This window comes from Ipomoea triloba, chromosome 12, assembly GCF_003576645.1.
Source record: "Ipomoea triloba cultivar NCNSP0323 chromosome 12, ASM357664v1".
NCBI classification, from domain to species: Eukaryota; Viridiplantae; Streptophyta; class Magnoliopsida; order Solanales; family Convolvulaceae; genus Ipomoea; species Ipomoea triloba.
In genome coordinates this window covers 8,829,167-8,897,575 of record NC_044927.1, presented here as the reverse complement: position 1 = coordinate 8,897,575, position 68,409 = coordinate 8,829,167, and the positions used below count along the sequence as shown (strand labels likewise).

The 68,409-nt window shown below is 36.3% G+C and overlaps 9 protein-coding genes and 1 pseudogene across 27 annotated transcripts in view; 3 read left to right on the top strand and 7 right to left on the bottom strand.

Moving 5' to 3' along the window:
• Positions 1 to 107: 107 nt before the first annotated feature.
• Positions 108 to 1,869, bottom strand: LOC115999315 (acetyl-coenzyme A carboxylase carboxyl transferase subunit alpha, chloroplastic-like). Its single transcript, XM_031239171.1, has 6 exons — positions 1,528 to 1,869; positions 1,351 to 1,425; positions 834 to 941; positions 576 to 736; positions 376 to 490; positions 108 to 293 (listed from the first exon to the last, which is right to left on the bottom strand). The coding sequence occupies exons 1-6, from the start codon at positions 1,867 to 1,869 to the stop codon at positions 108 to 110; spliced, it is 987 nt and encodes a 328-aa protein (XP_031095031.1).
• Positions 1,870 to 14,939: 13,070 nt separating this feature from the next.
• Positions 14,940 to 19,560, top strand: LOC115998156 (OVARIAN TUMOR DOMAIN-containing deubiquitinating enzyme 3). Its single transcript, XM_031237645.1, has 8 exons — positions 14,940 to 15,061; positions 15,141 to 15,318; positions 15,778 to 15,865; positions 17,608 to 17,671; positions 17,989 to 18,094; positions 18,251 to 18,305; positions 18,987 to 19,040; positions 19,280 to 19,560. Exons 1-8 carry the CDS (start codon positions 15,037 to 15,039, stop codon positions 19,415 to 19,417), a joined length of 708 nt encoding a protein of 235 aa, XP_031093505.1. The 5' UTR covers positions 14,940 to 15,036; the 3' UTR covers positions 19,418 to 19,560.
• Positions 19,561 to 26,659: 7,099 nt separating this feature from the next.
• Positions 26,660 to 28,703, top strand: LOC115998614 (reticulon-like protein B12). The gene is made up of 4 exons (XM_031238220.1): positions 26,660 to 26,942; positions 27,264 to 27,444; positions 27,777 to 27,988; positions 28,291 to 28,703. The coding sequence occupies exons 1-4, from the start codon at positions 26,876 to 26,878 to the stop codon at positions 28,458 to 28,460; spliced, it is 630 nt and encodes a 209-aa protein (XP_031094080.1). The 5' UTR covers positions 26,660 to 26,875; the 3' UTR covers positions 28,461 to 28,703.
• Positions 28,704 to 29,035: 332 nt separating this feature from the next.
• LOC115999986 (E3 ubiquitin-protein ligase HAKAI homolog) lies at positions 29,036 to 33,120 on the bottom strand. Of its 2 annotated transcripts, XM_031239972.1 has the most exons (5): positions 33,001 to 33,100; positions 31,674 to 31,716; positions 30,739 to 31,064; positions 30,522 to 30,580; positions 29,036 to 30,280 (listed from the first exon to the last, which is right to left on the bottom strand). In XM_031239972.1, the coding sequence occupies exons 3-5, from the start codon at positions 30,988 to 30,990 to the stop codon at positions 29,203 to 29,205; spliced, it is 1,389 nt and encodes a 462-aa protein (XP_031095832.1). In that variant the 5' UTR covers positions 30,991 to 31,064; positions 31,674 to 31,716; positions 33,001 to 33,100; the 3' UTR covers positions 29,036 to 29,202. The 2 variants fall into 2 exon arrangements, with proteins under 2 accessions (XP_031095832.1, XP_031095831.1); XM_031239971.1 differs by lacking the exon at positions 31,674 to 31,716 and having other exon boundaries at positions 33,001 to 33,120.
• Positions 33,121 to 37,437: 4,317 nt separating this feature from the next.
• Positions 37,438 to 40,430, bottom strand: LOC115998310 (chaperonin CPN60-1, mitochondrial-like). Of its 16 annotated transcripts, none has more exons than XR_004093871.1 (8): positions 40,022 to 40,430; positions 39,235 to 39,330; positions 38,886 to 39,156; positions 38,708 to 38,797; positions 38,376 to 38,608; positions 38,203 to 38,298; positions 38,060 to 38,126; positions 37,438 to 37,724 (listed from the first exon to the last, which is right to left on the bottom strand). XR_004093871.1 is itself a non-coding variant. In XM_031237848.1 (8 exons), exons 3-7 carry the CDS (start codon positions 39,093 to 39,095, stop codon positions 38,091 to 38,093), a joined length of 285 nt encoding a protein of 94 aa, XP_031093708.1. In that variant the 5' UTR covers positions 39,096 to 39,156; positions 39,235 to 39,330; positions 40,022 to 40,430; the 3' UTR covers positions 37,438 to 37,724; positions 38,060 to 38,090. The 16 variants fall into 16 exon arrangements, 2 of the variants coding, with proteins under 2 accessions (XP_031093708.1, XP_031093709.1); XR_004093872.1 differs by having other exon boundaries at positions 38,250 to 38,298; XR_004093875.1 differs by having other exon boundaries at positions 38,480 to 38,608.
• Positions 40,431 to 43,091: 2,661 nt separating this feature from the next.
• On the top strand, positions 43,092 to 46,215 carry LOC115999314 (annotated as a pseudogene).
• A 267-nt stretch (positions 46,216 to 46,482) lies between these two features.
• Positions 46,483 to 49,092, bottom strand: LOC115997916 (fructokinase-like 1, chloroplastic). Its single transcript, XM_031237337.1, has 2 exons — positions 48,197 to 49,092; positions 46,483 to 47,322 (listed from the first exon to the last, which is right to left on the bottom strand). Exons 1-2 carry the CDS (start codon positions 49,037 to 49,039, stop codon positions 46,630 to 46,632), a joined length of 1,536 nt encoding a protein of 511 aa, XP_031093197.1. The 5' UTR covers positions 49,040 to 49,092; the 3' UTR covers positions 46,483 to 46,629.
• Positions 49,093 to 58,000: 8,908 nt separating this feature from the next.
• On the bottom strand, positions 58,001 to 59,122 carry LOC116000233 (calcium-transporting ATPase 5, plasma membrane-type-like). 3 transcript variants are annotated; one of them, XR_004094081.1, is made up of 3 exons: positions 58,727 to 59,122; positions 58,565 to 58,648; positions 58,001 to 58,471 (listed from the first exon to the last, which is right to left on the bottom strand). XR_004094081.1 is itself a non-coding variant. In XM_031240267.1 (3 exons), the coding sequence occupies exons 1-3, from the start codon at positions 58,924 to 58,926 to the stop codon at positions 58,379 to 58,381; spliced, it is 309 nt and encodes a 102-aa protein (XP_031096127.1). In that variant the 5' UTR covers positions 58,927 to 59,120; the 3' UTR covers positions 58,001 to 58,378. The 3 variants fall into 3 exon arrangements, 1 of the variants encoding a protein (XP_031096127.1); XM_031240267.1 differs by having other exon boundaries at positions 58,795 to 59,120; XR_004094080.1 differs by having other exon boundaries at positions 58,001 to 58,648.
• Positions 59,123 to 66,019: 6,897 nt separating this feature from the next.
• Positions 66,020 to 67,010, bottom strand: LOC115998978 (heme-binding-like protein At3g10130, chloroplastic). The gene has a single exon (XM_031238661.1). It carries the CDS (start codon positions 66,783 to 66,785, stop codon positions 66,192 to 66,194), a length of 594 nt encoding a protein of 197 aa, XP_031094521.1. The 5' UTR covers positions 66,786 to 67,010; the 3' UTR covers positions 66,020 to 66,191.
• Positions 67,011 to 68,123: 1,113 nt separating this feature from the next.
• The window catches only part of LOC115998976 (L-type lectin-domain containing receptor kinase VIII.1), a 1,715-nt gene continuing 1,429 nt past the window's right edge, over positions 68,124 to 68,409 (bottom strand). The window contains exon 1 of the mRNA XM_031238660.1: positions 68,124 to 68,409. This exon is cut by the window's right edge and continues 1,429 nt beyond it. Coding sequence (XP_031094520.1) covers positions 68,384 to 68,409 — 26 coding nt within the window. The 3' untranslated portion in view covers positions 68,124 to 68,383.

Sequence of the window (68,409 nt, the reverse complement as noted above, 5' to 3'; positions counted from 1 at the left end):
GAAAAAAAAAAAAAAAAAGGTAAGCAAATCAATGAAAGTTCAAATTACAAATAGAAGTGTAATAAAGACACAACCAACTTCAAAGAGTGGCACATAACAAAACCATTTCAATAGTTTAAAGGGTGCAAATTCAAGTACCTGGCAACATAGAAGACTGAATTTTCAAGCATTAACAATTTATTGCCACAGCCAATAGCCAGAGCACCTCCAGATCCACCTTCTCCTATAACAATACAGATAACTGGCACTTTCAAACCAAACATTGACCTCAGGTTATGAGCTATTGCTTCCCCCTGCACATAGCAATATAATTAATTACATCCAGAATGAATAACCATTACAGAAGACTTAAATGGGTCAACATTGTTCACATACTTGGCCAAGTTCCTCTGACTTGAGGTCTGCATATGCCCCTGGAGTGTCAATAAAAGTAACAATGGGAAATCCATGATGATCTGCATAGTACATCATCCGTAGAGCCTTCCGATAACTATTGAATACATATTAAGACAGTAAATTACTGCAAAAGGATAGCAATACCTTGAAAAAACTAAAGATACAAAAATAATGCATACCCATGAGGTGTTGGCATCCCAAAGTTCCGCTGTATGTTCTCCTTTGTGTTTCGGCCCTTTTGATGACCTATGAACATAAAACTTTGGCCACTGATCTTGCCAAGACCAGTAACAATAGCTGGGTCATCATATCCAGCTCGATCACCATGGAGCTCCACAAACTGCAATTGACAATAAATGATTTACAAGCTAAAAACACATGGAAAATCAGAAATGGAACAAAGGGATATGATATTGAGAAGGGCAGTATAACAAGACCACATCAGTGATATTGAACACATGATCAAGAAAAGTTGGCCTGTTAGGATGCCTTGCAATATTGACCCGTTGTATAGGTGTGAGATGCTTGTAAAGATCCTTAAGAGCCTGAAATGCATATCAAAAAAAGAACAAATGTTACAAGGTAAATATTAACACCAATGGCTACATGCAATGATCTCAACAGTGAAATTAAAGTGCTCAAATCAAATGTTTAGAATGCTTTTTCACCAGTGATTAACTAGTTTCTGTTTATGCAACATGCTGCATACTGCAAAGATGATTCTTACCATCAAACCTCAAGATTGAAGCATCAGCCTTTTGAATGCAAGAACTGAAGTTAGTGTGTTTAATCATGGTAGAGCCTAAATCTAGGTATACAATTACATAAAAACAATACAAAAGAGTGCACCATAATCCTCATATTATAAATACTAGCACAAAGGTACTTAAACTAGACTTTTGAGTTGAAGTCTTTGCATTTGTAACAGTTCATAAGTACATTCTATGCAACAACCTGCTGATACTTGTTTTCCAGAGAAATAATTTGATCACTGAAGTCAAGCCCAGTTTCGTTTGCCATTTTTTGAACCTGTAATCCAGAAAAATTTTCTTAGGAAAAAAACACTACTCAAAATCAAGATGAAAATTTTCTTGTTACACACAGCATGCTAGACTAATGAAAAGAACATACATCAATAATCTTCTTCTGTAGACCAATAAGAGGTTTCTCAAAGTCCAATATGACAGGCTTTGGCTTCTCTTTCAAAGGCTTAAAAGAAGACACATGACGAAGTACCCCTCCCTTAACATTTGGATCAAGATCCTGTGCCCATGGATTATTGTGCTTTCTACCTTTCCTAAGCTTTGCAGAAACTGCAAACTCTCGCTTCTTGGAGCCCAATCTAGCCCTTCCCAGGGCTTTCAATGGCACACCACAAACACCACTTCTTGAGCTACGGAGGAGGTCTGAAGCTGAAGCTTTAGTAGCGAAACTTCCAGCAAATGCAGGTGGAGGATGAAATGTTGAAGCCATTACCCGACTTCACAAATTTTGATAATCCAAACCCTATTATATTAATGGGAAAAAAAAACCAGAAAAGTTATCCAATTTAGAAATCATGGGTAAAAATGTCAGGAAAAGAAACCACTCTTAACATAAATACAACAATTCTTCCTCCCATTTCTGTCAATTAAAAGGAATCACTGGCGGAATAAGATAACTAATCTTTAACCCAATGATATGGGTTCATATCTCCACCAAGTCTTAACAAGCAAAAATTTCATAGTGAACCTTGAGCAATTAGTTGTCTCTTAATTACTGGTTCTACCACTCTCCAATCCCCTACTAGTATCTAAATTAATCCTCAGGGAACCTGATTGATACCAGAAGCAAACGAAAAATAGAAACATACAACATTGAACACCTTTTTTTTATATAAATAATCTGAGACACTTCCATGTAGTTGAATTGAACAAAAAAACTTTAAAACTCAGCACTCAGCTAAGCTAATAAACTAAAGCACCAAGTTGTTGACTTAGTAGGAAAATGAAGTTAAACTTGAGAAATATGGATCGAGATCAGCTTATTTTCAAATGATACTTATCCGTTCCCTCCTATTACCTTGGAAACTACCAAAGCTTCCAAGGTATTACCACGTCAGCAAAATCCATACAATTGTTAAGAAATCCCGCCATATAACTTAGCATCTTACTCATCTCAACTTCCACTACACCTTCTACATTAGCTCACAATAACTAAAGACAAGGCAAATCCTACCGAAGAAGCAATATCAGTAGAGCAATTAAAACTCCACAAAAAAACAAAATACGATACACATAAATGGCTACGTAGCTTGTGGTGGTGGAGGAAGAACCTGGAGAATGCGAGAAGCGCGAGGGCGGAGCACCGGACTCCGACGGCCGCGGGAGCAGATCTGAGAAGGCGGCGATCGGGCGGAGATTGGGAAGGAGAAATGCGGAGAGAGATAGAGAGAGAGATAGTGTAGTTAGATTATTATTAAGGAGGGAGGGAGCATAGAGAAGATCGTCGATTTTAGGAACAGAACAAGGTGAGTGCGTGCAGAGATAAAAGCAAAGAAAAGGGGAGGTCTGCGTTTTCGTTATTTCTTATGCTTGCTGCAGGGGCACTTCTGGAAATTCCTTTTGTAGGCTGTGTTCTTACTTCTTAATTAGCCAGCTTTTTTCGGTTTGGCCGTTGGGCCCAAGAAGCTCAGCTCTTCACTCTTCACTCGCTCCGGGACCTGACTTCTGTAACTCTAACTTCCCACACGGCCACACGTGAATCAATTGTTATGCGATGTACCATCGTCCACATAGCAACAATGTGGACTATGATCTAAAAATAGAGTCGTTTCTTAAGTAAAGAAATGACGATCGTTATATTTAATAAATCATGTATTTTTGGTGTGTTTAAAACAAAATAAGATTACAATATATCTAAAATAAAATTGAATAACTTATTTCACTTATTGTGTTTATATTATCAAATGAAATTATAATTGAATTGAAATGATGTTTAATTGTGTTAAAATGAAACTACAGTATGTATAAAATAAAACTGAATAACATGTCTCACATATTGAGTGTATATTGACAAATGAAACTTGGTGTAGTAAATATAGGATGTATAAACTACGAGATACGGGGCTAAAGGTCGGCGCGAGCCTCGTCCCTTAGCTTAGTCTGTTTGTTGGTTTAAAGTGCCGAGCTCGGAATATGTGGCAGTGGGTCAGAGGTTCCCGAGCTTGCCTTTAGCTTATAGAAGCAGCCAAAAGTCCCTTCTCCCCGCATTTAATGTTGCGCTATTTATAGGAGAAGAGATGAGACAGTTACCGACCCCCCGCATGCGTGACACGTGGATTGCAAGGATAGGTTCAAGTCGGGGTGCCCATTGGTTGGTTCGTGTGTCTTAAATTTCCTGACGAATTTGGTCATCTCGCAGTCTTACGGGTTACGAGATTTAAGTGCCTACCTCCAAGTACTGAGACTTGGTAGGTTAGCCCCGACCTAAAGTGATCAAGGTCATCGGTCAGAGCTGTGATCCTATCGAGGACGAGCTCGGAGACTGTTAATATGTGGTCGACCAGATCAGACCGGTCTAAAGTAGGGTTTCGGACCCTATCTCGACCTAATGCGGTTCTTGGGTCGAGTAAGGTATTATCCCTATCAAAACTATAGTTAAATTAAAATGATACTCTTTATTTTAGTTGTGCTGAAATGAAACTACAGTATGTATAAAAAAAAAACTGAATAACATGTCTCACATATTGAGTTTGTATATTTTCAAATGAAATTATAGTTATATCAAAATAATACTTTAGTTGTATTGTAATAAAACTACAGTGTTTATAAAATGAAACTGAATAATAGTTTCACATATTAAGTGTATATTGTCCAATGAAACCGTAGTTGAATTAGAATTATAATTATGTGGTGTTGTAATAAGACTATAGTGTATAAAATGAAATTCAATAGCAGGTCTCACTCTAATAAGACTGTTGTATTTATAATGTCAAATGAAACTGTAATTGAAACTAAATGAAACTTTAGTTGTGCATAAATGAAACTAAATGCATATAAAATTAAATTGAATATGTTATACAAACATAATTAATTACACGAAACGGGGTGTCGTTTCTTTTCATTAAAAGAAACGTGGTCAAAGTACCTGTGAGGTCCCTGTACTTTAAGATTTAGAACAATTAAGGACAATACTTAACACCGTTTATTTTTTCCGTTAAGTCTGTCCACGTGGCGTTGAAATTGCCATGTCGCAATTTTGTGATGTGGCATAAAATTATAAAATTCAACCCAAAACAAAGCAAGGTTTCAATCCTAAGACCTCTTGTCTAAACAAATAATTTTCTACCACTACACTACACGTTCCACTTGTTTTATATTTGTTTAATATATATAATAATACTTTTCTTTTAAAATACTAAAGTTTCAAAAAGGAAAATGGATTCACAGAATCATATCACAGAATATAAGACTTAGCATCCTCTTTTTTGTTTCTCTGGTACGAAATTACACAGAAACTCAACCCTAGAAATTATTGATTTAAGAAGAAGAAGAAAGAATGATGCAATTGAAGAAACAATACAAGGTATGCCATAAGTTTAACTCTTTAACTTCAAATTACATTTTTACATCACTTCATGATTGTTCTCATCATCTATGGAAGTTTATAATTTTAATTTTTTAAATTTGTATTGAAAATTAATGATATAAATATGAGAATCTTATTATAAATATGAAAATCATAAAATCTAATATCATTAAACATAAATTTAAAATTTATTTTTATTTTATTTGTAGCTTTTGATATGCTTAATTTAGAATACTTATATGTATTCAACTAAAATTAGAGTTTATAATATTTCACTATTTCAGGAACTGAAACTTTGAAAAAAACAGTATTTGTTTTCATCATGGAGGAATATTGGTTCAAACGGTATAATATTTAAATGAAAAAATGAATGTATTTAAAGATGTTGATGTGGATACAATCTGTTATTGGACTTTGCTAGGAATGGTAGTGAATTTAGGGTATAAGCAGGACAACGAGGATACTGTTCGACAATGCAAGGAGTGGCGCCGCCTGATGAAGGAGGCGGTGTATGCTCGCCACCATTTAACCGTCGCCCATTCTGACTAATGTCGCTCACTTAAACTAACTAGCTCTACTCTGATTTCCTTCGCCGCTAAAGAGATTCTCTTTGTCTCGAAGGAAATGCCCATCGTGTTCATCCGCACTCCTTCCTCCACGTCCACCTTCAAAACCCCTCCTCCGCTGCCCGCGCCGGCGGTTCGCATCCCTCCTCCATCTCGGTCAATTCACCAACCCCCGCCACCACACTACTCTGTCGCCTCCTAACAGTAGCAACCCCAAGCCCACAGGAAAAAGCCCGTGAAATTGCCCCACATCCTCTCGAAATTGAGCTTCCCCGCTACACCAAGGAACCACAATTTCTTCGAAAATGAAAACTATATATAGGACGCAAAAGCGAATTCAACCTAGCACTCCCTCACAAGCCTCCTTTGTTTGGAACTGGGAAGAAATTGTGTTGCTATAATCAATGTTGTCATTGTTGTGTGAAATTCCAGTTATACCAATGGTCTAAACGGAGTTTAGGGTGATTATTAAGGGTGTGTTTGGTTCGCACATGGGAATCGAAATAGGAATCAAATACTTAGTAATGGTAATGAGTTTTGATGGAAGTATTTTGCATGTTTAGTAGTATGGTGGAATTGGAATGATTATCAATATTGTTGTTTGGTTATGTATGATCCTATAATGGCAATAAAGGTTTTAAAAATACAAGAACAAAAAATTAAGACAATTATTTATTCTAATATAAAGACATCCATATCACCAATATGAACAAAAAATAAAAACAAAAATTTAAAAGCACTAATCCAAACATAAAAATCAAATTACCAATTAGGAGGGGGAATAATGAAATGGAACCCTTATTTTATTAGGGAATGTGTTTTCTAATTAAGGGGGTAATCAAATCACTATACAAGTGTTTGGTTAATCGGTTTTTTGTAACTCCAAAATGCTAAAATTCAAAAAGTTGGTTTGAGCAACTTTTTCAATTAGCTTTTAGAGAAAATAAATTATACCAAACAGTTATCAGCTAATTTAACAAACACATTTTTACAATCAGCTAATATTATCAACTAGTTATACTTTCTAACCCAATCAAGTAACAACTATCCGCTAACAACTATTTATAAATTAGAATTAGAATTATATTTTATAATTTCTAAAGTTTATCTACTTGAACTGAAATTATTGATTTTGGAACTGAATCAAAATTGGTACTTTATGCCTTGGATCCAAAGTGGTGCCATGCACTACTTTGGATCAAACCTCACATTGATTTAAGTAATATCCTTTTTTTTTTGTTCTTTGTAGAAGAGCGCGCATATACATACATACATACATATATATATATATATATATATATATATATATATATATATATATATATATATATATATATATGTTACAACATCTACTATACTAATAAGAGGCAAAGAGAGTTAAGCCTAAAATGGGTAGAAAAAATGACGGTCAAATTATTTAATCAAATGGATGGTTCAGATGAATTATTAAATCAAATAGATGGTTAAGATAATTCAGATTAATATTATTAATAGAGATTACCTAATTTAACCTTACTTTTATGATTATCCGTTTAGTTTTCCGTTAAATATTCTCTTCTCCGTTAATGTTCCGTTAACTTTTAACTTACCCATTAATTTCTATAAGAAAGGTCTTAGCAGGTTCGAACCTCATCTCAATTAAATTTGACATAATTAAGTTTCTCACTCTATTTTACTCTTATTAAATTAAATAAATTAATTAGTAGCTACAACAAAAAATGATACATATGTATTTCTTTAATTTAGAATTATGTGTCTACAATACCTTTATTTAAAAAAATTATTCATTATCAAAAAATTAAATTAAATAAGAGAAATAATTTCATTAGTTATATTGTATTTATTTTCTCTCATGCAAAGATTCTTTACATTCAAATTTATCAATTGATATTCATTACATTGTCCATTATCTTATTTTTACAATATCTTGTAATTAAATATCAAAGTTATAGTACAAAATAATGTTATATATTTATTTACCAAGTATTTTATTAATACTATGAAAAAAAATTTAAATAATTTGAAACTAATTATATTAACTCTTGGGGATTGGTTGACAAAGAGAGTACTCAAATAATAACCCAACAAATTGAAGCAGAATTACTCTATTTTACTCTTATTGAATTAAATAAATTAGTAGTTACACCAAAAAATGATACATATGTATTTCTTTAATACCATGCATGAAAAAAAAAGAATAATAATTTGAAACCAATCATATTAACTACTTGGGGGATTTGTTAATAATGAAAGTACTCAAATGACCCATTACCCAACAAATTGAAGTGAGAAACTACCTTTTAATATCTTTGGAATACATAATATTTTAAATTTTCAAATTTTTATTAATTTATTTAATCTTTTTTTCTTAAACTAGGGATTTTTTTATCCACAATAACTCATTCAATAATAATGGTTGAACCAAATGAACCCCAAGCAGAACACCTAAAGGAAAGTTCATATCTCCTATATCATAATCTCATTGCTTGACGTTGTCATCTATGCTGCCAACAATATCCGAATTGCAAATAACACACTACCAACAAAAAGGAAGAGAACAAATAGTAAAGATGAAGATAATGACAATGTTACTCAAAAGAGAATTAAGAACACTTAGAAAAATTCAAATTAAAAGTAGTATTTATTTATACTATCATTTTTAGACCAAATATTTAGACTATCGATTTTACAAGGTTGCAAACATTTATTTTAGTAATAATTATAATGAATTTTCTATATTATCTTGGATTCATATACTTTGAGTTAGATATTTAAATAAAAAAAATCGACATTCAATTACTCATGTATAAACTTCTCCTATATAATCTTGCATTGATATACTTTCAAATATTTATTTAAATATAAACATTGAGCATTAACTCATTCGCACAATGCGCGTATAAAACTAGTCTCTTAAGAAAGGTTAGGAATTCAAACTCCCAAATAATTTGGTCAACACTTTGCCCCTCGTAAACAAGTTTTCCAGTTAAACAACTCTGGTATGAAAAAACAGCATTTTGCACATCTTAAACTAGTTCTCCTTCTTCTTCTTTGTATTTTGAAAAGATGAATTAGTTAAACAAAAGTATAGTTTGATTTGAACTATATTGCTCATTAAATATGAGTCATGCTTTTTTTTTTCTTTTGCATTTATTAGTTTATTGAATAATTAATTTTATCGAGTAATTTTAATCTAAACTAGTTTAAATTGACTTCAACATAGCTTTTATTTAGTAGCTAGCTTTTTAATTAAGTACGGCAAACGGAATCAAGCTGAAGTAAAAATAACATCAATTGTCAATGGAAAACGATTGTTTAATTTTTATTATTAGTGATGATATAATGCTTTCATAGTATTTTTGAAATAATTTTATCTCGTCTAATTTGTCTTCTTTTTTTTCTTTTTTTTTCCTTCTCTCTCTCAAGTCTCACGTCTCTATTTCCGTTGTTTCTTTCTTCATCAATTGAGTCAAGCCAAGTGTTGCTAGAATCATGGAGAATTGGAGAGTACACAGATGGAAAATATTCAATGGGTTAGTTAAGGTTAGGTTTCTTGTAGGTAGTATTTTGTAGTGATAAATGTATGTATTAGGTGGACCTTCGATAATTCTATAATGCTGAATGTTTAAAACTTTCAAAATCTAAAAAAAAAAAAAATTATTTTCTATTTTTGTAGGTGGAATTAGACTTGACATAAATATATGAATAAGTAAATTTTACTTCAACTTGAACAAAACTTTATAATATAGGGATGTCAAACATACTTTGATCACATAATTTAGTTAAAAGAATTAAACTAAACAAAAATTCATACCAAAGTAATATCTCCCGCATAGGCCGCTTAGTTGGTCATATGGATAAAGTTTTGGAAAAAAGACCAGTGATCGAGTTTCACCAACGACAGTGTGAGAACATCCTCTCAAAGTACGGGGGCTCCTTATGCACAGTAAGAAAATCTCTATCCTCCTTAAAATGAATAAATAAAATGTGTTGAAATATTATATACTCCGTAATATTTTAAAATTTTAATTAAAAATGGAATATATAAAATAGTTATGAATTAGCTTGTATCACAATAAGCTGTGGAAGATGCATGGTTTTTAATTCGTGATTTTCGTTTAGATGAACTATTTATAACACTTAGGGTGTGTTTGGAAAGTAGGAAAATGACTTCTGGAAAATGTTTTCTAGAAAATGAGTCATTTTCTGGAAAATGAGTTTATTTTCGGTGTTTGGATGTACTCTGAAAAACTGTCTGTGTGTGTTTGGTTCATTTTCCGGAAAATGAGTAGAAATGTATAATTATATTTTTATTATTTTATTTAAAATATATAAATATATAAACTAATAATATTTATTAGAAATAAATTATTTTTTTTAAAAAAAAAGGTCGCACGAAGCCATTTTCCGTTTCTGAAAAATGACTTCCGGATTTTTTGTCCGGAAATCATTTTCTAGAAAAATGGGCTCATTTTCCATGGTCAATAGAAAATGTTTTCCGTTGACCACATTTTCCGGATGTTGCCAAACACGAAAAGCTCGGAAAATGATTTGCGGAAATCATTTTCCGGGTTACCAAACACACCCTTAAGGATTCTAAAAGAGACTACATGTTGTTTTTGAATAAAATCAATGCCTTTTTAAATGGAGATACAAATAATTGAGGTGATACATTTTTCATTGAAACTCTTTTAAAGCTATAGTGCAAGTTATTTCAAACATTTGATTAGGACTCCTTTGTCACTGAGGAATTATCTTGTTGTGAAATTATATATACACACATACATATACATGTATATATAATACATGCATATATGTATGTATAGAGAGAGAGTTGCGTTCTAATGAGAACCACTCCCCGTGTAGGAACGTGAATACTAATCTTGTGCGTTTGTTTTTATTATTTCAAATACATTAATAAATAATTATAAATATAATTACTGAACTCCAATAATTCAAAAGAAATAATAATTAAAAAATATTTAAAAAACTTACAATGTAGGCGTGTCAGTTGACTGGCGGTGTGACGATGCGGCTGTGGTCAGGTACGACGGTGGCTATGCAGCTGTGGGCAGGCGCGGCAATGGCTATGCTGCGGTGGCTATTGGGCGTTTGAACTTCGTTTGGGGAGAAGAAGAATACGAAGGGGATGAGGATGGCTGTGCGCGGCGGTGCGATGATGTAGATGGCGGTGGCTGTGCGGCGATGTAGATGGCGTGGCTGTGGGACTGTGCGATAGAGAAGAGAATGAAGAGACTCTGCGGTGGTTTTTTGGCAGTGCGAGTGTGCGACTTCGTCGATCTGCGAAGTCTGACGGGATTTAAAATAAAACCCTACGTCGTCGGTTAATAAAAACAGACGACGTCGTAGGATAATTTTTTTTAATTATGAAATCATACAACGTCGACTATCTACATGAATGACGTCGTATCAGTTCATCGATTTTAAAGATTAAATAATAACAATATACGACGTGGCTGGGGTTGAGTACAAACTGACGTCATATATGAAATTATAAAATAAAAAAAAAAAACTAAACTGATGTACAACGTCAGTTATGTACTTATGTATATAGGCGACAATTTATGTAAGTCTCTTTGCTATTTTTTATTTGTTATTTATAACGTTAGTTATTAGACTAATAACCGACGTTAAATTGCTTTAGTTTTTTTTTTTAATAAATTTAATTAAAATTTAACATCAGTTATATTCGTTATATGGCCGAACTTATATTATGTGATTTCTGTAATAGTGATGGCCTAGATTTGATTTTCTAAGTTGACATGGATTCATTAAAGAAAACAACAACTATAGTTGATAAAAAGAAAAAAGAAAAAAGAAAAAAAGAATAGCACTCCTTTTCTATCCTCAAGTCTTACCTAGCCAACTCTTTCCTAGGATATATGCTTTCGGGATTAGGTGATGCTCTATCCAAGAAACAATTTGTGCATTAGACCTCACTAATGGCATGCACTTTGAAACTTAATATAGATAGCGTGAGGAAATATTGGACTTGGTTGATGTTTGTGGGAGGTTTAATTCTAGATGCTCATGTAAATTGGGTGGTAGGCTTCTTTGTAAATGTGAGCTAACATAGGTTTTGGGTAAATTTTGGGTTCTTAGAGAAGCATTTTGGCTTGCAAAGAAAATGGGTTTGAAAACGTTTGGGTGGAGATTGACTCAACATTGGTAGTTCATGTGTTATTACAAGACAGTTTGAATGCGATGAGTGAGTCACTCATCATATACTATAAGGAATTGATGCATTAACATTGGATCTGAGAGAAACAATAAATGTGTTAACTTGCTATGGGTAGAACTTGGGATATGACTACTCTTGATCAAACTCCAAATGGAGTCAATGGTCAACTTTAGTTAGGTGTTGTTGGGGCAAAGTTTCCAAGACTTATATGAAACTCAGGCTTATGTTTTTTTTTGTTTTTAAATATAAAAATATATTTTCATGTAAAAATAAAATAATTTGAGTTGTTAATATAATTTTACTTTCCACATTGAATAATAAAAAATATTTGTATTTTTCATATAAGGGTGTGTTTCGAAACCCGGAAAATGATTTCCGGAAATCGTTTTCCGGGTTTCCAGTGTTTGGTAAGTCATGTAAAATGGTGGTCAATGTAAAATGAACTCTTGGTCAATGTAAAATGACCCTCTTTTCCTGTAAAATGACTTCCCCTTTTTTTTGGGAAGTCATTTTACACTCTCCTTAGCTCATTCACGGCAGCAGCTCCTTGCCTTCTTCACAGCACCACATCATCTTCCAAAGCTTCATCCACACCACGCCAAAATTCCATCAACACCAAAGCTCCAGCTCCACCAACACCAAAGCTCCATCAACAAGTCCAGATCTCCATCTTCTTCTCCATCAACAAACACAGATCTGGTATGTTTCTCCACCAACAACTCACTGTTCTTTGATTTTTGCTTTCCTCAAATCGTAGATCTGAAAGATACACAAATATTTTCCGGCTGTGGGAGCGAAAACCCACAGCCGGAAATTTATCCGTTTCCTCATTGGAGTCCGCAGTTCGAACTAGTTTCCAGTTCTGGTTTCCGCATCGATGCGGAAACCAAAACAAACCAGTTATGTATGTAAAAAATTGTTTGTGGTTATGTATTAATTTTGAAAAATATTAATTTTATGTGTTATGTAAATTGTTTTTAAAGAATTTAAATTTGGAAAAATATTTATTGGTATATGTTGTATCGAATTGTTTGTAAATTGTTTGTGGTTATGTATTAGTTTTGCGATATATTTGTTGTCATATTATTTTTTTTGTTTTTATAGATGGATAGAAATCATGTGTGTGCCACTGTTATGGGTGCAACAAGTGCTATACTAGCTATTGGAGTTCTTCTATTGCAACAACTTAGAAATAGGAACCAAATAGAGCATGACATTACCAATAGAGATTATGAACGAGAGAGTTATATAAATAGTATCTTATGTGAGGGTGATAACAAATGTATTAGCGTTATTAGAATGAGACCAATTTCTTTTTATAAATTGTGTGACCTTTTGGCTAGTAAGAACTTATTACGCACAATTAGAGCTGTAAGTGTTAAGGAACAAGTATTAATATTTTTACATATAGTAGGTCACAATGTACGCTTTCGAGTAGTTGGGTCAAGGTATTATAGATCAATTGAGACAATTCACCGTTACTTTAGAAGTGTTTTGAGAGCCATTTTATCTTTGTATAAGAACCTCATAGTATTACCAGACGGTGAAGTAACTCCTCATGAAGTCATTAGCAATCCACGATTTTATCCATATTTCAAAGACTGTCTAGGAGCAATAGATGGAACCCATATTCGTGCATCCGTGCCACTTAATATGCAAGGAAGCTTTCGGGGACGTAAAGGTGGAACAACACAAAATATATTTGCTGCCATTACTTTTGATTTGCGATTTTGTTATGTGCTAGCTGGGTCGGAAGGTAGTGCACACGATTCTCGAGTCTTGAACGATGCACTCACACGTCCGAATAGATTTAAAATTCCAGAAGGTATAAAACCAATATAGTTATCAGTTTTTACATTGTGTTGTTTGTTATTGTATAAGAATGGCATATAAGTAATCAAATTGTGTAAAATTGTAGGGAAATATTATCTTGGTGATGCTGGATATGGCATACGAAGTGGAATACTTATCCCTTACCGTGGTGTTAGATACCATTTGAAAGAGTTTAGTGCTCATCGTCCCGAGAATAAGAAAGAACTTTTCTATCTTTGGCATTCGTCCTTACGTACATCTATTGAGAGAGTGTTTGGAATTTTGAAGAAACGATTTCGTGTGTTAAATACTGAACCTTTTTGGGATTACCAGACACAAGTGGATGTAGTTTTAGCTTGTGCTATAATTCATAACCATATTATGGGAGTTGATCCTAATGATGAATTTAATCAAGCAAATGTTGATGTTGATGGTACGGGAAGGGCAATATATGTACCGTTTTTGAAAATTGAGAGGCAACATTTACACCACCAATAATTCAAGGGTAACATTGATAATTGACATATTATGGAGGGGCAAAAATCACAATTTTCCCTTGATATAATTTTTTTTGTTGAAAAACAGAAAGCTTATATTAAATCATTACTTAGAACATCAACGATAAAGGGAGGCGGAGTGGCATACCACCCACCCCAGACTGACATCGAAATGACTTATCAAACAATAGCATGGATAGCATAGTTCGCAGACCGCCTGATAAAAAATAAACAAATGTTATTCAACATAGTCACAGTTATTTTAACATTGTCAACAATACCACCAAATGTAGCATTCAAAGATTCTCCATGAAGAGCATTAAACACAAGCTGGACATCCATCTCAACATCAACTCCCATCTCGCGCAACTAACTAATTAAGGGTTTCTCTCACACCTAGCGCCTCGCCTTCGCAAGCTTTGAACACCCCTTTAGCGGTCAAGAAGCTACTCTCCTCATCTCAAAGGACCCAACCAAGGCAACCTTCCCATTCCATATTTTATCATTTCTGCTGCACCCAATACTCCATCATACCATCACATAAAAACAAGTCACATCCTCGTCAGCATGGTAAAATAAATTGAACAATGTTATAAAAATAAATTATACAATGTTATAATGTTAAACAATGTTATAAAAATAAATTGTACAATGTTATAATGTTGAACTTAAAAAAAAGGTCCTATTTCATATTTAAAAAAATGACATTTTCATATGAGATGGTAAGATTTTCCTAATAGGCTAATACTCCGTATTTGATAAAAAAAAAAAAAAAAGTGGAACAAATAACATTTTCTTTAATAGTTTCTATTTATTTTCACTCTTTTTAGTCCACATCATTCTAAGCCATGAGGGGTTAGAGTCCAATTTATAAATTTTAAGGGGAGAAAAGTAAGTTTCACTTTCACAAATCAAACTAACAGGGCGTAGAGACTAGAGAGGTTTATCGCATTTTCTTCCTGTAGTTTTTTAGAAATACCTTTGTAACGCTTTAATGGCGGCGACCAGGCTTTCTAACGGTATATCTCAATCCTTGTCATTTTCGACAGAATCATATTGTTTGCGGGTTGCTAAGCTTATTGAGTTATCACTCTGCAGTGGAAATTCTGGAGCAGCTAAGGCAAGGAGTAGCTGAGTTTGAGCTCGTTTCTTCGCCATTTTCTTCCACTCCAACTTCAAATCTCAGGACTCTTCAACATAAAGCGCTACCCTTTGGGTTCCCCACTGAGGCACGCACCTCCACCCATAATTTCTTTGCCAGAATCGGACCCTCACTGTGAGCCTCTAACCCATTTTCTTGTTTATGTTAGAACTATAGGTGAAATCCAGCAAGTTTTAAAGAGTCACCACCCGCGTGCAGTGCAAAAGCACAAGATAATTATACATTTTTTCCACCGATTACTTGGCCATTAGGATAATGGAGGAGCATAACTAGACTTAAGATTTGCTATTTCCTCATTTTACCCTAGTTTTCCTTTACATTCCTCTTTGCTGAGGTCTTGAAATTGACATTGGGTAAACATTTCAGCAGTCTTTGTTGAAATGCGATTATAAGTGAATTGTAAAATGCAGAATATATGGCTGCTATATTCCTATTGCATATGGCATTGTTTTGGATAATGCGATACATATATGCATGAGTTGTTTTCTTGAAATATCTTGTACAAGCAGCAATTCATTACTGGGATTGTTTCTCACGGTTCTGTATTTGTAATTTGGTGACATTGTCAACCAGAGGTGGAGGCTCACAAGCTTTAAAGAAAGTTGAACGCTATTCAATACAGAGAGTCACAGGTGATGGACGTTGTTTGTTTCGTGCCCTGGTATGAATGACCTTTATCTGCCCAATCCAAATTATCATGTTATTGTAGAGATATTGAGTGCATTATATTTGGGATATCGAAACTTTGTAGCTTATATGTTAATAATAAAGGTGATTTTGCAATTTTTGGTCCCCCAATGTTTTCATTTTTGATGGTCTTACCCCCTTAGAACTAAATTCCCCAGTCAAGACTCCATATGTTTACAAAGTTTCCCACTATTCACCCCTCAGTCACTTGTGCTGTCTAAGTCTTAATGGTTGCCACACATGGAACCAGCATATGCCTTCTAATGCCCATTTTTAGCCCCTATTTTTTTTATTTGATGGCCTTCAACTGTTGAGTGACCTTCTGCGATAACTCTTCATCAATGTTAGCCACAATGGTGAACTCCAAGGGCAATGACAATGGTCCATCATCACTTCCCAACACCAGCAACAACATCTATTTTAATGATCTCTGAGTCTTGTGATCTTTAAACCTAGTGACTTTCATGTATAGTGAACATCAACGACAGCAATTTCTTCAATGACATCAACGCTTTTCCTCATCAATTATAGTGACAACGCTCCATCATAACCCCTCACCCCCTGCCAAGATTTAAAATGGAAAAGAAGGTTCTAGGATGATTGTGGTCGCTTGGTCAGTCTGTTTAGATGAACATAAACAAGCAAAAACATACAAACAATAAGAAAAATATAGAACCTCAATCTCTATGGAACTATGGAAGAGCAACCAGATAAGTAATGGAGAGACCAACATTACCTCTTCTCATGACTACCTGTTAGATCACGTTATCCACATCTTGCCATTTTGATTTCCATAAGTTGTAGTTGACAACTGTATCAGAGAGCCTAGGGAGACATGGTCACCTGTAATTGAAATGGTGGAGTTTGGATTTGAAACAAGTTCCTCCTTCACAAGATCACTGTCATTAACCACCCTTTGCTCACAATTCTCACCAGCAATAGAAGCTATTTAAGTTATAGTAATTTGTGGCTAGTCGAAGTACTGCCAGCAGAGTCAGCAATGGTTACCATCAATGTTGGAGAGCAACTTAGACATCTCCAACATTGACTTAAGTGGAAGAAGCCACAACCTTTTTTCTCCATACCTTGCTGGGTATTCACTATGGCAGCAAAGATGTCATTGACCACCTTTGTCCTTGGCAGGATATATCCCGTTCTCTCAAAATGCTTATCAAATTAACCATAAATGTTGTCTAGCGTTTCAAATGCGGACTTGGTGCAGATGATGAACCGCCCAAGATTGTCTCTTCGGAGCAAGCTTGAGTAGGAGAAAATAACAAGGAAAAAAAAAAAAGAAAGAATAAAAGAGGCCAACCTTCCTTCACCAGCATGTTTGATTCATTCAGAAATCCTTCATGAGACCTTGGAGGGAGCAGTCAGTAATTGCCGCAATACAGGGTAATGGTGGCCTACTTTTCATATTTGTCTGGGTTGTTGGGAAAACTAGTTGCGTTTGGTTTGTTTTTATCCATTCTCTTGGGTTTAGATTGGGTCGGGATGGGCTATCATCAGAGTTAGACAGAGTGAGCAATGGAGGGATGGATGGGGAAAGTTTGAAAACATATGGAATGTTGACTGGACAATTTAGTACTGAGGGGTTATGACCATAAAAAATGGAAATTTAGGGACCAAAAATTGCAAAAACTCATTAGTATACTGAGAACAGCTCTAGGACCCTTTTTTGTCATTGGAATTAATTTTATTTTTTGAAATTAGGTAAAAGGAATGGCTTTCAACAAGGGTAAAACACTAAGCCCACGTGAAGAAAGGGAGGGTGCAGGTATAACTATTGGATGGAGGATCTTAATGATCTTACTTTTTTGCCTTGCTGGTCCAAATATTTAGATATTTATTTATTTGCTGTTTTGAAGACATGGGGAATTAACCCATCTTGTTAAGAATGAAAGACCTAGGTGCTTAGTAAGTTAATATAGTGTTGTCTTTACCAATCCCTTAGGAGTTTTTTTGAAACTTTACAGTGCATCAAAATAGGTTGCATTTTTAGTCTATGTAGTATCATTGTACTAAATGCTTTCAAAGTTCTTGAAAACATTTTAAACAAACTTTGATGAAACTAACTTGGTTTTGAACAAAAAGATGAACTAAGGCTGGCTGTGAAAGAGGTTATTTGTGACAACAATAAAGAACGTGAGAAATATGAAGAGGCCTTGGTTGCAATTACTGTTGACGAGTCTTTGAAGCGGTGAGCTCACAAATCTATCATATGCATTGCAAAAGCTATTCTACTGACATATGATTTTTAGCATTTATTAGGTGATTTTCATTTTTGTTTTTATTTTATTTATTTTTTTTGTTTTAAATGCGAGTCCATTCACCATGTCTTCAATTATTTCTTTAGTTACTGCCAACGGATTGGGCGATCTGATTTCTGGGGCGGAGAGTCGGAGTTACTGGTAAGTGCACTATGGCATGCTTGTAGAGTTGTAGTCCAACTTATCCTCTTGTACTTAAAATTATCACGTGTTGTTTTTCAGTTTTATGTCAAGGTCATATGTAGCTTGGTTGCTGTAAAGATAAATGTGAATCTTGGTCATGGGTTTTCAGTTTTCACATTATCTATAGGCCTTCAAGTTCACATATCCAAAAAATAACAAAAGAAAATGCGTATTAAGTTATTTTTTCAACTTTTTTTTTTAAATTTTTTTTAATTTTTTATTTAATCATATTTTGAGCAGATACTACGGATAGCTTATATTGTAGTCATAAAAAAAGGTTATTTTTTCATGAACATCCCTTTGGTCTTATCAATGAGGTTTACAGTTTACTACCTAGCAAGTGCACACACACATGTATGTATTTACCATTTTATGCAATACAAAATTGAAGAAAAAAGATGGATCATCATGGATTTACCTTTTGGATTTTCTTTCCCTATGAAAGATCTTGACTTTCTTTGGATGACGAGGGAAACCCCACAACAAGGAAGTAAACCAGCCTAGGTTATCCATAGCTGGCCGGCTTTATATGAGAACTACTAGAGAAGGGGGGAAAATGGCTGCATCACTTCTGTATTTTATTCTTTATGTTTACTTATAATCTGTCTACTGAGCGAAATGGTTTCTTTTCTACTCCAGGTATTATCGAGGTTATTATGCCAGCCTGTTGTTGTATACATACCAGAACATGAGGTTTCCTCTTGGCTATATCTTTCTCATGCACTATGAGAGTTTCAGTGTTGTATTTTTGTTTTCATTGTTTGTTTTCAAATGCTATACGACATTTAGAAACAGTCACAGCACCTACTTGCAATATTTTGTTGACCATGAGAAATAACCAATTCGTTACACTATTCCTCAACCTCTCCGTTTGCACCTCTTTAACTTGTGTGCTTCATTCTGAACATCCAACGTTTTTGATCAAAATGCAGCATAGTGGAAGGGGCTCTGCTTTTATTCCGATTGCAGAATATGGAAGTGAATTTTGTAAGGGTACAAGGAGCAGCAAGCCGCCACAAGCCGTGAAGCTTCTTTACAGTGGTAGGAACCATTATGACCTACTTGTGTAGAACTAACTCATCAGGTTAGAACAGAGTTTCAAGCAACACTCTAGTTTTGTACTTAAAATGTGTTGTTGAAAGCCTGAAACTGGCTCTATAACATTCTGTATTCATTTGTGTAATATAATGAACCTCCTCAATTCGCTGGGAAATTTTTTTCTTGATATAATTTTTCTTTTAAAATGAAAAAGAACTGAATAATCTTTGTATATATTACTAAATAATGTGTTTATGTTATTAAGTTATATAACGGGATAAAAAATCTGTTTTGTGTAATAGGTTGCTATAGTTGTTTGAACTTTATATTTGTACCTTTTTAGTCCATTTCTCACTTTATTGCTTTTGTTTTTATTACTTATAACAAAAGTAAAAATGTAATAGATGGTAATGGTTGCTTTTGCTTTGTTGAATATTAGAAACCTTATTGAATATTAGGAAACTCTTTGTAGGGTAGACTTAGTTTCCTATTTCTATTAGGATTTAGGATTAATTTAGTATATTGTTTAGTATATATAGAGGTACATAGACGTATAGAGTAGATATGGAGATACATTCGATTGTAATATCTCATTATAATATACTCTCTCCGTCCCATTTTATGTGTCTAGTTCGGTTAACGAGGATTGACTGAAATTATTTTTAACTCAATTTTTCATAATATTAAGTTTAGTATTAGTATACAAAATTTATATATTTAGAAATTATACTAAAAGTACTATTAAACACAAAAAAAAATCAAATTCAAAAAGAGTTAATTCTAGAAATGGTCTTTTGACTATTGACTTTTAACAATTTTTATCCTCGACTTTTAATTTTACCAAAGTTTGTCCCTTAACTATTGATTTTGTACCCATTTTGGTCCTTATGTTAAATCTATGTTAACTACGTGTTAAAATTAAGGGCAAAAATGTAAAATCAAATATTTTAACATTTTTCTTCACTTTGTGTCTTTTTCTACCATTTTTGCTATCAAATAATAATAATAATAAAACACCTAATACAACAATAAAATATACAATAACACTCGACATTCGATTAGAGATTTACAATAATAATAATAATAATAATTACGGGGTATATATTACATTGCAGTAAATCAAAAAAAATAAAAAAAATACAAAAAAAAATGATTTCTTGAAACAATTTAACCTAAAATGTAAAAAAATAAATATATTGTCTCACATTGTTCCCTATATAATCTTGCGATGGAGGAGGGGAAACAAAGAGTAGAAGAAAGGTTAAAATATTTAGTTTTACATTTTTGCCCTCAATTTTAACACTTATTTAACATAGATTTAACAGAAGGACCAAAATTGGTACAAAATCAATAGTTAAGGGACCAACTTTGGTAAAATTAAAAGTCGATGACAAAAATTGGTAAAAAATCAATAGTCGAAGGACTATTTTTGAAATTAACTCATTTAAAATGAGTAAATAATACCAAAAAAAAATAAACAAATAAGAAAGAGTTGGTTTGACCAATGAATAGTAAGTGGGACAGATAAAATGAGACATTCTCTGGTTTCTCACATACTTTGCTTCTGCCTAATTGGCGGGGGTTGTTATTCTTCACCTGTCAGGCCTTTCAATCCCTTAATTTCAACATGGTTTCAGAGCTTACTTTCCTAGGCTATTTTTCTTTCAATTTTTCTGGCAACATCTATTTTTCGGTGTAAACAGGAACCCATAATTATTTTATCTTGTTCCAACATGCCTGGTGGTTGTTCTTAGGGATGTCAATCGGGCCAGCCCTGTCGGGTTGTCGGGCTTATCGGATTGGGTTGTCGGTTAATTATTATTTTATTCTCGGATTCGGGTTAGCCCTAACCCTAAACTTCGGGTTGTCAAACTTATCAGGCGGGTTAGACTATTTGAACTAAAATAAAAAATGAATACTTACATTCGATAAAACGGGTCAAGTCGTCAACCGGATCCGGATTTGATATAACGGGTCAACCAGATAAGCATTGGCACTTTAAAATTTAAATCAAGAGATAAATGAATACTTGCATTTGAATATTCGATAGAACATTAGAAATTAGAATGGGTCAACCGGATGAGCATTGAGCACAATAAAATTTAACAAATGCAATTGCAACGGTCCGCTTTCGGTTCGGTTTAAAACCCCCAAATTTTAACATTTCCTTAGCGACAAGGCGGTCAAGGGGCGCCGCGACTTAAAGGAGAGTCGTAATAGTTATGCATAAAACATCACATAACCCAAATCCAAAATCTAATATCTAAATATTAAATACCAACATAACAAATTAACAATTCAAACAAATTAAAACAAAAAATAAAAACTATAATTTTAATTCTAAAACTGGAAACTGGAATGAATTTCCAAAACTAGAACTGGACATTCCAGTAATTCACTAGAATGAATTTCCAGTAAAATATTTATATATATAATTTATATAATATAAATATAAATAAATAAATATATATATATATATATATATTATTTATAATATTTATTTATTTATTAATTATATATAATATATAGTTATATTTATATATTTATTTAAAATTTATTAATTTATATATTTATTAAAATTTTATTTAAAAATGTACCTAATGATAAAAAAATGAGTTTATTACCAAAATGGTCCATCGACTATTGCGAAATTATCAATTTTGTCCTCGACAATTTTTCGTGCCCAATTAAGTCCTTCGACTTTGAAAATTTTAACCAATTTGGTTCTCCATTTATTTTGCCGTTAAAATCGGGGACCAAATTGATAATTTTGCTATAGTCAATGGACCAAATTGGTAATTTTGCTATAGTCTAGGGACCATTTCAGTGAAAAATTAATTACCAATTTGGTCCCTTGACTATAGTAAAATTATCAATTTAGTCCCTTAACTATAGCAAAATTACCAATTTGGTCCTGATTTTAACGGTAAAACAAACGGATGACCAAATTGGTTAAAATTTTCAAAGTCGAGGGACTTAATTGGGCAGAAAAAATTATCGAGGACTAAATTGATAATTTCTCAATAGTCGAGGGACCATTTCGGCAATAAACTCAAAAAAAATACTAAAGATGAACTCACCTATAAATTTCATGTATGTTATGTTTCACATCACTTCTATAATAAATAATAGTTTTCAATTGTTCGGGCTATCTGGCTAGCCCACTTAATTTCGGGCTAGCCCTATCGGCCATCGGACTTATCGGTTTCGGGCTCATCGGGCTAACCCGTTCGGGCTATAGCCTTGTCGGTTTCGAGTTTTTTTTTCGGGCTAGCCCATCGGGTTCGGGCCCGATTGACATCCCTAATTGTTCTCCAAATCTTTCACCACAGGACTCCTTGGAACCTCATCATAAGTCTTCGCCGTAAAACCCATGGCCGCCCGCCACCTTCTTCCAGTGCACATTGTTATGCCATACAGTGCATATTGTTCCTTCTTCCAGTGCACATTGTTATTCCATATAGTGCACATTTTTCCTTCTTGTTCTTTCATCTAGTGCAGATTTTTATGCCATACAGTGCACATTGTTGTGTCTTCCAGTGCCTTTTTTTTTTTAATTGTAGATGACGAACTTTTTTTTAAAGATCAATTAATCTTGATCACTATTACGAATTTGAGTTGAATATTGTTTGTCTGTTTATTATTTATGGTCATTTATGATTTGTGTTGATGATCTTATATTAAATTTAATTTTTTTCAATAATTGTTTCACATCTTTGTGCCATCAGTGCGCATTTTTTGCCTTCTTTATTCGTTCTTCCAGTGTACATTATTGAAGTTTGTAGGTGACGAATTTTTTTATTGATCTACGGCTGAGATTCTATCTCACTTCTCACTTTGGACTTCTATCTCACCCGGACCTAGTCCTATATATATATATATATATATATATATATATATATATATATATATATATGGTAGGATTCCAGTGAGACTACATGCTTAGGTAAGATCTTGAGATCACATCTTGTGCATCCATGTAATACTTTTTAATGGTCTAGATTGATAAACACACACACACATCGTTCGCACACATTTAATCACCGTCCGCACACACTTAAACTTGGAATCTTAATCAATCTAGACCATTAAAAATTTTTGAGATCAAATCTTGTACATCAATCACCATTCGCACACATTTAATCACCGATTGCACACATTTAATCACCGTCCGCACACACTTAATCACCATTCACACACATTTTATTACCGTTCGCACACACTTCAACTTAACATCTTAAATAAATCTAGACCATTAAATTATTACATGGATGCACAAGATCTGATCTCACGATCTTACCTAAACAAGTGATCTCATATATATGATCCTAACTCTCTCTCTCTCTCTCTATATATATATATATGGTTAACTTCATATGAGACAACATCTTCTCGTGAGACAATGTAAATGCACGCAGTCTACTTTACGAATGAGCACACACTAACTGTGTGTACTCATGTAAGTCATGTTGGGCTAAGTGCACACACTCTTGACTGTGTGCATTCATGTTGTGACTCGTAGTTTCACCGGAAGATGTTGTCTCATTATATATATATATATATATATATATATATATATATATATATATATATATATATATATATATATATATATATATATATATATATATATATATATATATATATATTGGGAGTGGTGACCAAGGCCCCCCTACACTCAAGAGTAGCCGCGCCCATGCAGTAATCATTGAAAAAGGGTCAAATAGACCCATATACTAACCACGATTGTTCATCCGGCACCCTGAACTAAAATATGGTTCATCTAAGCCATTATACCTTCAATTATTTTTCACCTAGCATTTTTAGCCTGTTTTCCTGGTGAATGCTAAGTTCGATGCAAGTAAACTTCTACGTGAAAATTTGTTTGATTTATTTTGCCTTATTTAAAATCTTATTATACCTTACGTGGATATCAACCTCCTAATAACCACAACTGATGTTTGTCCGAAACTAAGGTCTAACAATGAACGTCTGCCCCAATCACGATTGATTATTGCCGTCCATTAACTAGTCTGTTATTGAAGAGAATAAGGTATGCAAAAAACATGGTGTATTTTTCGTAAGGCGAATTAAAATTGCTATTCTTATCGATAATTTTTTCAATAAAGATGTGAATATAAGCTTGGAAATAACACTTGTGAGTTTGGATTATTAGGGAAGAGATGACAAAAAATGTGTACTCTGTAATCAAAACTTCAAGTCAAGAGTGTACTGTGTGTTTGATAAAATGTGCAAGTGAGGATTTTTTTTGTGAATTGTGCAAGTTGTGGTCTATAGTAAAGTGCTTGATAAAGTGTAAAGAATGTGGTTTTGTTGTATGTTATGGTCCACACTAGTTGTTGTCCTAACAATCCATTACATACTGTATGTTGTATGGTATTATGTTTGTCCAATATTATTTAATTATTCACTTACTTTTTTTTAACATGTCAGACTTTGTGGAATTAAGAATTCATAATGGTGGAAATTTTATCCAAAATCCAAAGCTTCATTATATAAATGATGAAGTAGAAACAATAGAACTAGATCCAAATTTTATTTGTCAGACTTGTAGCATTTGTAAGAAAATGGTCATACAAAAAATATTGCCCTACTGTCACTTCTAACCAATCTAATGCAACTCTTTCTATTGTGGATCCATGAATTGCTATGTAGGGAACATTTTAATGTTGTCACTTATAATGCTATATATATTTTGGCAATCTTGTAGTGCATTTTGTAATGAGGTTCGGGGAACATACATTTTGACAATCCTTTTGTAATTAGATTTACCAATCTTATTGGCTTATTAAATAGAATGAACAATCTATTTATTTGTTGGCTTAATTTGTAGTTATGTGTGCTTTGTACCATAATCATATGTTATGTGTTGTTGCATAACTTGAAAATTTTGCATACTTAGTGCTACAATGACTACAAATGACGAACAAATTATATGTTCATGACAGTTTATTTAAATGTTCATATGTGACGATAAAAATAGTCATAAAAATTTGGTCATTTTCTTCGTTAAACTCAATTGGCAATGGTCCAATAATAAGAATGGTGTATAATCATTTTGTAATGAAATAGGATAGAAATCATCCAAAATATTCATATAAATAACATGTCAGCATTTTGTTTTTATTTTAATTTTTCATGTCATCAAAGTAGATGGGCTACTTGATAGAAACATGCTAAAAATACTAGGTGAAAAATAATTGAGGGTATAAAGGCTTAGAAGGACCATATTTTAGTTCACGGTGCCAGATGAACAATCGTGGTTAGTACATGGGCCTATATGACCCTTTTGCCCAGTAATCATTGATAACTTATGTTACTTCATAAAATAAATGTGATTCTTTCAAATTTAAAATTTGAGTAAATACCAGTGGAGGTCCCCCGACTTTGATGGCACCGCCACTTTTAGTCCTCAACTTTTAAATCAACCACTTTTAGTCCTCTTACTTTTTGTTTCTAGCCACCTATGGTCCTTCCTTTATAATTGGACATCTAATGTCATTTTCTCAAGGGCAATTCAGTCATTTCATAATTAATGTATTACGTATTATGTTTCCTCATCAGAATAATTGAAGAAACCCTATTCTCCACTCCCCTTTGTTAACACTAAATTTTGGACCAAATGACTGAACTGCCCTTAAAAAATGACATTAGATGTCCAATTGTAAATGAATAACCATAGGTGGCTAGAAACAAAAAGTAAGAGGACTAAAAGTGGTTGATTTAAAAGTTGAGGACTAAAAGTAACAATGCCATCAAAGTCGGAGGATTAAAAGTGATTAATTTAAAAGTTGAAGACTAAAGTGACGGTGTCATCAAAGTCGTAGGACCTCCAATGGTATTTACTCTTAAAATTTTATCTCATAACAATTTGTATTTTAACTAAAAATATAAATTATTAATAGTGCCTCAAACATTTTCCAACAAGGGTCAAAAACTTAAAACCTTTGAAAACAATAGTCCATTGTCCACAGTTTTTTTTTTGGTGTAGAACGAAACCAACGTTTTCTGGGGAAAGTGGGAAACGTCATTATCTTCCGTAGTTCCGTCTATTTTTTATTTGTTTATTTCCAGATTCTTTCACAGTCAATTTTCCATTTTCCCCTTTGCCCCACCTCACTCTGAAAGTGAAAGCCATACGTCCAACCCCACTTTCAACTTTGCAAATTAATAAAATAGTAATAATACTATGGAAAAGACAGGAATGAGTATGTTTTTCAAGCTTTTAGGCTGGAGGCTGAGAGTCTGAGACCCACAATTTTCCCCCCCTTCTAACGTTCTTAGATACCCACAACTCACTTGTATAGTTGTATACGGTGGGTGGTACATCAGCTTTGCCTGAATCTTGCTTTATCATTCACTGAAGATGATGGCAAAGCTGTGAGCTTTTTCCTCTGATTGAATCCAAATCATCATAAGGTCTTTGCTTTTGAAAATCTTGGGTTTTTCTTGTTTCCAAATTCCTGAGAATGGGTTCATCAGATCGGCTGTTTAACAGGCAGAGAAGTGTTCATCAGATCCTTGGAGGAGGTCTTGGTGAGTCTGCTCAGCTTCAATGCTTTTGATTTTGGGTTTTGGATCAAAAATTTGGCTAAAACTTTTAACAATGTACTCATTCAATCAACAACTTTGCTTCAATCTTGTTTTCTTTGAGGAATCTGATCTTTTTTATTTGTTAGGCAAATATAATTGAATTCTTATTACTTTCATTGTTTGCAGGAAAAAAAAAAAAAAAAAAAAAAAACCCTTCTTGTTTGAATTTGCCTGCATATTTCAGCAAAAAGTAGCTGTTAGTTTTGTTTGTTTGATTTGAATGGAGAAAAATGATTGATGTTTATGATTTTTCTTGAAAAACAGTTGCAGATGTGATACTGTGGAGGATTAAAAATGTGACAGTTGGGATCCTAGTAATTACATTGTTTGCTTGGATTGTGTTTGAGAGATCAGGCTATACTCTTTTATCCTTAACCTCAAGTGTTTTGTTGCTCCTGCTTGGCATTCTTTTTCTATGGGCAAAATCAGCTGCTCTTCTAAACAGGTGACATTGCAATATTCTTGATGTTTGTGGTTTCTTTTTTTGCAATTAATGTTAGAAAACTACACAGTGGGTTTAATTTACACTCTCAATAGATTTAAGGCATAATTTTAACTTTGGATTCCACCAGAAGTTCATTAGTTCAGGACTGATGCGATGAAACAGCTATTTGTAATTGGTGGAATACAATTTTCCCAAGATTGATGATATTCATTTTAGTTTTGGTTTAATTGCTTTTCCTCTTGTTTTGTAACTGAAATACGAAATGTTGTCAACACTATGCGACTTGAATATAATGTGGCTATTCTGATTATGTTCTTAATGTGTTGCAATAGACCTGCACCACCTTTACCGCATTTGTATCTCTCAGAGGAAAGAGTAAACGAAGCAGCATTATTCATCCGTGACCACATTAACACGTTGCTCTCTGCATTTGAGGATATTGCATTGGGTCGGGACACCGAGTTATTTGTTAAAGTAGGCGCAGGTCTGTTGCTGATTTCCATCATTGGTGGCCTCACAGATTTTCTGACTTTGGGTTACACTGGTAAGCTTCAAAAAGTCGTATTGCTGATTGAATTCTTAGTTCCCAGTTCTGTATCTACAGGCATACTATATTCTGCCCCCGGGCATAGCTCAGTGGTCGAAAGGTTGAGTGTGGGTGTAATGACCCACCGAATACCCGGGTTTCAGTCCTCAATATAGGAGGATCTCAGCACTCAGACCTTGCGTCATTGAAGCACATCCTGCGATTTACCTCCTCTCACAATCCCCAGGGCAGGGGTGAGGGGCCCTCAGGTTAAGGGTTTAAACCTATGCATACTATATTCTTTGCTTCTTTGGTGGCAGGCCTGTTCATTGTTCTCACAGTACCTGTACTTTATGAGAAGTATGAAGAGCATATAGACAGATATGCGGTGATGACATACAGGAAATTGCTGGATTTGTATTTAAAATTTGATGAAGAATGTATTAGCAAGACTCGAAACTGGATTGCAGAGAAGAAGAAATTAGACTGATCTCTTCAGCTGTCTACTTGACATCTTTTTTTCCTTTTTCTTTTCAATTTTGAGGAGAGGTGTTGGTGGTTTTTTTCCCATACTCTTTCATTTTGTTTCTTTGATATATCCTTATTAGTGAGTAGAGGCATGATCATCTGTCAATTTGTACAAGTTTGTAGATGTATAATGGATGTGTTTCAAATGCACTGCACTGGCACCTGGATTTTCAAGCAAAATGGTAGTCAGTAATCATTCTTCAAATTGCCTGTCTTTTTATATATTAATACCTACCAATAATATCACAAAAAGATCATGGTGGTCAGACTTGATATCATGACTGAAAGCGACACTGTGAGAGTGTAAATCCCACTAGAAACATAAATGAAATAGAAAAGCTAAGGATGATAGAAGATGTGAATTGAATCACTTGTGCATGCATGAAGACTAAGGTCTAATCCATGGACTGTTTGCACGATTCACGATTTACCTCTGCAGTACCTCTAAGGGCAAGATCTTGTGGGCATTAGTCTCGCGAAGCTAAGGTCACCTAAGTATTAAAATTTTTTAAAAATTTAGAGGAAAAAAAAAAACCCTTCTCTCAAAAGACTTCACTTATTGATGCCATCAGTTTCCATTACAAAACACATTCAACAAGAAAGGACAACTGTAAGCAAAAAAGGTTACAAACAAACAGTAAACAGTAAACAGTAAACAGAAAGGCTAATTTTGGCTATCATGCTTCTCTTGTCAAGTCCTGGTGTCATGACTCTGTATCACCAGAATAGGATCTGCCTCTTTGGAGCTGGTGCATATGGGGTGGCATAGGGGGAGGAGGAGGGAGAGGCATAGGTTGTGGTGCCAGAACAGACTTCCCATCCCTCGGATCCATCGAATATCCCTGTCCGGTTTCTAATCCTTTGTTAGCTGACGAAGAAGAGGCAGGAGGCATATTTGGGGGCAATCCTGCAGAATTTCCTTGAAAGAATGTGTTTCTTCCTTGAGGATCAGGTGCATTCATGAAACCTTCCATAAATCCATGAACTGCAGAAGAATCAAAAGGCCCAACAGCCTGCCCCATATTCCATGGCCGAGGGTAAGCTTCTGCATAATTTGCAGCCCCTGCAGGACCAGGTGGAAAACCCAGTAATGATCCTTGCTCTGATCCAGCTTCTGCTGCTGAGTCTGGCCTTCGCATATCATACGGAGCACCATAATATGGTTGGGCTCCATCAGGTACAAAATGAGGGTAACCAAATTGAGGGGGGGCCAAAACTGGATTTGGATTAACAGGCATAAAACCATGAGGTTGAGGAACATTAATAGGGTATTCAGGAAAAGGAGATGCTCCAACAACTCCTTGTTGTTTGTCTTGAAATTGGCCCGGTTCTTGCCTCATCCCACCCTGTGTCTCGAAAGTCTCCTGAGGAAACTGATTCTGGGGTCCAGACCTCTCAAAACCTGGGGGAGGATTACTATCACCCTGATTCTCTGTTTGATGACTTTGAATTTGCCCAGCAGAAGGTGGTGTGAGCTTTGATGGCATATGGCTAGCTTTGTCTTCGCGATCATGAACCTGGGAACCTGGAGTAGGAGAAAAGGCAGACCTAGGGGGTGCTTGAACAGTCGAATCTGAGGCTGCAGGTTTTCTAGCATTGGCAGTGTCCGACACATTTCCATCTTTTTCTGCATTTGGATGGAGGAGGTCAGCATGGTTTCCATGAATATGAGCCTCAAACTCATTCTTCTTTATGAACGACTTAAGACAGTGAGGAGCTGCACAGATGAAAATCCCTTCCATCAATTTTATTGTCTGTATCTTCTGAATGCGTTCATCACAGCTGTGAAAAAAACATTGCAATAAAGGTAGCTTAGTTTCCATATTTATTCTCTCAGTAGTGCAAAATAAAGCAGTGGATAACAGTCTCAAGGGGATGATTACATCTTTCTAGTAATTCTCCATTAAAATGTAGCATTGTTCAGTTTCACAGGCCTTGTATTCCACACTCTCTCACAATAATGAAAACAGGTCAAGAGGGAATAAATAACCATCAAATAATAAAATATGGAAATGGAGCTTACAGGTAGCAGAGAGAATCACTCCGTGCACAATCCAAACAGAATGCATGCTCACATGGGCTCTGCAAAAGACTATCTTAGTTAGAAATTCATAGCTTTAATGCAATTGAGGCAAGGAGAGAATTGACACTTCCCTCCATGAGCAATGGAGAAAGGAGAGTCTTGATCAAAACACAGAAATGAGCAGAAAGAAAAACAAGTATGCTTTTATTTAACGCACCAGACGCCCATAGATAGCAATAGGGAAATCACAACGAACACAAAAATGCACTCGCTCCCCAAGCTGACGACGGGATTTGCGGCCAACAGCTTTTGAAATGGATGCACTACTTGCCAAACCAAGGCTCTTAGCTACAGGAAGATCAGCTAAGACAAGGTGATCAGGGCATGCAACAGTAATGCTATCTACGGGTAAGGGCTTTGCAGCACCCCCACTTTCACTGGATGGCTTTCTGAGCTTAATCTGAAGCATCTCTTCCAATATTTCTTTCCTCCCTAAACAACCAGTCTGAGTTCTTCAACTTAAATAATGTTTTCCAAAAAATTCTGCAGAGGTTCAGTAAGGAATTTCAGCTACTTCCTCAGATAAACAAACCAAGCCAATATCATTCTTTCTACCCTATCTGAATTCAAAGAAATATATCAAAAGGAAATATAGTATGCTAGCAGATAACCAACACCCAAAATTTTCCACTGTGATTTTAAGTATATGTTTCTAAAAATAGAAAGAAAGAAAAAAGGGAACCCTAACCTATTGGGAAATCATTAAATTAACCGTAAAGCATTATCTTTCTTCAAATGTTCGCACATGAACAGCTAAACAATCTTCCAAAACATACATATAAAAAAATTGTACTAGATCTTCAAAAGATTCTGAAACCTACCACTAAAGGGCGTTCATTCTAATGAATGAGAAAAACTAAATAAGTTCCTGTTTTTATTCTTTTAACTGACGCCACTCTTTAATTCAGGTGCAAATTAATCTTTCAAACTTTTTTTTCTAAAAAGTTTAAAAAATTAAAACTTGACATTTACGTGTTATTTCTTCGAATCGCAAAAAAAAAAAAGAGGCAGCCCAGACGAATTAAGATAGTCGATTACGAATAAAACCCTAATTTAGTTTCATCGCAGAATCAAAACAATATTGAATCTTACCAGAATCCAGAATCCTTTCACCTTCGCACTTTTCAGTTAAACCCTTGTTGGAGAAAATATAAAAAATAATACTCAGGGAATGGGTACTTTTATATGGTCCAGTTTGGACCCAAGGTTTGCAAATGGATATTATTTCTGCATAATTGTTTTTCCATTAGGAATAGCCAAGCTTTAACAAATTAGGGTTGGGCCTCGTATGAGAACCTAAGCCTGAGCCTGAGCCCATTAGTAGGATTTTTTTAAGGCTCAAACCTGAGTCTACAATAAGCATGCCCTGTCTTGGCCTAAAGCCTTTTTAAAAGCTTATTTAATAGTATGTAGGCCATTAAAAAGGCTTCAACGACTACATGTTGTAGGCTTTAAGCCTTTTAAAAGGCTACATATTTGAAAAATAAAAATAAAAATAAAAATAAAAATAAAAAACTAAACCTAAACCTAATACTATAACAAGTCATCAATAAAACATATTCTATAACATGTCAAAATGATAACTAGTCCAATACTTCACATGAAAACCAACCAATAACCACAAATCCGTAAAATCCAAAATATAAAAATCTAATAACACTAAGTTCAATACAATGTCTAGAATCAAAACCAAAAGGCAACAACATCATTTCTAAACATAATCCCACAAAATCCTCCAAACATATATGCAGAATTGCCAGAAAAAAATACATGAACAAGTCAAAAGCATCCCACCAGCAACAACATCACCCATTCACCCCCAGTAAAGCCTCTAAGTTGGTGCAACTCTGTATCGCAGCATAGCATGCCTGACAGACATCCTATATGGACAACATTCTGCTTTTGAATCTTATCTCTTCTAAAACCATTTATATTATTGGCATTGTTAAATTAAGTCAAGAAGGCACAAAAAATTTGCCATCAAATAGTTTTTCATTCATATGTTTCTACTTTCTACAGCCACCAAGAAATAAAAGATATCAAGAGTCTACAAATATGCAATTTTGCAGTACATCAAATCATCAACATCAGACACAAATAGAGAAACTATCTACTAATCTAGGGAAAAAAATTCTACTAATCTTGGAAGGACTAAAAAACACAAATCCAGGCTGAAAATACACTTAGAATATACACAAATTCGTAGGCCGCAACCCGCAACCCACAGCCGGAGTAGGAGGTCGCAGTTCACCGCCATAGATTCAGACCGCAGGCCGCAACCGCAGCGGGAGGCTGCAGCCCACCGCCGCAGCCGCGAGTCGCAACCAGCAGTGACATTCGAAGGTCGAAATTTTGGCAGGAATGGCAGCAGAATATTTAAATAGACATAAGGATAAAGAAAGTAGAAGAGAAGACCAACCTCAGCTAGCCGTCCGACCGTCGTCACTCCACCGCTGTTATGCAGTCCGCCATCTCCACAAGACTACAGCAACGTCGCAATAAAACGTCAATTGTGAAAATTAGGAGAATAGGGTTAGTGAATTGGGGCTAAAATATAAATAAATAAATAAAATATATGGAGTATATATTACAAACTTTTGATATTTGTACTTCCTAATATTTATGAAAACAACTTTTTCGTTAGATCTACTAGATTAATAGTTTGGATTTGTCCACATGTTTCACTTGAAGCATGATCTTATTGGAGTCGATCAGTCGAACCTTCGATATGTATATATAGCTATTTTTTATCCTAAATTTATGTGTCTGTCTATTTTTAGTCTTGTTTTCAAAATATTCCCGTTTTCAAAACAAATTATCATATGAGAGCTAAAGAATTACATAATTAATACAGATAAAATTTTTATGATTTTATGATTTCATGAAGTTTTTGCTGCATAAATCTGACTTTAATCTACATATAGATTGCCACGAAGCAATAAAGTCAACATTATGTAGAACAAGAATACTTACTCCACTGAAATCGATGCCATTATCGAACCCATTTAAGCTTCAAATTGATTCTTTGATGCTGAAGTCACCAACTACATCTAATTGGTCAGCATCTACTGTGACTTCATCAATCTTGTGAAGTATTGAAGCAAACGTAGGAGACGAGAAAGTGACAGGAATTGGTTGAGCCTCACCATACAAGATCTTTGATTCATAAGACATTTAATTTGTCTGTATTGCTTGCCTCTTCAACTGATTTCATCACGATAAGTGATGGCTCCTGTTTAATAATAACAATGTTTTTGGTTCAATCCTCTCTATTCAGTCCAATGCAAAAATTTTAGTACAATTGCATTTTTATACAACCCAAATTTCATGATTGAAGATGGAAAATTTGTTGACCCTTCAAGCGTTTTTTTTTTTTGTTGGGCGAATCAGATTGAAAGTAGTATGCATCATTAGATCCCTTTAAGTAAGCCCTCTCCCGAATATAAGTGAAAGAGATACGTTGATGATATGATTTTGCCCCTTCTCTATCATTTCTTTCAGTTTTCAGCATTCAATTTGTGCAAGTAATGCATACTCATTGTTGTTATGCTATTCATGTTTGCAACTCATACAACAAAGCGGGCACCTTTAAACCCAATATAATTATAAAAAATGAAATAGCAATCACCCAAAAGTAACAATAATATTGTTGACCTATTTTAGATTCAAATTTGTTCCTTTTACAAACTAGCACCACTAACTCAATTGCACATAAGACACTACCAATAAAAAGAAATGGACAAACAATGAAGACGAAATAATGGCAAACCTATTCAAAAGCGAATTAACAAAACATAGAATAATTTCAACCAAAAGTAGTATCTACTACCTAATACCATACTAATTACAATAAATATTTAGATAATTGTTTTTAGAAAAGTCCAAACATTAATTTTAATGTCAATTATAATGAACTTCTCCTATATAATCATGCATTGATATATTTTGAATTACTTATTCAAATATGAACATTAGGCATTAAATCAGTCGTGTAATGTGTGTGTAAAAACTAGTGCATGTATATATATAGAGTTAATTCAATTTTTTATCCTAGATTTATTCGGGTCAATCCATTTTTAGTTCTTTTTTTCAAAACATCCCCGTGTTGTCCTAGTATTATTGTGGCACGATCATTTTGGGTTCTCTATTAACAAAATTGTTTGAATGGCGTTAAATACAATGACATTTTAGTCTACGTACTAAATTCTAAGTGTTAAATCATTTTCATTTTTAGGTTCTAGATTTATATGTGTCATTTCATTTTTAGTCCTTTTTTTTGTCAAAACATCAATGTTGGTCCTAACATTATTATGGTATGACCAATTTTTTTGTTATTCGTCAACAAATATGTTTAAATTACATTAAAAATGTTGTTATTAGTCATTCAAAACCCTCCTTTTTTTTCTTATTGGTAATAGAATCACAAGTCTTGTGAATTTTTATGAAAAATAGACTTATGCACTAGACTTAAGGTTTGCCATGAAGTAGACTTTTGGACTTTTTAATTACACTTTTTGAATTTTACCGTAGACTTATGTATTGGTAATAAAATATTTTTATGAAGTAGACTTAAGATTAACCATGAAGTTACTTGTAGTTTTTCAATTGCACTTTTTTAAATTTTGTCGTGGACATGGAGGATTTCGAGTTGTTAATAACGTTATTTTTAATGTCATTTAAACATATTTGTTGACGGATGACCAAACATGGTCATGCCACAATGTATAATGCTAGGGCAAACAAAAATGTTTTTTTTTTAAATGACAAAAAGTAGAATGACACAAAAATCTATGACCAAAAAATTTTTAAAAAAATACTTAATACTTAGAATTGAATAGACCAAAATAACCTTGTAGTTAATGTCATTTAAACGATTTTGTAGAAAAATGATAAAAATGGTCATGCCACAATAATAACTTCAACCAAATGGAAGTTTTGAAAAAGAAAAAAAAAAAAAAACTAAAATTGAACTAACACCTATAAATCCCGGACTACAAATGGAATTAAGAGTGTGTGTGTGTGTGTATAGAGAGACTAATGATCAAATGAGTCCAACCTTTCACATGAATCTGTGTGGAAAAATCTAGGCCATTGATGAAATCAATAGCTCATATTTCGCCAACTGTGCAACTGTGCATTAAATAGCACAGATCTGTTCACACTGACTCATGGGAAAGGGTAGAGACTCATTTGATTTTGAGTATATATATATATATATATATATATATATATATATATATATGCTTGCGTTCAAGTGAGAACTACCCCTTAGGTGAGAACCTGCTAACTACTATAAGAATGCACAATCTACTCTGATCTGAAGTAGATATTGTGCATTCATGTAGTAGATTCTATGCATTCATGTTGGTTCTCACGTTCTCACCTAAGAGAAAAGATAGCATGTCAAGGAGCGACTAATGAGAAATGTAATTGTAGGAGCTTCTAGCACGGTCCGTAATTTATTTACTTTTTTAGAATCAAAGAGATGGGGTCGTCCAAGTGCATTTTGAGGTCATAAAGGAAATTTAATAATTTGTAATATTCTAAAAATTTCAATCACATACAATAATTAACAAAATTAATCCACGGTTATTGTCATGTAAAATTTCTTTAAAATTAAATTGCTTCTTTCCATTGGGCAATGATGCTAGGAGTTTCGCAATGTCGATTTCCTAAGAATGCTAGGAAATAATGGATTACTACAATGAACTTGAAGAAGGGTGAACACTTTGAATCATATAAAGGAAGTGTGGGGAGAATTGTTACGGAAAGTAAAGAGAGTTTGTACATGTTATTAGTGAAAAATCATAATTTTCAGGTGTGCGTGAAAAATGGTCTGTCCAACACACGGTATATAAAACTTGAGATGTAATATCACAGGAACATATAAGACCTTTGGCTTATCTCCAATTTTCTAATGAACTTTGGCACCCCCGAATGCACAAAGTTTAGGCTTTTTAAGTTCATTTTGAAATTTGATTTGTACTCTTTATGCTCGAAAAAAATTACTGTGTATTTATACTTATGCAAACCCACATACGTTTCCAATGTGAAACAAAAACTACTTAAAGTTTTTCTCAATTTCATTTTTGACAACTCAATGGGTACACCATTTTGAGTGTATAATGTATAAAATTCATCTTGTCAATTACGAAAATGCAAATCCACTTTACCCCACACAAATATATATAAGGTGGATCACGCTCAAACACTACACCAAAAACAGTATTTAGCGGCGGTTATGAATTCGTTTAGCGGCGGTTTTAAACCGCCACAAATGCATTTCCCGGCGGTTATTCAACCGTGACTAAATAGTGTGTCGCGAACGTTTTAGCGGCGGTTTTAACCCGCCACAAATGCATTTCCCGGCGGTTATTCAACCGTGACTAAATAGTGTGTCGCGAACGTTTTAGCGGCGGTTTTAACCCGCCACAAATGCATTTCCCGGCGGTTATTCAACCGTGACTAAATAGTGTGTCGCGAACGTTTTAGCGGCGGTTTTAACCCGCCACAAATGCATTTCCCGGCGGTTATTCAACCGTGACTAAATAGTGTGTCGCGAACGTTTTAGCGGCGGTTTTAACCCGCCACAAATGCATTTCCCGGCGGTTATTCAACCGTGACTAAATAGTGTGTCGCGAACGTTTTAGCGGCGGTTTTAACCCGCCACAAATGCATTTCCCGGCGGTTATTCAACCGTGACTAAATAGTGTGTCGCGAACGTTTTAGCGGCGGTTTTAAAACCGCCGCTAAAATATATTATTATTTTTAAAATTTATTTTTTCATTTTATTTTTATAATTTTCAAATTTGCATAGCAATCACAAACAAACTCTGTACATACAATACACATCCAATAATTTAAAAGAAAATCAATTATAATAATATTTGTCAAATAATAACATCAAACAATATTCAAGTACAAAATTTTACATATTATTTGAATTACATAAATAACTAAAAAGTACTTTTACATATAAAAAAATCCATATTTGACATCTTTGTATCTATGGACATAAAAAATCCACTTTCTGAATCCGGTTTCTTGCTTCATCTGTTTCCCTCATCTCCTCCCTGGATTCAACCTTCAACCTCTGCAATTCAAGAGTTGTATACATAAGCTTATCTTCAACTCATCCATAGACTGCCAAATTACCAAAACCAAGCATTCAAGAATCAATCAACAACTTATGTAAAATCCAATGAAAAAACAATACTGCCATAACATAAGCCCATTAATTATCTCCAGTATGAATTGATGAACAGATAATAGTATAGTGTTCAAGGAATGAAAGGTGAATCCACATTGTAACTAAAACAGTTTGCATCTTGCACTATTTATAAAGCAAGGCTAGAGAAAACATTGGACTCTAAGAAAATAAAGTTGTCATATATAAATTCTTTATGAACTAGACAGAAGTTTCAAAAGGAATAAGGAAATATTTAGGAGAGTAAATGAAAGGAAGATTACAAACTTACCTATACCGAAGCAATACAGTCACAATAACCTTCAGTAGGAGCTCTCATTCGCATAAGAATATGCCAGCTGAAACAACAAGACAATTATGTAATTTCAACTCAGGAAATTTCAGTTTTAACCTACGGTAAATATTAAATCCTACCTTATATCAAACAATATATAGTCTCATTTTCAAAAGTTATTACGCACCAATTTGAAGTGTGAGGCATTGCTTGAAGTTAAATGCTTAATAAGAGACCTAAATAAGTACAAAAATTTAGTAAGAAAACATGTACTTGTAAACAGAAAAACAAATGTGAACAAATAAATACTAACCGTATAGACTAAGCCTAAAATTAGAAACAAAAATACTCAGCAAAAAGGACCACTGGTCAATTAGCAAACAATTAGTATCTTTGGTTGAGCGATATTTTGACCACCTCAAGGGCATGTGGAAGTTTTAGGGCATAGAGAGAGACATGATTTAAGGGCATGACAAGAACATTTCTCACTTGGCCTCCTGTCAGCGTAGCAAGATCTTGAAGATTGGCCTTCCTGTTTTCACCAACCTACATGTATGCATTGCCAATTATTTTTTATCATGTCAGAATTCAAATAACTGAAACCACAGTAATTATGATTATGTCTAATACTTGGGAAAGTAATACCTTGATTCCGACACGAAGTTTGTCGAGCATAAGAGTTGCTAGGGCATTGTTATCCACATCTTCAGCTATAATAAAGAAGGGTCTTTGTCTCTATAATAATATGGAGTAAGGCATAAATCTCCAAGGCAACTTACTCTAAGCCTATATCATTATCAAGAATTTGAGAAAAGAACAGTACCTTCATAGGCAACTCCAAGATTTTCACAATAGCATTTATGCTTGAGATTTTCACAATAGAGTCGTAAGCAAGTATTTATGAAGAATTATGCTTTGCATGTGAATAATAATTGCAATAGTATATCAGCCATCAGATTATGAAAACTTACACATTTATGTTCTTCTGGTTTGTAATGAAATATGGAGTGATGTATCCCCTATCTAGCTTCATCCCCTCCACAACTTCTAGCTCATTTAATAATGTCTTTCCATCTTAGAATAGAAGCAAGGACCTACAACATTAAGAAATTAATTTGAGTTGTTCCTTTAGCAATGTTAATAGTATTAAGAAAACAAATACAAGCACTTACTTGAATTGTGATGACACCTTTCTTGCCTACTTTCTTCATAGCCTTAGCAATTAACTCACCAATTTCTCTCTTCCCATTTACAGAGATTGTCCCAACCTGTAAGTGTAGAAAATTAAGTAGCATTAATGAGAAAATGACTGCAGAGACGGACTTGGCCCATTACCAGCAACGTCATTAGTAGCATTAGCCACTTGCTTTATAAAGCTTGCTCCAACATTCTTGACTTTGTTATTGAATTCAGCACTCTTTTTGCAACAGCGACACCATCTTTTGTGACTTTGGGAGCAGCCCAACTTTTTTATCAATTCCCTTATATTCACAACCAAGCCCCCAAGCCTCCAACCTTACAAACAATGCAAAGACAATAACACTGGAACTCTCTCCCCTTCTTTCTCTATCTCTATCACAGGCACAACACTCAATGGTCAATAGATTACAATACAGAACTGAGATATTTACTTGATCCACTGTTCTCTAATTCAATGATGTCAATAGATCAAAGAGCAAAGCAATGAATTTTGTTTCAAGGGAACAATTAACTATTTAAGTTTTAATATTATATCATTATATTCCTCCTCCTGGTTGTCACATTTGGTGATAACAGTTCATACTTTGAAATGTTAACTTCACTTATTGCTACTCCTACTATTTTCACTAATAATAATTGTGTGCACATCTTGCTGACTCGATATAAGAACAAGCACAAACACATTCATGAGGATAAATTCTTAACAGAGGAATTGATTAAAGACCAGAGTAGTATAAAAAACGAGAGCGGAGAAAATACCAAGGATGTTGTATCAGGAAGCGACAACCACTGATCAAAGAGCTTCTTGGCAACATACGAATTAGCTTTGATGGCCAATGGAGACACCTCCTGGAGCTACAGGAGCTACATCACCATTAAAATCCAAATCCATCGCGACCTCTCCAAGAATTAGAATCAACTCAAACCAATCCTTAGATCTTCGAGCTCTCCCCTTCCCTCTAGCAAACCCTAAAAGGAGCCAAGACACCTCTCCTCACATCAAAGTGACTTCAATTCAAACGGCACTGCGTACTCCCACCCAGAGCATTCGGATTGAAGGGATACCAAAAAGCTTCAATTCGCGAAGATTTTTTGGGATTCTCCGAATCGAATGAATTATCATCTTAGGGCTGATTTTGAATATGTGAGAGAGTGACGAGATTTAGGATTTTAGGGCAGAGAAGAGAACTGAGTGATTTAAAATGGTAGGAGTTATTTAATTATTTAGATTTCCCTATTAAATTTGGAGGTGGTTCCTATAACCGCCTCAAAATAATTATTTAGAGGCGGTTTTATATAAACGCCGTTAAGTATATGTCGCTAAAAGAACATTTTGTTGTAGTGAAATTAATACCTTAATTTAACTGGTTAAAATGTCAATTTTACTAATTTTCTAACCTGAACTAACTCCAATATTCCGGTCTCCATATTTGTTAGGAATTAAAATACGATATGGGGTGCCATCGCTACTGCGTCTGCATTCTTCTTTTATTTATATTTGGTTGGAGTTGAAGTTTCAGCTTATGTACATAGTAGTTAGGACTTAGAGTTGACAGTGAAATGTTAATCGTCGGTTAAGTTAGTTTTGTTTTCAATTTAAGCGTGTATATATTCTACTTAAATAATACAACAGTGAATAAATTAAATATATTTTTTAATTTTGCATTGACTATTATATTTTGGATTATAATTATGTGAATTGAACATTGAATGGTATGTGAATGTGTCGGATTAATGGAGTATATGAACATTGCACGTTGAGGTTAATCAAGTAAATATTGATGAGTTAGTTACCAGTTTTTTTGTTTTTTTGAAAACGAGTTAGTTACCAGTTAAGTTTATGTGATGGGCATTAAAACTTCTAGGGATTTTTGATTCGTCACACAATACATACTTTTAAGAGTGTGTTTGGTTCATGGGTTTACACATGCACTAAAAATGAAAATCAAAATTATAGTTAGTGTTTTGCTGTTAACTTTTTAAAACATAGCTATGTAATTTGATTACCCCTTCAATTAAAAATTACATTCCCTAATTAAAAAATGTAGCATTTCATCTTATTGGTAATATGATTTTTAAGTTTGGATTAGTGTTTTTAAATTTTTTGTTTTGATTTTTTTTTGTTCATATTGGATTATATATTGGTGCTTTGGATGTCATTATATTAGGATCAATTGGCTTTATTTTTTTTTATTTTTTTTGGATTTTTAGAACATTTATTCCTATTATAAGTCATACATAACCAAACATCAATATTGATAAGCATTCCAATTCCACCTACTACTAAACATGCAAAATACTTTCATCAAAACACATATCATTACCAAGTATTCGATTCATATTCTCATGTGCGAAGCAAACACACTCTAATTTTTTTTCGAAGCAGTTATGATTTTTTTTTTTTTGGAAGTAGTTATGATTTAGATAAGTATAGCATTATAAATTGTTTTAGCATCATATAAGAATGACCGTTTAAAACAGCTATATGAAGTACATGTTTATCAACAATTTGTTTATATTTTTTAAATGATGATATAATTTTTGTTGAATACTATCAATTAATTTTGTTACAATAAAGTATTTGTTCATATTAGGGTTTACACTTGTGACCTCCCATTCGGGAGAATGAGTTATATCAATTGACCACAAGATTTTGGCAAAATGATATACTTTATTTATACTATTAATCAATAAAATAAAATCAATTGTAACCGTTATTTCTGATGGCATCAATAATGGCAAAATGTTAATTTTTAAAGTCTTATGATCAAATGAGAAGGTATTTTATAATTCTTTTTCTTGTGGTTTAAGGGCATTGCTGTTATTTATTTTTTTATAAAGAAGGTCTGAAGTTCGAGATACATCCCACATGTAGCTAATGTTATACTCGGTGCAAGAGATATTGTTATTACCTTAAAAATATTTACATAGTTTTATAAATCTAAAAAATAATTTACAATTCTTAGTTTTCTTTATTTAATAAATTTATTATTATCAAAGTTTAATTCAATATTAGTGTTTAGCATTTAAATACAATGAAATAGATGGGCGTGTATCATTTTCTTCTTCACCCCATCTAAGTTAAAAAGTAATGTTCGTTAAATCTTTAATTGAAATTTTTAATAATTTAAGAGTTTAATTGCTATTTGGCATATAGTATAATTTTAAAGATTTCGTAATGAATTGATCGATGACGACATGTTACATCAGAATTCGATAAAAATTTAACTTATATATCAAGTAATAAAGTTCTAAGTTAAATTTTACTCCGTATTTGTGAAGATTTAACTCAAATTTTGAATATTTTATCCGAATAGAAATAATTTTAATTTAAAGAAAATGAATTTTAGACAAATTTGTATATATACTTGTCCACAAAGGCAAAATTTTCCCTTTCTAAGGACCTATATGGATTCGATAATTTAGTGGTCTGTTTGGTGGAAGGACATGTGTCTAGTGTTCACAAAAAGTCCACTACATTTGGTGTAACTGTCACGAGTCATTATTTTATGGAACATGGTCTACACAATTTGTGTGGACCACAAATAAAAAATACATTATTTTTAAATATTAAAAATACATTATTTTATATATTATCAAATAATATACTTTTAGTATATTAAAATCTATCTTGTATTCATGGTCGACAAAATTATGTAGACTATGATCCACGGAAAAATTTGTCACTGCAATAAATTATACGATTTTATAGACCTTAAATCAAAATAACATTTAAATTATGTGTCTACCATTTCACATATAATATGTTAACCGTAATAGTGTGGGAAGTGGGAACAAATGTGGTATATATACTCACAACTCACAAGTAATGTTAAGAATTATCCAAAGAACACAGCAAAAAACTATTCTGATCTCCAGGCCACACCACCAGCGCTCCGTCGTCATAGCAAAATCTAACGTTAACACCTTTGTTTATATGTCAGCAGTTGGTGGCACCGACGACGTCTCCGGCAGGGTTAATCCAGCTGGAGTCAGCGGCGGGGGCACCTCTGGTCACCACCGGCGCGGCGTCGCAGAATTCATGGACGACGCCAAGCACGCATTATTCTGTTCTGCCCATGGCCACCACCGCTACCCGGCAATGCCTTACTTACTGGTGCGAAAAGGGGCGGAGGTTTTTAGAACGGAAGAATGGGTGGCGGCGGCGCTGCAGTCTTTGAAGCTGTCGAGGAAGATTGTGGCCCTGTTGCTGCTGGCAATGGCGACTGTATCTATGTTACTCAAATTCGATCTCGATTTCCTCATCATCGGGAACCATGTGGTAAACAATGAGGAGTTGATGAGGAAGACCACAAAGAATGAGCACCCACCGTTGCTTCTTCCAAATTTTTCTAGTATGATGTCCCTAACAAACACTTTATTCCTACCTAACTGATAAAGAGTATTATATTATAGTAACAAACACTTTATTCACACACGAGAGTCCCTCTACATTTAAATATTCCATTAAAGACTAAGCTGCGGTCAATCCTTTTTCCATTTTTTTTAATTTATAAATTGCTAGTTAGGCATATTATTAGGAATTTAATAATGAAAACAAACTTGTACAGGTCCCAGAAATATGGATGAACCCAAATAGTGAAAACTACTATCAGTGTATTGCTCGACCAAGAAACAGATTAGGTACATATGCCAAAGTTTTTTGTTTTCTTTTTTCTTCTCCAATATGATTAACTCTTGTTGATGAACACCTTTTATGCTTTCAGGGATAGGGTCGTCGTCTGTGACAAATGGTTATATTCTAGTTCATGCCAATGGAGGATTAAACCAAATGAGAACAGGAGTACGTGTGCATTAATATGCTCAGCCTTCTACCTTTATTGGAAATTTTCACTTTTACAACATGTTTGATTCATAAAATAAATCATGAACAATTTAACATTCATGGAAATAGACAAATTCCATAAGAGGAATAGTCATTCCTAGGACCTAGGGGTCACTGGTATTAGCTATTCCCAAACTATAGGGAATAGCTTTTATGTTACAATACAAAAAAATACCCTTTGTCTGTGTATATATATAATTAAATATATGCATTTATAAAATACATTATATTTATTGAACTATATATATAAATTCATTAATAATAATAATAGTAATAATAATAATAAAGGATAGTTATGTCATTTGAATACTTATTCCATTTTCATTCTTTAAACTAATCAAACCTGTAATACAATTCTTGAAGTCTATTCTTTAGTGAACCAAACAATAAAATAAATTTATATTATATTCCTTATCTATAACATTCACTATGGAATAACATTCTTGTTCCTTCAAAATCCATTATGTGAACCAAACATGCTATTAATGGAATTTGTTTTTTTTTTTTTATTAAGAAGTGAAAATTTGAGTTAACTTCGCCTAATAACGTACTGCTGCAGATATGTGATATGGTTGCCATAGCTAAAATTATGAATGCTACACTTGTTCTTCCTTCCCTTGATCATCAATCTTTCTGGACTGATCCGAGGTAACAACCTCTTTATTGTCTGCTGATTCAGAATATAATTGCCTTGGCCTTCTGTTTTCTCTTACAATGGTTGCTCTTCAGTGATTTTAAGGATATATTTGATTGGAGACACTTCATTCAAGTTCTAAAAGATGATGTTAAGATAGTTGAATATCTGGGAGCAGAATATGCATCAGTGAATCCCTGACTGATGGCTCCAGTGTCCTGGTCAAAGCCCAGTTACTACAGAGAAGAGATCCTTCCTTTACTTAAGAAGCATAAGGTGATCAAGTTTACCCACACAGATTCAAGGCTTGCCAACAATGGCCTAGCCTCTTCTACTCAGATGCTTCGCTGTCGGGTAAACTATGAAGCTCTTCAATATGCACCTGAGATCAAGGAGCTTGGGAAGAAGTTGGTGGATAGACTAAGGGATAATAGTGATCCATACATTGCTCTTCATTTAAGGTATGTATGTGATCACCATTTTTGTTGGTTATGTTGTGGGAGTAACAACTAACAAAGCTAACTGTTGGGCGGAGGCCGATGAAGCGCCTAGTCCAGCACAAACTACAGCTTTTGACGTAGTGGTATTAGAGCCAAGTCACCTGTCTCTCAAAAATGCGCTTTTGCTGTTAGCTATAGCTTTTGACATAGTAGTAAGCGCTTGATTCTAACAGTAACTATGTTTTGAGTGCAGATATGAAAAGGACATGCTTGCATTTACAGGCTGCAGCCATGGCCTGACAGCAGCAGAAGACAAGGAGCTTCGGGTTTTGAGGTACAGTGTGAAGCACTGGAAGGAGAAGGAGATTGAGAGAAGAAAGGAGGGTGATGGGAGGCTGCCCTATGACCCCCAGGGAGGCAGCCTTGTTTCTCAAGGCAATGGGTTACCCCTCCACAACAAAAATCTACATTGTTGCAGGAGAAATTTATGGTACTAACAGCATGGACAAATTCCGGGCAGAGTACCCCAATGTGTTCTCTCACTCAACACTCGCAACACAGGAAGAGCTGCAAGTGTTTAACCGGTATCAGAAGCGCCTTGCTGCCTTAGACTACATTGTGGCCCTTGACAGCAACGTATTCGTTTACACATATGACGGAAACATGGCAAAGGCAGTTCAAGGGCATAGAAGGTTTGCCGGGTTTAGGAAGACCATTAGCCCTGATAGGTTATAACTTCTTCCCTCATATTCTTATGCTTAGGTTTTCCCATGTCTCTCTAGGGAAAGTCTAATAACCTCATTATATATAACTTCTGGTGCTTTTCAGGTTGAATTTTGTGAAGTTGATAAATTTGTTGGATAAGGGTGCTATAACTTGGGATGAGTTTTCCATGGAGGTTAAGGCCATCCATTCCAATAGGGTTGGAGCTCCATACCTTAGAAAAGCTGGAGGGTCACCAAAAGTAGAGGAGAACTTCTACGCGAACCCTCTTCCTGGCTGTGTCTGTGACAGATCTCAGAAACATATATAGGTTGTAAATTGCAAGATCTACTAAAGGAATTGGACTATCATGCCCTTAAGATCAAGAAAAAAACTTCGATGATACCTTAGAACTAAGCTATTCGACAATAGAGATCTTGGAAGCAGATATACAAGTCGTTAATCAAGTATGAATTTAGAATGTTTAATCTTTCACTGTTCATTGCAGATTAGCAGATATGCAAGCCATTGTTTAGTGTGTATTGAAAATTTTATATTCTTTACAGATTCAAATGTAAAAAATTGATGAAAATCTTGATAAAAATAATTATACTACTGCAGCATCTATTTTCTTTAGTTGGGAGGATATTATTGTGATTGAAGTAAAGAAGAAGCATCTTAGAGGAAGAATTCATAAATAATATGGCTAAGCAAACAACAATTTCTATTCAATGTAACTGAAATTTTACCACATTGATGGCACATAGACTTGTTCTTTCAGGTTCTGTGTAGCACTTTCAGTGGGAAAACCCCTTACAGCGCCAATCGTCCACTGGGATATTATCCCTGCAGAAATAGCAAACCGAAGTTGCCTCTCCAAAACATCTTGGTTCTCGAACATCTCTGGCTGAGTTGTGAGTTTTCTCATGATCCCCGCAACAACAGCATCACCAGAACCGGTTCTGTCACATGTGAATGGCGTTATAAGTACATCTTCAGTGCCAACTACAACCCCCTCAAAAGACGGGGTGTAATAATGAAGCCGAAGGGTTCCATCCGTCACAAACAAAAACTTCAAACGATCATGCCACAATGGAGCTATTTCTTCCCGGCTATAGTGGTAATAATTTCTTATCTTTCTGGTTTGCTGAAAATCCTCGGCAAAGTATTGAGGTTTATAATTTCTTTTACGTTCATAATGATCTTCGTCAAGAAGAAATTCTAGCTCGGTCCTTGAAACTTCAATGATATCTGCTTGCTCCCAGGCTCCCCTAATCATTTCCAAAGTCTCATCCTGCGATTTCCATAAAGGCAGTGGCAGATTCAAATCAAAGAATATAAGGCCACCAAACTTTTTTGACCATGAAATTGCTTTGAAAAGGGTGGAATGCATAGTGGGAGATGTTAGGACTTCTGAATTAAAATGGAAAATTCTAGCCTGCAACAGAACATCAGAACCAAAAATTAGTTCCAGATACCCAAAATCCCAGAGGATGCTACTCTTATGTACATAATTTCCAATGCTATCATCATATCATCTAAGCAAAATATCCATCAAAAAATCATATTCAAAATTGAAATTGCAATCTATCAAGTTATTTGCAGAGCTATTCTCAGCAACTTCTTATGCAAGTATTGAATATCTATTTACATCTAATAAGTAATAACAGACACAAAAACTCCATTTCAGAGGCAACAGTATACGCCAACAGAAATTACATTGGTGCCTTTCAGCAATCACTCATTCCTAGTGCATAAAATGCATAATCGCCCGGGATATCCCAGCCAAGTTGATCAGGCTTTTGACTTGATAACCTAACTACAAGATTACAAGTTCAACTCCCAACGAAAACGGCCAATTGACCTTCTTGGTGCAACCTAGGTTGGTTTAACTCCATGTGGTCACAAGGCGACGTTTTACCCAGTGCACCCCAAAATGCATAATCAACACGGGTAACCGCATAGCAAGTTGGTGAGACTGTTGACTTGATAAATAAACAGTTACAAGTTTGACTCCAGCGGTCTATTGGACTTGTTTGAGTTAATCAACTATGGACAATCTAAGTCGATTTACCTCTATGTGGTCACAAGGCGATGTTTACCCAGTGCACCCCAAAATGCATAATCAACCGGGTAAACTTGGTAACAAGTTGGTGAGGCTATTGACTTGATAAATGCACGGTTACAAGTTCGACTCCCCACGGGAACAGCCTATTCGTCTTGGTTTGAGTCAATCAACTATAGCCTTGATGGTTGCCTTTTTAAGTAATAAAGTGCAAAGTTTGATTAAAAAAAAAAAAACTACACTATACCTCTTTGAGCACAGCAAGATTCAATTCAGAGCTGAGCAAAGAATCTTCAGCACAGTCCTTAACTTTCTCCACCTTCATTTTCCCATTCTCAAACTTGATTTTCATATAGGAACAACCTGTCCTCGCATTTCCATCAAATCTCACGGCCCTCGTTTGCACTTTCTCATTATTCATCAATAGAACCATCTCTTCCCCAAACTCGTCATCCCCGACTTTCCCCATAAACGCGGCCCTCCCACCCAGCCTCACGTGAGATATAGCCACATTTGACGGCGGCCCTCCCGGAGCTCTGACGAACTCAGGCGGGTTCCACTGCAGCATTTTCCATTCGGAATATATATCCGGGTCCATTTGCTCCGGCGCCACCCTCACCGTGGGCACGAACTCCTTCTGGGCCGCCCCGAAGCAGCATATCAGAGGCGGGGATTCGTACGGAATATCCATACCGTCGTCGTAATCGTCTACCTCGTCAGCATTTACCGGAGGCTCAATGAAGGAATCAAATTCTTCGGTGTCACTTTGAGTTTCTTTTCTCGGACGACCCCTGGACCTTTTTGTAGCGACAGATTCTATGGTTTCAGTTTGAGGTTCTTTTTTTGGACGACCTCTGGGCTTTCTCGTAGAGGTAGTTGAAGAAGGTTTGGGGCCACGGCGGGAGGTTTTTGAGGGTTCTTGAGTGGTGGTGTGGTCATCGGCGGAGGACTTTGGCGGATTTGGGTGGCAAACGTGACGGTGTTTGGGTAAAAAGGTTGATACTTTGAAATGGCTAAGAGAATTGAGGGCTAGAGAGTGAGAATGCCGAGAAAGAGAAGATGGAAGGAAATGAATTGCTGCCATGGCCATGGCTGTTGGTGTTAGGGTTTATCCATTTCTATTTTCTAGCAATGTTGTGGGATTAAAGGAGAGGGGTTTTGACTTTCAGCCATATCCGGGTCATTGACCCGAATAATAAAATCGGCAATTGCACTTTACATTACTAGATTAGTTCCCAATTTAGGATTGTCATTCTTCTTTCTTCTTTCTTTTTTCTTTTTTCTTTTTTAGTGAGAAACAACACCGCCTCGGCAGCGACTATTTAATTCTTTTAAACTTTAGCTTGCTCCTTCCGCATCAACTTGAAGAAGCTCAATTCATTCTGTCAGGTGAATCCTCAAAAATTTTAGTCTCCCAAATGACCATTTGTTCAAGATTAGTCGGATAATTCGCACATTTGTTCCCTTCCCTCAGCACATAAGTGAATACCATACATTCATAGCTTTTACAAGGAATTTACAACAATAGCTTCAGAGTCGAGTTCAATGCAAAGTTTATGAAAGCCACTCTCTCTGTCGAGTCATAAACCCTCCCTTAGACCCCACAATTTGATAGAGAAACTATTTGTATTCTCCACATTCACGGTGAACCCCATGATCCAGTTTCCAAGATGGTCCCAAAACAAACCCCCAACACTAGCAAGGCCAAAGAACGCGTTTCTCGCCTCATCATTATTGAATTTGCTATATCCTTTAGAGGGGGAGACCACCCTACCCACATAGATTTTCCTCCTTTGATATCAATCCTTTTGTAGAGGAGTCGAGCAACCTCTTTAGCCAGAGCCGTCGCGGTAGCAACAATTTGATTTGGATCAAAGAGGCCCCCCATTAAAGACAAGATTATTCCTAGCTTTCCAAATCTCCCACAGCATGAAGAAAACTTAACATCCCACCACATGTATCTTCGAGGCAAGCATAGTTGGTACAATTATTTTTAACCTAATCACTGAGAGAAGCAAATCTGCGAAGGTTAAAATCCACAAGGTCATATGTCCTTATCCAGCACTCTTGAGCCACGCTACATCCCCGGAGTAAGTGATCCAGATCTTCTTCGTCACCCCCGCAGGCCAAGCAGGATTCATCGGCAATCAGATCCCTTCTATGTCCCTCCACATTGGTCAACACCCCTTACCTTTGATCACCAATCATATGAACATCTTGACCTTCTCGGAGCACTTGATCTTCCAAATCCAAGAATGGTCTTCTGCTCCTTCGTTGTTACCTACAACAATAGAAAAAGTAAAGGCAAACGAGAACTTACCTGTAGAGGAGCCTTGCCAACAAATTTTGTCCTTAGTATTTGTATTAATAGGAATGGGAATGGCACGGATAATCTCCACCAAGCTATCAAGAAGGACATCATGGAGCTTAGGAAGATCTCAATTTCTGTCCTCCAAGTTGAAATCAGAAACTCTGGCGTTCTCTTATTTCTCTAACCCTTATGGGATATCAACGTCCAGAAGAAGCCCCAGGGTTAATTCAACGAAAATGCCAAATGGTGAGTTTTTGTTTTTGTGTTTTGTTTTTTAAATTTCGAATCAAGGTAATTTAAAGTCTTATATTCTTATCTATTAAAGTAGGGTATGTCCTAAATTGAGACTTATCTTAGCTTCATATAAATTGTTGTATTGTTCTCATCTCAAGAATGAAATAGACATAATAGTATTCAATAAAGTGAAGAGAATACAAGGGTAAGAAAGAAAATCATCATTATTTATTATTTATCCTTCAACATAATATATAGGAGTACAAAATATACAAAGTCCAGTCCACATCTATTTATTTACAACATTGACATTATATGACTCTGTTACAATGTAGTATCTTTTCATAGCTACTTTCTCAACTTACTGAAGCACAAAGAGTCAACAGTTGCCTCTACTAAGGCTCGAACCCACTCCCCTCCATGTGGGAGTGTAAACCGGGTGCCACTAGACCACACTACAAAAACTTAATGAGAAAAACTTAGTTGAGGAGAAGGGTACATTAAATTAGTTGCACTTAGTATGTGTGTTCTTGTGTTGCACTAGTTGTTTCAACTAAAAATCTTTAATTAAGAAAATTATATCAAAATTCAACCATAGGAAAAAAAATATAGTTTATGGTCTTCAAGAGTCAATCTTCATGACTGATTCAAGAAAATGCTCCCTTGATTCTATATATATATATATATATATATATATATATATGTATATATATGTAAGATTTTCCCTAATAGGGTTGACTTCATATGAGACAACACCTTCCCGTGAGACAGTGCGACAACGTGAGTGCACATAGTCTACTTTACGAATGCACACACCCTAAACTGTGTGCACTCATGTAGGCTAAGTGCACACACTTTAGGCTGTGTGCATCCGCGTAGTAAACTGTGTGCACTCACGTTGTCGCATATCTGTCTCACGGGAAGGTATTGTCTCATATGATTGTAATTCTTCCCTACCTAATAATATATATATTATATATTATATATTAGGGCCTTAATTAAGTGGTGCAAGTTGACTAGGCTTATTAAGTGGTTTGGTTGTACTAAATAACTAGTAGTAGTTATTCAACCTAACTCTGTGCCTATATAAACCTGTATTGATGGGATACAGGACAAGCATTGTATAGCACATACAGTTCCCGGTACTCATACTGCTTAGTAGACACCAGTACACCATCTAGGGTTCTGAGTAGGGGTGTAAACAAATCAAATAATTTTGATTCGATTCGTGATTCGAATTCGAATCTGAATTTGAATACACATTTTGATTCGAATATTATTCAAATTCAAATACAAATCAGGATAGATTCGATTCGAATAGTATTCGAATATTCGGAATATATATATATATACATACAAGAAACTAAACCAGTAAAGGCATAAACCCTAAGCTAAAATAAAAGGACCGCTTCAGTGTTGCCCCAAAACAGCAAAACCATTACTCGTAGGCACAGGATTTGCGGCTTGCACACCCCGTATACCCGTAGATAGCTCAGGCTGCGCTGCAGGGGTCCCGACCTCCGGAGACTCATCCACAACAACAGACTTACCTTTCTGCTTCCTCAATTTGCGTCTGAGACGCTTTCTCTGCTTAGCATTTAATCCTTGCATATCAAAACCAAAAGGGACCTCAGAAGCCCCATGTGCCTCTTGAGTCAACTCCTTAGTCCCCACACTAACACCCTGGCCTTGCACAACAGACTGTCGAACTACCTGGGGCTGCGGCGTAAGTACGGGACCCAGGAGCTGACTCGTGGCAGTACCAGTTCCAGAGGTACCTGCAAAAACAAACTTGGGCCCCGCGGGGCCTCGTGGCAACTGTGTAGTACCCAGAGCCGTGTTAATTCCAAACCCACCGCTTCGGCACTCATGAGTTGAGTGCTCCTGTTTCCTGCAAGTCAAACAATACCCAGGCATCCTTTCATATTCAATCGGCTGCTAGAAGCCAACATCCTCCCCCCGGGCAATTACTACCCAACCGGACAAAAATCCTATGCAACAGAGGTTTTAATAGATCAATTTCAATCTTTACTTTCGCAACATTGGGCCTAGAAAACTTCGCCGTAGCAACGTCAACATGCAAAAAATGCCCTATAGGCTTGACTAGTTGTTTGAGACACGGTATCGAGAAACAGTTAGCCTTAAGATTGGGTAATAACACCCAAACCAGGGCTAATGAAGTCTCGAACCGTGTGTCAAAGTCACTAGTCCACCTGAACAAACGCGTCGGGCACCGGCCATTGAACAAAATCTGGCCCTTAATCAAAATATCAATACAATCCTCCGGGCTAGAAAAAACAAGAAAAACATGCCGAGGATCAACCAAACCAACCTCGACCGTCCCTTTTAACACATAAGATTTAGCAAAGTGGGACTGGATTTCAGATAATAAAGGTCTACCATGCGAAAATTTTCCAACAAGTAAATTATTTTCAATCTTGTTCATCTGAGCGACCTATGAATTTCAACATTTTTCTCAGAAATTATAGGCATAGAAGACATATTAAAAAATGAAGATTGCACCCCAACACCAAAAGCACGAAATAAATTTGAAAAATTAAGAGTAGGTTCAGGCGCAGCTTTGTTATTATTTTTGTGTTGATTTTGAGTCTGACTTTGACTTTGTTTAGGCACATCATTTAGACTACGGTCTTTCGCATGCAAGTGAGGAATATAACCATGAGCTTGATGGTCCAGTGTTCGACTCCCCACCACTACCTTAGCCGAACCAACCCCTTTGAAGGAAGACAAATTCGGCCGAGTAGCAGCAACAGAGCCCGACACAGCAGACTTACCATGCGCAAAACCATGACCATTTTGCATTACTAAGTTCGAACCCGTGTTCAACAAAACCTTAGTAGGATTAGAAGAGGCTGAACCACCATTCATGTTGGCAGTATGAACCCGATTCTGCTCATTATGTAGAGCACGAACATGGTTATTATTGTGAGGAGAATTTTGGGTCTGTTTATGGCCACCTTTCGCCACCTTAGCCGCACCATTTTTATAAAAAATTGGAGCAGAATAGGACGGCAAATCAGCAGCGGGAGGGGCCTAAGAAACATTAGAATTAACAGCAGCAGTAGCAACCTTAGACAAAACCGAATGGTAACCACCACGCTTAAACTTTGACCCAAAATTCACATGCAAAGGTCTACCCTTAACACTAAGATTAACAGTAGAACCCTTGCCACCATTAATCTTGGTTCGCTGCACAGTGCTAGGCTTGGCATGGAGTTCAGGTCGGTTAAGCACCGACTGATCAACACCAATAGAGGCCACCTGTGCATTCGAACCAGAACCAAAGGCAAGCGTAGGAGCAGAAATCTTACCTGAGGAGGCCGCAATATTCAAGCCAAAAGGCCGCGTCGTAGTAGCACCATGCACAGGGGTTTCCGACGCCTCAGTGATCCCCTTACGAGCCTCCAGTGCTGCAGCTTTGGGCGGACGGTCCATCGAAACAGTCGCCATGGCCGGCGACAAGGGAGGAGCGCCACCATCCCGGGCTGGGAGAATTGGAGCCAATTCGACCACCTGAGAATGGTTCGCACTAGGCGAGACGAAGGAGGCACTCGGGAGAGGATCACCAGTGAGCAAGGCGCAAATCGCCTCCTTCGAAAGCTGGTATCCCTCTCGCCGAATCTTCTCCACATATCGGCGTGCTTTCTGAATGCAAACCTTGAGGTCAGCCGGACGGCGATCATCCACCACCCGACTAGAGGCCCGAGGAGTCGAAGCCTCCACCGTCACAACTATGGTTTTCCCGCTATCGACCTTCACCCCAGGAACAGTCACTACACCACCCTCAACATTGGCAGTCGCCAAAGGCACAGCCGGGGCCGCCAACACCGTCCCCTTCAATCTGATTGCTCCATCCGGTTTGCCTCATTGAGGCGATCATCCATTAGTGTTTAGGGGTTAGGGTTTAGGGATAAGATTTAGGGTTTAGGGGTTAGGTTTTATGGTTTAGGGTTTAGGGTTTAGGGGTATGTATTTAGGGGTTAGGGTTAGGATTTAGGGGTTAGGGTTTAGGATTTAGGGTTAGGATTTAGGGGTTAGGGTTTAGGGTTGGGATTTAGGGGTTAGGTTTTAGGGTTTAGGGTAAGTATTTATGGGTTAGGGTTAGGGGTTAGGGTTAAGGGGTTAGGATTTAGGGGTTAGGGTTTAGTGGTTACGGTAAGTATTTAGGGGTTAGGGTTTGGGTTAGGGGTTAGGTTTTAGGGTTTAGGGTAAGTAGTTAGGGGTTAGGGTTTAGGGTTAGGATTTAGGGGTTAGGGTTTAGGGTGTAGGGTTAGGGTTTGGATTTAGGTGTTTGGTTTTAGGGGTTAGGGTTTAGATTTAAGGGTTAGGTTTTAGGGTTTAGGGTAAGTGTTTAGGGATAGGATTTAGGGTTTAGGGTAAATGTTTAGGGTGTAGGGTTTAGGGGTTAAGTTTTAGGGTTAGGATTTAGGGTTTAAGGGTTAGGATTTAAGGTACATGAAACTAAAGTAGGAGCTTGAGATGGAGTTTATGAAACTAAAGTACATGAGGTGAACAGAGGGCAAACTCAAAGGTAAACAAGGTTATTCACATAGGGCAATTCACCTGGCTTGGTTAGTATTTTAGTTTCCACGCGTTCAAAATCATAGGAGTATCATAGGGTTTAGGATTTAGGGGTTAGGATTTAGAAGTTAGGGTTTAGGATTTAGTGGTTAGGATTTAGAATTTAGGGTTTAGTGTTTAGGGTAAGTATTTAGGGGTTAGGGTTAGGGGTTAGGGGTTAGGGTATAGGGGTTAGGGTAAGTATTTAGGGTTTAGGGTTACGATTTGGGGGTTAGGATTTAAGGTTTAGGGTTACAATTTGGGAATTAGGGCTAGGATTTAGGGGTTAGGGTTTAGGGTTAGGGTTAGGATTTAGGGGTTAAGTTTTAGGGTTTAGGGTAAGTATTTAGGGGTTTGGGTTTTGATTTAGGGGTTAGGGTTTTGGGTAAGGTTTAGGGTGTAGGGTTTAGGGGTTAGGGTTTAGGGTTTAGGGTAAGTATTTAGGGGTTAGGGTTTTGAATTAGGATTTAGGGGTTAGGGGTTAGGATTTAAGGTAAGTATTTAGGGGATAGGGTTTGGCGTTAGGGGTTAGGATTTAGGGGTTAGGGTTAGGGTTTAGGGTAAGTATTTAGGGGTTAGGGTTTAGGGTTTAGGGTAAGTATTTAGGGGTTAAGGTTTAGGGTTTAGGGTTTAGAGGTTAGTTTTAGGGTTTAGGGTTTAGGGGTTTAGGGGTTAGGGTTTAGGGTAAGTATTTAGGGGTTAGGGTTTGGAGTTGGGGGTTAGGATTTAGGGGTTAGGGTTAGGGTAAGTATTTAGGGTTAGGGTTTAGGGTTTAGGGTAAGTATTTAGGGGTTAGGGTTTGGAGTTAGGGTTTAGGGTTTAGGGTAAGTATTTAGGGGCTAGGGGTTATGATTTAGGGGTTAGGGTTTAGGGTTTAGAATTTAGGGTTTAGGGTTAAGGGCTTAGGGTTTAGGGTAAGTATTTAGGGGTTAGGGTTTTGAGTTAGGGCTTAGGGCTTAGGGCTTAGGGCTTAGGGCTTAGGGCTTAGGGTTTAGGGTTAAGGGTTTAGGGTTTAGGGTAAGTGTTTAGGGGTTATGGTTTGGATTTAGGGGTTAGGGTTTAGGGTTTAGGGTTAGGATTTAGGGGTTAGGGTTAAGGTTTAGGTTTAGGATTTAAGGGTTAGGGCTTCAATTTAGGGGGTTAGGTTTAGGGTTTAGGGTTTAGGGTTTAGGGTAAGTATTTAGGGGTTAGGGTTTGGTTTTAGGGTTTAGGGTTTTAGTGTTTAGGATTAGGATTTAAGGGTTATGTTTTAGGGTTTAGGGCAAGTATTTAGGGGTTAGGGGTTATAGTTTAGGGTTAGGGTTTAGGGGTTAGGGTTTGGATTTAGTGTTTAGAGTTAGGGGTTATGGTTAGGGTTAGGGTTTAGGGTTAGGGTTTAGGGGTTAGATTTAGGGTTTAGGGCTAGGATTTAAGGGTTAAGGGTTAAGGGGTTAGGAAGTACTTCAGGTACTGCCACAACCACAATGGTAACCTGCAGATTTATACAACTTTTGTAACATATTCAAAAGCAATCATACATGAAAAACTAAAAAAGGTAATAAGCATACTGCTATAGTGAAGATTTTAATAGCCCCATCTATAGCATCGCCAACTTTAGTCTTCCTAGCTTTAAAATGAGGATCCTTGGTGTGCTCAGTGAAGAATCTGCACAATGATACTCAACTCTAGGAGGAAAACATTCTTTCAAATAGAAATAAGTGTCTGTCGAACTACAATCTTAAAATACCTGATCACTAACAGTTTCTGCATATGGAGTCTCTCCAACAGCCACAATGGCATATGACAAGTGTTGACCACTAAAGGTTTCTTCTAAAGGAGTTGGCTCAAAGATTATTTATGTTTTGTCTCCCATCACTTCTTTTAGTGCATCCAAAATGGTTGTGCCTACAAAACACAAATCATCTGATGAATATGCTTGAATGAAACCAGTTCATTGCAAAATACCACCCTGCTTGAGTGCAGAATAATCCCCAATTCTGATCAAACATTGATAAATGATAAGGCACAAAAAGCATATGCTTTACATGTACTTGGTACTTAAGCACAGCAACAACAACAAAAAAGGCTATAGCTAGATAGTAAATACCATACATTTTCATATATATATGGAGCATTTGTTGGGAGGGGCCAGGGGGTTAACAAACTTATATTATTCAATCTCTGTGGCAACATATCACAAGCACAAACTACAAAAGAAAGTTAAACTCTTAAATTAAATAACTTGATATTATAGAAATTATCACTCATCATACTGCCATCATTCCAAAGTATCTCAAATTTAAAAGGCACCATCACCTGCCAACATTCAACAATGCAAATATATAAGTGCTACTGGGGTAAGAGATGTTGTTTCCTAGGTTGTGAGGATAAGTGTTCAATCTCGTCATTTATACCCAACATGACGCATTCACGATAATTTGAGCCAGGGTGCTTATCCCGTCAATTCCTTCCCAGTCTGTAATCACAAAACCCTGGAGTAGACATTGCATTTAATTTAGCAAATTATTTTATACCAAGACAGCTACAGATCCATATTACAAAGATACAGAGCAATCAAGAAACAAGCAACAATCTATTGGGGTTGTTTCAAATTTCAATTTAAGAGAACTGGCAGATTACTAAGTTTAAGACTCTCATTACCCAAATTAAAGAAGAAAGAGTATTTTCCAATTTTAACATCAGAATTAAATATATATGAAAATTTTAAATATACATATTCTGAAAATTAGTGGATGTCCTTCTGGTGGTTGGCCTTGTAAGCCCGTCATAAGACAGCTCAATTTTCTAACAACTTCAGTGTCTTCACTGAAACTCTTCCCCATCTAGGGTCTTACTGACCTGTTATAAACAAATTTATTATAGAGTATTATCTTGCAGTACATATGCGGGAAAGAGAAATTGAACCTAATACCTCTTAAAATGTCTAAGCCCAATCTCATTGGGTTAAAAGGCCCTTGGAATGGATAGAAAATTATGAACTGAACAACTTCATATTGAGAATAACCCATAAGGAAATGGAGCATGGAAAGAATTTAATAATGGGGAATTTCAAACTTGCTACTAAAATCAGCATAATTTGTTAATCAAGAAACTTTACAACAGTACCAAGTTGAATCCTCGTGTTATACAGCAAATTTGAATTTTCTAAATCAAAATGAACCCTCAGATTCCAAGATTAGATAATGAGGAAAATTAGTATGGGGTAGACATTTATCCAACATAAAACAGTGGCACCATAGACATTGTTGTTCCCATGAATCGCATCAATTCAGTAGATGATCGGAATACCGAGCCGGATCATACTCACAGAATACCCACAATCTTGCTTTCCCCAGTCATACTTGATTCATCAAGTGCAAGAGAGTGTCCAGATATTACAAGTCTATCAGCATGCACCTGAAGGGAATTTAGCAAGCAAGAGAGTACTGATGAATGAAATTAAATCATAGAGTCCAAGACCCCTGGTTGGAGGAGGGTGATAGATTTCACCTGATCACCAATCTTTAGAGGTACAATATCAGCAACAACAATCTCAAATATTGGAATTGGAGTTCTTCTCCCACCTCGGACAACCTGAACATTTTTTACACAATTTAAGGTTAAGCAAGAATTAGTGTGAGAGAGAAAGTTTAGCTAACTTATTCACCACACCTCAAGTTGGGGTCAAGAATTCTTGAGAGTAATGGGAGATAACCGGCCAAGAGGACAAAAAGAATTACCCCATACGACCAAATGTCCGCCTTCTCGCCGTCGTACCCTCTCTTGGTGATCACCTCCGGCGTCGTACCTAGAACTGACTTGATCTGCTCGTTGATCGCGGCTTGACCTGAGGGATTACGGCCAAGCATCATTCTTCTTCAAACAGCTCCCCTGAAACCCAACCTCCGTCTGAGATCGAAACGAAAACCCGCCGGTAAAACAAGATTCGAGACGGGGATGGGGAGAAGAAGCGAAAATCCCTTAATTTCTAGTACAAAGTAATAAAGACAGAGATTTCTCTGAAGGATGAGGTGCAGATTGAATTATATAGCAGGGAAGACAGTGAAATTGTTTAACAAGTACGCGTGTGGCAGCCTCGTGCCCATGACATCATTTTTAAAATGGTCCTCAATTACTAATTGAACAAAAATAGTTCATTGATTATGTAAACTTTTATCAATTTAATGATTAAATTGAGTGAATTTTGTATAACTGAAAACTCATGATTTACTTCAAATTTAATTCAAATTGATAGTTGATGACCAATTATATTTGAGAATGATGACATAATCGAATGGTTATTTAAGTATTACAATTATTTATCTTATAATGAATTACTATATAAACTATATATTTTTCACACACTCATAAAGTGATTGTAGTGGTATCCATGGTTAATTGGTTAGTTAATACACGAGTTATGATGATAACTTTTAAATATCATAATAATAATTAAGAACAATGCTATTTTCTCATTCTAAATTTTCTCTCCAAACTTAACTTAGATTTATTGATTGGTAACACCATTTACTACTTGTATTGAACTACTAAAAAATCCAATCAGTTAGTTTCATGTTGTGATGGAAAATTAAGAGAGAAATTTTAGATATGTGTGTGTGTAATGGATGATATAGTTTGACACTAAGTTTCTCCTTATCATATTTTAGTAGTCATCTTTAATGTTTAGTTATTTATACACTTAAGTGAACCTTGTTTTAACATGTCCTTATCACTTTTAGATTTGAATTTTTTCCATTGATATATTAAGAGCATAATTTATACAATTTTGCATTATTCTTTACATTTTTTTTAGCACTCGTTATTGATTCTAATGAGCTAACTTAATTATCAATTGCATGTTTTAGTTATCTTTTAAGACAAACCAATGTTTTCAATGCATTTGTTGATTAAAGTGTCAAAATTGGGTAACTTATAAAGTTAAGAGAGCAACCTTTAACAGTTTGATTTTTTTTTCTCTAGTTATTTGTGGGTCCCAACATCCACCTCATTATCAACTATCTCACTCAATTTAGAAATTGGTAAAGAGATTTGAAAGTGCTCACTATTGGTGAAGATTTAGTAAATGTTTCCTTGAGAGTTGAAAACAACATCATGGAGATTTATATATGAAAGGTCAGTGTGTGTGAGAGAGTAGTAAAATTACAAAGAAGTGAAAATCGAAGTGGAGGATTCAAATGGGAGGGCGGCAAAGCACAGACCAAAGTTACTACTGCTATAGCAGTGCCAGTGGGTGTCAACCGACTTTCACTTCTTCATCTTACCATTCTTGTGATGCCAAAAATGAATTTCAACAGATATATGAAACAATTTGTGACAATTTTACTTCTCTTGATCAGGTAACTCATTTTCTTAATCTTACTAAACAAAACACTAGGTTGTTTGTTTGTGTTTTTTGTTTTTAAGTGTACAAAACAGAATATATTCCGGGCAAAATCATCTCGAGACCTTAAAAATGATCTTAGTTTTATGGAGACTGATTCTTGATCCAATTTATGAGGAAACTGCAGGATAAAATGATAAGCCTTACCTTACCTAGTTATAATCTAAGGTAGGTTTGTTTGTTGTACTTAATCCTCCTTTGCTAAATTAAATTCAAGCATACCTGGTCTGGTATCATCCTCTGATAGTGGGGATAGACTTCACAAAGAGCAATCAGTGGACAGGAGCAAGATCTTTCAACATGAGGAGCCTGCATCACCTTGTCAATAACTTGAATCCTTATGAACATGCAATATCAATCATAGGAAGGACACTAACAGTTTTTGTGAGGATAACCATATTCCATGTTTTGGATTTGGAGGCACAAAAAACTTTTATGTAAAACATGGTATAGGTTCTGGTTTTTCATGTCACATGATTTTGGTGATGCGAAGATCCGGCCACTGCGAAGACCCGGTCCGAAGCGAAGGTAGCATCGCTGCTTGAAGTGCCGCCACGAGATGGCCGGATCTTCGAATCTGGCCGGAGCTTGGCTGTGGGATTTTACTGCTTTAACTATGACCTTTACGTATGGTGGCCGGCCAGTAACGTGGCAAGGGGACCAAGTTTCCCCCGGTCAATTATTGCATGCCATACAGCCCCAAGTGAGCGTTTCTAATGCCTTGGAGCACCTCCTGACTGATTTCTCTGATCTCTTTCAGGAACCCACGGCACTGCCGCCCAAGCGCCAGTGCGATCACCGCATTACGTTGGTTACGGGCGCGAACCCCGTGGCCATGCGACCCTATCACTACCCCCAAGCGCAAAAAGATGAAATCGAGCGCCAATGTGAGTCCATGTTGGCCCTTGGCATTATTCGGCCCAACCGTTCGCCGTATTCGTCCCCGGTGTTGTTGGTGCTCAAGCAAGACCGCACTTGGTGTTTTTGTATTGACTACCGCGAACTGAACGCCACAACTGTGAAGGACAAGTTCCCTATTCCTGTAATTGACGAATTGCTGGACGAACTACACGGATCCCGTTTCTTCACGAAACTGGATTTACGCTCCGGCTACCACCAAATTCGGATGCATGCCAATGACATCGAGAAAACGGCTTTCAGGACACATCACGAGCATTTCGAGTTCCTGGTGATGCCCTTCGGCCTTTGCAACGCACCATCTACCTTCCAGGCGCTGATGAACGAGGTTTTTCACTCGGTCCTTCGTAAGTTTGTTTTGGTTTTTTTTGACGATATTTTGATTTATAGCAAGTCTTGGGCGGAACACATTTCTCACGTGAGGACGGTTTTTGACCTTTTACGCCAACATCATTTATTAATCAAGCGGTCTAAATGTTCTTTCGGCGATGAAAAGATTTGTTATCTCGGCCACATTATAAATGCGGAAGGTGTTTCGATGGATCTAACCAAAGTCCAGACAGTGTTAGATTGGCCACAACCCCAATCTGTAAAGGGGCTCCGGGGTTTTCTGGGCCTCGCGGGATTCTACCGCAAGTTTATAAAGGATTTTGGTTTGATTGCTGCTCCCTTAACTTCTCTACTCCGGAAACACAGCTTCCTGTGGACAGACGCAGCATCTGAGGCCTTTCAGAAACTCAAAATTGCTCTTACCACGGCCCGGTGTTGCAACTGCCGGACTTTTCAAAATCGTTCGTCGTCGGGTGTCGGAGTCGGTGCAGTTCTGCACCAAGACAATCACCCGGTGGCCTTCTTCAGTCGACAACTCGCCGCTCGACATCAGAAACTAGCGTCTTATGAGCAGGAGTTAATTGGCCTATCACAGGAAATTCGCCATTGGAGGCACTATTTATGGGGTCGCCATTTCACCGTGCGAACTGATCACTATAGCCTGAAATTCTTGCTACAACAACGCCTCACGACGTCGCCCCAACACCATTGGATCAATAAACTCTTGGGGTATGACTTCAAAGTCGAATTTCGGGCGGGTAATCTCAATACCGTGGCGGACGCGTTATCTCGTCGGGATGAAGACTCTTGCACGCTCATGGCACTGTCAGCCCCGGTTTCTCCGTTCCTGGATTCCCTCCGTGGGGATCTTGCCGCTTCCGACACCGCCCGCACCTTGATGGGAAAAATTCAGGATGGTTCCGAGGGCCCGAACTAGACATTGGATGACGGATTGATCCGTTACAAAGGTAGGCTTTTTGTTCTTCCAAATTCCACACTAATTCCGGTTATAATTTCAGGATTTCACGACGCTACGCACGAGGGCGCTCAGAAGACGATTTTTCGCATTTCCCGTGAGTTTTTCTGGACCGGAATGCGACGGGCTATTCGCGAGTTCGTGAGGCACTGCCCCACGTGTCAACGCTGCAAATGGGAGAACTTACACCCCGCCGGTCTCCTCTAGCCATTGCCGATTCCTTCTATTATCTGGAACGACATTTCAATCGACTTCATTGAAGGCTTGCCGAAGGTCCGCAATAAATCGGTCATTCTCTCCGTGGTCGACCGTCTCTCCAAGTCGGCGCACTTCATTCCCATCGGCCACCCCTACACAGCGGCTTCAGTTGCCAGCGTGTTTTTCGCCAACGTGGTCAAGCTTCATGGCATACCGGAAACCATTGTCAGTGATAGGGACGTGACTTTCACGAGTTCCTTTTGGAAGGAACTGTTTCGCCTCAACGGAACCACCTTGTCGTTTTCCTCGTCTTATCACCCGTAGTCGAATGGCCAAACTGAGGTCACTAACCGCACAATTGCAATGTACCTGCGGTGTTTGGTAGGGGATTGCTCGCGAAAGTGGGTTGATTGCCTTCCATGGGCTGAATACTGCTACAACACGTCCTATCACTCGGCTCTCCGGACAACCTCGTTCCGCGTCTTTTATCCTATGAGCCGGGGGCATCCAAGCTTGACGCTATCGATGTTGCGCTTCAGGATCGCGATACGTTGTTACAGTTAGTTCGTGATCATCTCCAGGCTGCTCAGTCGCGTATGGCTAAGTTTTATAACAAGACTCATCGACATGTTGAGTTCTCCGTCGGTCAATGGGTTTGGCTTCGCCTCCATCCTTACCGTCAACTCTCCGTCAATCGTCGAGTATTCCACAAGCTCTCACCGAAGTTTTTTGGTCCCTTCTGCGTCACTAAACGTGTGGGGACGTTGCTTACTAGCTAGCGCTTCCGTTTTCGAGCCGGATTCACAATGTTTTCCATGTCTCTTTACTAAAGCAATTCCAGGGTACCCCCCCGACCTCCGAGCCGGTACTTCCTCCATTGCACGATGGACGGGTTTTATTACAACCACATTCCGTGACTAAGTCTCGGTTAAATCGCGGTGTTAAGGAGGTTTTGGTCCATTGGGTCGGCGCAACTCCTGAAGACGCCTCGTGGGAACACTTGGATAACTTCCGATTACTTTTTCCGGACTTCAAGCTTGAGGACAAGCTTTTTGACTTGGAGGGGTGTGATGATGCATTCGTTGGAAGAACATATCAACGACGCAAGGCAACTCCATGATCAGTTTAGCAGACTATTTATCAGTATTATTTTTGAATTCCTTTCTGTTATGATCCTATTTCTTTGCAAGTTACCGTTTATGACTGTTGCTCTTTTTATTATTTAAAGCTTAGGATTTAGAGTTGTATTCATCAAGCATTTTTCTGAGAATTGAGTTAATGATAATTGGGAGAGGAAGAACTCCAAAACTTCTTCAACTTTCTTTACTAATCTTTGTGTTATCAATAGCAATCATAGGTAGGAGAGGTTCCAAAGCACCCATTCCCCCCGCACATCGCCCAGTGACGCGTTCTCAAGACCCCGAGCCCACAACATAACAACAAATAAGATGCAGCCTAATTTCCTATGATATATAAGACAAATTTCATTCTCTAAAATGAACACTGTGCATCAAACCAACCTCATAGCTTCAAAGATTGAAAACTTAGAAACCCATTAAAATTCAACTTTTTTTTTTTTGTTTTAATACCCATCACCATATTTTTTGTCTACTTTTATTTTATTATTGGAATCAAATCCTTTAGTAGTTACAAAACTTATTACCATTTTACTCACCTACTTTTCGTCCATAATTGTTGGTTTTGCCTACTTTTTGTCCCTAAATTATATTTAGTGAAAAAGATTTTTAGAAGTCTTAAGAATTGTACAACCCTTTATAGAATAAGGCTTGGCAGAAATGAGATTTATGGAGATGTATCAAGAGATTTTGGGATATATTCAAACCTAAATTACATAGATTTGAGTTACAATAAATTATATGGCCAACTATCTTCAAATTGATGAGCTCTTTGCCCAAAACTTTCTGCTTTGAAGATGGCGGGCGATAGAATTTCTTGAAATGTCCCACTTGATCTCAGCATTGCAACTCAATTGCAATATCTTGATCTTAAATCAAATCAACTAGCTAGAAGGATTCCCAAAAGTTTGAGAAATTAAAGTTGAGTATGTTATATGTGTATGTATCTTACAATGAGCCAGAAGGTCCTATCCCTAACACTAAAGCATTTCTAGAAGCACCATATTTTGTGTTAATAAATAATGAAGATTTGTGTGGCAATCATTCCGGCTTAAAGCCTTGTTCCTTGCGCAGCCAAAGTGATGGCATAAACAGAAATTTGGTTGTAATAATTTTAGTAGTTGTGGGAAGTTTATTTCTATTAATACTGGTTATTGTCATTCTACTGCTTTCTTGACGACTAATAAGAGATACAGAGGAAGCTAGAAGTGATTTTGCTAAAGATTGATTCATAGTATGAAGATTTGATTGAACGATAACATATAAAAGCATAATTAAAGCAAGAAGGATAACATATAAAAGCATAATTAAAGCAACTGACAACTTTGATTCTAGTTATTGTATTGATGTAGGAGGGCATGCATGGAAGTGTGTATAGGGTTGAGCTACCTAGTGGTCTGATTGTTGCCTCACACATTAGACATGCGAGATTATGAGATGTGATTGTTGCCTCACACATTAGACATGCGAGATTATGAGATGCTTGATCTTAGAAGTTTTTTAGACATGCGAGATTATGAGATGCTTGATCTTAGAAGTTTTGATGTAGGAGGGCATGCATGGAAGTGTGTATAGGGTTGAGCTACCTAGTGGTCTGATTGTTGCCTCACACATTAGACATGCGAGATTATGAGATGCTTGATCTTAGAAGTTTTTCAACATTAACAAATGTGAGGCATCAGAATATTGTAAAGTTCTACGGTTTTTGTGCTCACGAGAGACATTCATTCTTGATTTATGAGTATTTACAAGGGGTAACTTGGCACACATTTTGAGTGATGATGAAAAAGCAAACAAAATCACAACACAAAAATTTAAAAAATTACAAATAAAAAAATTAAAAAAATCAACCAGAACCACCTGTTCCGAACCGTACCTGAAAGGTTCCGGTTCGGCTAATTTTGAAACCGAGAACAGCCGGTTCGGAACCGGAACCGAACCATGGTCATGAATACTGTACATGATTAAATTCTTATTAGCCCCGGACGCGAGAAGTGTTTCGGCGAGGAGGTTAAAGTATATTATATATATCAACATATAGTATAATTGAGTTTTCTTGTGCAAATAAGCCAATTAGAGCAAAACTTGTAGTCTAATTACATACATGCTGAGTGCCGACACAAAATACACCATAATTGAAGAAAAACACTGGAAAACAAAGACAAATTAAAACGAGATTCACTCCACTGGTATCATAACTTCATTGGTCTTCAATGGAGGCAGCGTCCATGGAGGATTATACCTACCCAACTCGAATTCCCCAATTATCTTATACCCATCTCTCTCCAAACACTTTTTCAGCATCTCCACCTTCTCTTCCACCACTTTATCCGTCGCCGTCCCGCTGAACTTCACCACCCCATATTTCCTCTCCCCTTCCTCCTTAATCTTCACTCGCTCGTCCACCGGCTTCGGCGCGTCCTCCGCACGCGCGTACTTGGACGGGAGGATGAACTGCATCGTCACCGCCTTCTCCTCGCCGCCGCCGCCCTTGGTCACCACGGGCGCCGTCATCGCGATCTCCTCTCTGGTGATCACCGGCGCCGTCATGGCTATCTTTTCCGGCTTCGCGTTCTGGGGGTTGCCCAGCGCGCCGATGTAATTGGCGAGCAGAGTGAAGCCGCCGTCCTTGTTGCCCTTGAACTGGGTGGGGTGGTAGGTCACCTCGGCTATCACGGCGGGAGGGTACTGCCGGATTTCGTACTCCGCGGCGGCGTGGATTACTTGGTACTTGGGCGTTTCCACCGTGATTTTCCCAAGAATCATACCCATTTCGAAAGAATTGAAGTCGAAGATTCAAGATGTTATGAAGGAGTGATTGAGAATGAGGGAGAGAGAAGTGGATTTATAGGGAGGTTCTGGATATGGCGAGAAGCTAAGGTTGTTTCAGTGTTTGTGTGGAATGGTGGGCGGCACCACGATGAAGTGTCAAAACTTGGGGAAGGGGAAAGGAGGATAACCATGGGAAAGCTCAAAAGCTATGTGGACATTCTTCTGCCACGATGCTCCTCCTATAACCTATTGGCTATTGCTATTTCACATACCCAACATTTATCCTTTGATTGGTTGATTCCCCTTTGTATAATGATACTACTCCGTCCCAAAATGGTTATGGTTGTCTGATTCAGAATAATTACTTTCTCAATTTATAAGTATTAGTATTGTCTTCCACTGAGGCTCGAAGGGTTTGATACTACTGGACCACAAGATCCTTGACAATTTTAACTTATTTAACCTCTTTAGTTAATCACATTTAAACTGAATGTAAAAACTAGTTAATCAGTTTTTACATTCAGTTTTCACTTATTTAGCTTATTTGATTAAACAATTTTTTACCTCTTTAGTTAATCAGTTTTTACATTCAATTTTCACTTATTTAGCTTATTTGATTAAACAATTTTTTGTAACAACTATTGAAGCTGGCACTCATTAAAATTTGAACCGATTTTTCATTTAAAAGAGTCACATAAGTACCATTAAGCTACAAGCTATTTGGCTCAACGAGTACTTGTTTAAAAACCAAACTTTTATTAAGGTTGTTTTGGGAAAAGTTCAACCCACCCATTCACAAGCACTTGGATTTGTTTAGAGCAGAACCAAAATCTTGTGACTAATAATATAACATCATGATAGAAAATGGTGCATACTCCATGACACTGCTTACGTTACCAGTTATACCCACTTGTTAGCAAAATCTGCAGACACTACTCGAGAGTGTAGTGTAAACCAGTGTACGGTAAACCAATAATTCTTTGTGATGACGAAGAAAATCCCCAACCAGCAAATGACTACAAAGAGGTAAACTAATCACTTACTTTTTTGGGGTGACAAGAATACAAATCCACAACTACTGTCCGAGTGCACTAGGAAAGAAAATCAGTGGTTTACCATAAAGAGATAAATCAGTCTAAGCTACTCATAGTTAGCTGTCTAAAACCAGGAGGGATAGGATTCAAACTTGTGACCTTATGGTTACAAATTTATATCTTTAACCATCTGGACTGTGATTACCCCATTACACCCACTTACTTCATTCTTCACTTGAGGAATGAGAAATCAAGTTAGATGGTTCCTTTCAAATGCATCAGATAACAATCTTGAGGCCACCAGTAGATGAAACAAACAAGTGATTTCAAGTTGGAAAATATAGCTACACATATTCAGCAATGACCTTACTACAATACACAGAAACAACAAAGTGAGAAGGCAGACAGATTGAAGCTGTATTTTAATGATCATAACACTGGTTACTCATATTTGGCCACTGATCATTAAAGTACAGCTACACAATAAACACAGACCGCAACCATAAAGAGTGCAAAACTGAACGAGGATTTTACAAAACAAAACAAAACAGAGCATGAATCAACCTAATTCTTACCATCTTTGATGGCTT

Excerpts from the sequence above, each read along its gene's own strand:
- LOC115999315 (XM_031239171.1), bottom strand. The coding sequence starts at position 1,869 with ATGGCTTCAACATTTCATCCTCCACCTGCATTTGCTGGAAGTTTCGCT. Across the intron at positions 942-1,350 it reads TGGAAAACAAGTATCAGCAG|GCTCTTAAGGATCTTTACAA; the intron begins GTTGTTGCATAG and ends TATGCATTTCAG. Across the intron at positions 294-375 it reads AGTCAGAGGAACTTGGCCAA|GGGGAAGCAATAGCTCATAA; the intron begins GTATGTGAACAA and ends TGCTATGTGCAG.
- LOC115998156 (XM_031237645.1), top strand. The coding sequence starts at position 15,037 with ATGGCGGCGACCAGGCTTTCTAACG. Across the intron at positions 15,319-15,777 it reads GCCAGAATCGGACCCTCACT|AGGTGGAGGCTCACAAGCTT; the intron begins GTGAGCCTCTAA and ends ATTGTCAACCAG. Across the intron at positions 18,306-18,986 it reads GCGGAGAGTCGGAGTTACTG|GTATTATCGAGGTTATTATG; the intron begins GTAAGTGCACTA and ends TTTCTACTCCAG.
- LOC115998614 (XM_031238220.1), top strand. The coding sequence starts at position 26,876 with ATGGGTTCATCAGATCGGCTGTTTAACAGGCAGAGAAGTGTTCATCAG. Across the intron at positions 26,943-27,263 it reads GATCCTTGGAGGAGGTCTTG|TTGCAGATGTGATACTGTGG; the intron begins GTGAGTCTGCTC and ends CTTGAAAAACAG. Across the intron at positions 27,445-27,776 it reads TCAGCTGCTCTTCTAAACAG|ACCTGCACCACCTTTACCGC; the intron begins GTGACATTGCAA and ends GTGTTGCAATAG.
- LOC115999986 (XM_031239971.1), bottom strand. The coding sequence starts at position 30,990 with ATGCTTCAGATTAAGCTCAGAAAGCCATCCAGTGAAAGTGGGGGTGCT. Across the intron at positions 30,581-30,738 it reads TTGCTATCTATGGGCGTCTG|AGCCCATGTGAGCATGCATT; the intron begins GTGCGTTAAATA and ends AGTCTTTTGCAG. Across the intron at positions 30,281-30,521 it reads AGTGATTCTCTCTGCTACCT|CTGTGATGAACGCATTCAGA; the intron begins GTAAGCTCCATT and ends TTTTTTTCACAG.
- LOC115998310 (XM_031237848.1), bottom strand. The coding sequence starts at position 39,095 with ATGAAGCTAGATAGGGGATACATCACTCCATATTTCATTACAAACCAG. Across the intron at positions 38,798-38,885 it reads TCTTGGAGTTGCCTATGAAG|AGACAAAGACCCTTCTTTAT; the intron begins GTACTGTTCTTT and ends ATATTATTATAG. Across the intron at positions 38,609-38,707 it reads AACTTCGTGTCGGAATCAAG|GTTGGTGAAAACAGGAAGGC; the intron begins GTATTACTTTCC and ends GCATACATGTAG.
- LOC115997916 (XM_031237337.1), bottom strand. The coding sequence starts at position 49,039 with ATGGCCATGGCAGCAATTCATTTCCTTCCATCTTCTCTTTCTCGGCAT. Across the intron at positions 47,323-48,196 it reads ATCTTGCTGTGCTCAAAGAG|GCTAGAATTTTCCATTTTAA; the intron begins GTATAGTGTAGT and ends GTTCTGTTGCAG.
- LOC116000233 (XM_031240267.1), bottom strand. The coding sequence starts at position 58,926 with ATGATGCTTGGCCGTAATCCCTCAGGTCAAGCCGCGATCAACGAGCAG. Across the intron at positions 58,649-58,794 it reads CGGACATTTGGTCGTATGGG|GTTGTCCGAGGTGGGAGAAG; the intron begins GTAATTCTTTTT and ends AAAAATGTTCAG. Across the intron at positions 58,472-58,564 it reads CTCTAAAGATTGGTGATCAG|GTGCATGCTGATAGACTTGT; the intron begins GTGAAATCTATC and ends AATTCCCTTCAG.
- LOC115998978 (XM_031238661.1), bottom strand. The coding sequence starts at position 66,785 with ATGGGTATGATTCTTGGGAAAATCACGGTGGAAACGCCCAAGTACCAA.